Raw genomic sequence first — 72,089 nt, 5'->3', positions numbered from 1 at the left:
AAACAGTGTCCACTGTCGAGATGCAAAATGTGGCTTAGTGATAATCTGGGTCCTATTGCCCATTGTCAGGACACCCTGAAGTGGCTGTCATGGAATAGGTGATATTTTTTCTACAAAAACTTAACTTTCTGAGGTTTGGGGATGGTTCGGGGAAATCTAGCCATTTAACTAACTTTGGAACCCCAACTTTTTTGGACCCCATTCTTGCTTGAAAATGAGAAAGTTGGAAGGAAATGATCTTTTCAATTCCTTCTCAAGTTGTGCAGGGTGAGAAGTCCCCACGGATGCCACACTGCCTGGTCCAGCTGGGACATGTGGACTGCGGACCTGGGGGGCTGGGTGAGCTGAGGATGCAAGGGTGGTCCAGCCCCGGCCGGCGCTTCCTCTTAGGATGAGGAGTGAGGATGAGGTGGTTTGCCTGGAAATGGCTAGTCAGCCAGGGACAAAGTAGGAAACCAGAAACAGCCCTGAGGTTGGGGACCGAGGAAAAGGTCAGTAAGTTGGACGCAGTGAAGCAGAGATTAGAAGAGAGATGCATGAGAAAGGAACACAGATATTACACATCAAATGTCAACATTATGCACAATTAATGGTCTGGACCTTGGAATTCTGGGTCAAAGCACTGATTTACCCTGAGTGGCTGTTTTGTGCTGGGTACTTTTCATGCTGTATGTTATTTAACCTTTACCAAAAACCTATGAGGTTGGCGTTCTTGTCCTAATCTTTACAAGTGATGATCCCGAAGCTCAGAGTTTTAAACAGCTCTCCCAGGATTAGAATACTAACCTGGGTAAGATTCTGACTGTGGTCTTTCTGACTCCCAGGTCCACAGGCAATCCCTTGCATACCTGTGTTTTAATGATGAATGAATGAATGAAAGCATCTTTCCATTGATGAATAAGAGAAAGATGCATGCATCTTATCAAACAAATTGGCTTATTTGATAAGTGACACCAATAAATTACCCCGTCCTTTGCAAAACACGCTTCCCCAGTGCCTCAGATGGTAAAGAATCTGCCTTCCATGCAGGAGACCTGGGTTCGATCCCTGGGGCAGGAAGATCCCCTGGAGAAAGAAATGGCAATCCACTCCAGCATTCTTGCCTGGAGAATCCCATGGACAGAGGATCCAGGTGGGCTACAGTCTATGGGGTTGCAAAGAGTCGGACATGACCGAGCAACTAACACTACACTTTGCATAACAGATTTAAGAATAATTTTCACAACTGCACTTACAAGGATGGGGAGGGGACTTTAATCAATGTGGAGCTTTGATGTTGCAGACTCTCTGAGGGCAGGAAGAGTGGAGAACCAGTTCTGTCTTTTTTAGTCTGAGGATTTGGCTGAGCAAGGCCTGGGGAGCTGGTCAAGGGTGGAGAAGTGGTGGTTTCAGAGCCACGGAGAGCCACCCAAACGGACCGCTGACTCCTCCAGGTGCTTTGTCTGCTCTTGCCCTGGGAATATGGGCAACCTAGCCCTGAGCAGACGCGCTGGGCAGGGGAGACACGGCGTCAGCTTCCACCAGCAGCTCCACTGCCTGGTTAGTCACATGCGCCTGCTCCTACGAGGAGTTTCTGAAGGAAGAATTCGAGACCACACGGCCTGACTCGGGAGCGAGGGGTGTAGACAAACCCGGGCCCAAGTGCTGCTAGCACAGGGGCCTCAGACCTGGTCCCCGGGAACGAAGACAGCAGCTCTGCACACACACACACACACACACACAGAGTCACGCGCTCACCCATACACACAAGTACACACACACAGAGAAACACACACATACATCCTTACACATACGTATATACTCAGAAATATACATACACATGCACACACATATACAGGCACTCATATACACTCACATACATGGTCACACATACACAGATGTACAGACACACTCAGAAACATACATACACACACATTCACACTCAGGAACATACATATGCACTCTTACATATACATATACTCAAAAACATACACATATACATACACTCAAACACACACATTCACATACATACAGGCATACATACACACTCAGAACAGGAGAAGGCAATGGCACCCCACTCCAGTACTTTTGCCTAGAAAATCCCATGGACGGAGGAGCCTGGTAGGCTGCAGTCCATGGGGTCACGAAGAGCTGGACATGACTGAGGGACTTCACTTTCACTTTTCACTTTCATGCATTGGAGAAGGAAATGGCAATCCACTCCAGTGTTCTTGCCTGGAGAATCCCAGGGACGGGGAGCCTGGTGGGCTGCCGTCTATGGGGTCTCACAGAGTCGGACACAACTGAAGCAACTTAGCAGCAGCAGCAGCATACACTCAGAAGGGCTTCCCTGGTGGCTCAGCTGGTAAAGAATCTGCCTCGAATGCAGGAGACCCCAGTTCAATTCCTGGATTGGAAATATCTGCTGAAGAAGGGACCCACTCCAGGATTCTTGGGCTTACCTTGTGGCTCAGCTGGTAAAGAATTCACCTGCAGTGTGGGAGACCTGGGTTCTGATCCCTGGGTTGGGAAGATCCCCTAGAGAAGAGAACAACTACCCACACCAGTATTCTGGCCTGGAGAATCCCATAGTCCATGAGGTTGCAAAGAGTTGGACACCACTGATCAACTTTCACTCACTCACTCACACACTCAGAGACATAGACACTCACATATATACTCAGACACTCACACATATGCACACATATGCACCCACATACGTACACAGACTCGGGAACAAACACACATAGACACACTCACACATATACAGACAAATGCACACTCACACACATATGCTCTCACCCACACATACACACATTCCTCTTCGGTAGAGAAAGTGTGTCTCTGAGAGACAGAGGCGGGGTCTTGCTCTACGTCATCATTGCTAAGCTCCGCCTTTTTTTCCCAAACAGCAGAGGACTGTGGGGAGTGGGCTCCTTTCAGCCCAGCCCTGAGGCTCACACCATTGTCTTCGGGGTCACGTTCCTGAGTCAGCCGGGAGAAGGGCCCTGTGGCCTGAGGGGCCGGAGGAGCTGAGCAGGGACCCGCGGGGTGCTGACCAGTCTTCTGGGTTTATCCAGTAGGCAACATGGTCCTGCCAGACTTTGCATGTTTGTTAGACGGCTTGCAAAATGGGAGCAACTAATTGAAAAAATTGAGCTTGTTACTGATTAGAAGTGTAAACCGACTGGCGATCTCAGTTGTGAAGAATTTCAATAAAAAGAGTCTGGGCCTCCTTTGAAGGTTCTGTGTGCTTTATTTGTGTTGTTGCTGTTGGCTGCACCACGTGGCATCCAGATCTTAGCTCCTCAGCCTGGGATTGAACTGGTGCCCCCTGTAATGCAAGTGTGGAGTCTTAACCACCAGATCACCAGGGAAGTCCCTTCTTTTAATGTTACAGAACACATTTTTCAGAGGGAAATATGGATGAAGGTTGAACATAATTCAGGAATGATGACCACCTCCTCTCTCCTGTCTGGTTTGTCCGCCTAGTGATGAGTGGAGGAGGCCTGGGAAGGGTGTTCAGATGAATCTCCCCCACTTGGATCCAGGTCTAAGCAGCATACCCGGCCTCCACCCAGGAGATGCCATGGGCACCCTCTCCCTCTGTGAAAACCAGAAGCATTGTCTCCAGATACTGTCAAACATCCCCCCAGGGGTAAAAGTGGCCTTTGAAGACCCCTGCTCTAGACCAGTTTCTTCCTCTCCAGGCAGCATGGACATTTCTTCTCGACGGATGTGCCCAAAGCAGCTGTAACCAAGCAGACCAGCATGGATGACACAGGAGAGATGCACTCCTCTCCAACAAAAGCCATGTCAGACCCTGGTGATTCATGGTCCTTTGGAGGAGCTCCCCTGGGTGTCTGGAGCGGTCTCTCTTCCTTCACGGCACAATGGCCGCTGTGAATCTGTCAGGAAGGACTCTCGGAGGTGGAGGTGAGTGGAGATAGGACTTTACTTGTGTCCCAGAGATGATGCTGATAGGGTGGGCAACAGTCCTGGTGTGCCAGGCCATTCCTGGGAATAAGCCCCGTGTTCTGGGAAGCCCCTTAGCCTGGGGCAATCTGGACAGTTGGTACCATGCAGCTTCTCTGTTGGTCTGTCAATCAAAATGGCTTTGGCCGCTCGATGGTCATTTCAAGTTGGAGACACTGAAGTGAAAGTGAAAATGTTAGTCCCTTAGCTGTGTCTGACTCTGTGACTCCATGGACTGTAGCCCGCCAGGCTCCTCTGTCCACGGGATTCTCCAGGCAAGGATACTGCAGTGGATTGCCACACCCTCCTCTGGAGGATCTTCCCAACTCAGGGATCGCACCCAGGTCTCCTGAACTGCAGGTGGGGTCTTTATCTCTGAGCCACTAGGGCTCAGACACTGATGCTCCCCCAATCGGCAGCAAGAGAGGAGGGGTCCACGGAGCTGGCTTCTCACTGGATTTAGGGGGCAGTGAATATCCTGGGCTTGCTGCTGCAATTGTTTCTCTCCTTTGGGAAATTGGGTAGTTGCTAAGAGGTGAGGCTAGGTGAGTTTCCAAATAAGAGGGAGGTGAGTGGGAGGGGACTGAGACGAGCCTGTTCTTGAGTGCTTGCTGGAACCAGCATCTGTTCATGCCGAGACCCAGGTGGCTTCTGTGGGCACCCAGGTCTGAGTGCTGGAGCCAACTGCCTGGGTGTCAGTGTGCTCTGGAGAGTGCTCTGTCAGCTGCTACAGGTGAGGATATACAGGTGAGGGTGCTCAGGTGAGGGTGTCACAGGTGAAGTTGCACAAGTGTCTCACGGGTGAGGATGCACAAGTGAGGATATACAGGTGAGGGTGCTCAGGTGAGGGTGTCACAGGTGAGAGGGGTGGCACAGGTGAGAGTGATGTCACAGGTGAAGTTATACAGGTGACGATGCTCAGGTGAGGGTGTCATAGGTGAGAGGGGTGGCACAGGTGACAGTGGTGTCACAGGTGAGGGCGCACAGGTGAAGATACACAGGTGAGAGTGTCAGGTGAGGTTGCACAGGTGAAGATACACAGGTGAGGTTGCACAGGTGAGATGTCACAAGTGAGGTTGCACAGGTGAGGATGCACAGATGAGATGTCACAGGTGAGGTTGCACAGGTGAGATGTCACAGGTGAGGTTGCACAGGTGAGGATGCACAGATGAGATGTCACAGGTGAGGTTGCACAGGTGAGGGTGCACAGGTGAAGATACACAGGTGAGAGTGTCAGGTGAGGTTGCACAGGTGAGGGCGCACAGGTGAGATGTCACAGGTGAGGGTTTCACAGGTGAGGGCACACAGGTGAAGGTGTCACAGGTGAGGTTGCACAGGTGAGGGCACACAGGTGAAGGTGTCACAGGTGAGGTTGCACAGGTGAGGGCGCACAGGTGAGATGTCACAGGTGAGGATGCACAGATGAGGTGTCACAGGTGAGGGTGCATGAGTGAGGGTGTCACAGGGCAGGTCTCACAGGTGGCCGCACCAGTCTTGGTTGCGAGTCTTGCAGAACCAGTAGTTGAAGCGGCTTCTCAGCTCGTGCACTGCTGAAACCCTGCTGACCTGGGGACCTGGAAGATCATCTCTGGAGCGAGGGCTTTGCATCCAGTCCCACTGGGAGCAGATTTGCTGCTTGTGTCTCTCCTCCCCTGCTGGCAGTTGCTGTTTGCCTTAAATTTAAGCTTTTCTAGATTCCTTAAGTTTTAAAGGAAAAAAAATTCTCCATTTTGAGTGAGAAATGATTGATTTCCCCCCTTAAATTATGTAGATGGAGATATGTCTGCACTTGGTTAGTCTCATGTCTACCAAGATGTCATTACTTACAGAAGAGCCTGGGGTTTTCAGGAATAGTAACATGGTAATTTGTCTTTCAAATACTGTTTTACTTATAGCAGCAATAACAGGAAATGTGTACTATTTTTCAGTGTTATAATCTGATTCATCCTTTGATATAAACAGCTTTATCTCATCTCATTGTTTATATCACATTCCTATTCCTCTGGAAAGAACAATATTTTCCCCCTGAAAAGTAATATATTCTTGTCTAAGAAGGGCTTAAATAAGTAACAGATGGTCTTTTGTGTGTGTATGTGTCCCCTACTCCCATTCACTCTCAGAATTTGGTCAGATATTAAAATCACCATTTTCTGAAGCATTGAGCGTTCCTGAACTTACAGGTTTGTTTCCAACTTGGCTTCTTTTATTTATGTGATGGTGGTATTGCTGGGGGAGTTTTAGAATATAGGCAATTGAATAAATTTATTTGCACTTGTCAGATGGATTATACTTGAACAAAATCCCTTTTCTGGTTCATCGTTACGGAGGATCATCATGGGAAAGGCAGACTAGTCAGCGTGCCACGTGACCTGGCCGTAAAACAGAGACTGCTGTGTAACCAGCCCTGACCATGCGGCTAATTTACAACTTGGTTCTAATGTTAACATTTGTTCTGGGACCAGGACTGAATTTTTCTTGTCAACAGAAAGTTTCATTCCTTAGCTTGATTCGAGGGAAAGACATGAGATCAGAAGCCAGGAGGTTTCGGTTGTTGCCTTGCTCATCTGTGAGTGAAGTCGTGGGACCACCTCTTGTCTGTTTTCATATCTACAGAATGCAGATACCTTACCTAGCGCAAGGGTTGCTGTGAATGTAACATGGGTTGATGGTTAGAAAGATGCTTTAAAGAGTCAAAAGCACTGTAAGCCTAGGGTATCTGTTTTTAGATATGCAATTAGCTCTAGATGTTGCTTATGGTAGACTCTTATCTGTAAGACTACGGTTGGTAGATTAGCCCTGTCGTCAAATGTCCTTCTCTCAAAAGATACGGTTTCTTCCCAGTGACGGCACCCAGGACAGAAATGCAGGTGTGTGTGGAGTTGCCACTGGAAGCTTCTGTAAACCATCCCCCAGATGGTTGGGGCTGAAATGATGGTTCTTTTCTGCACTTAGACCCCACAATCCTTGAGCTTAGTAGGTACTTGAATGTACATTGAGCAAAAATATGGCTAAGCTACCTTATGTCCCTCTACAAAAATCTTTCAGTTGATACGCTTTGATGCTCTCCATTTATCCATTTTTATCATGACTGAAATTCTCTTTTTTCCCTGCTGGATAGAAAGTTGAGATCATAACCCCTATGTGAAAATCTTCTCTTTGTCTGCTTGTTTTTGTAGCCTGAAAACAGCATTTTTCATACCTTTACAGAGTTTCTACATGATAATTGTAGAAAAATTGAAAAATAAAGGCGGCAAAAAGGAAACAGCCATCCATCAGCCCACAGGTGTCAGGGACAGCCCTCCAACCTGTGTTGGTCGAGTATTAAGAAAGCAAGTCCCGGACTTCCCAGGTGGTCCAGTGAAAACTCTGGGTTTCCACTGTGGGGAGCACGGGTTCAGTACCTGCTTGGGGACCTAAGGTCTTGCATGCTGTGCCCAGGGCCAAAAAGCGGACAAGTCACAAAACGGGATTTATATATGACAGCAATTATGTTACCAAGTCCAAGCTCATTCTGCTCGCTGCAGGACACGCCAACAAATCAGGAGATGAGGTGTTGGGGCAAGGAACAGTGGCTTTATTGGGAATGTCAGAAGTTGGCAGACTAATGTCCTAGAGAACCATTTTACCCAAGTCAGAATTGAAGCTCCTTTCACACTGAAAGCGGGGCCGGTGTGGCTGGTTGTTGCACGGCTCTAGGTGTCAGAATCCTCTGTTCTCATCTCTGTCCGTGTGGATCAGGTCACCACATTCCTCTAAACTTTCAACAGGACAGATGTTATCCTCTGCTCTGCAGCTTCTCATCTCAGAGCCTTGAGAATTGTGTTGTCCTGTATATTCTAGGCTACAGTCAACATTCTCAGTTCAAACTAACACAGTAGAATACAATGGTTAGGGACTTCTCTGGGGTTCAGTGGTCAAAAAATCAGCCTTGCAATGCAGGGGACGTGGGTTCGATCCCTGGTTGGGGAACTAAGACCCCACATGCCGCGGAGCAACTAAGCCTACATTCCACAACCAGAGAGCATGCCTGCCACGAGGAGAGAGCCCGACGACACAGCGACGATCCGGTGTGCCACAGGGAAGACCTGACCCAGCCAAAGAAACAAGCAAATGTTTTTTCAAAAGAATACAAAGGTTAAGCTGAAAGGAACAGGTTCAGTATGGAGTGAGATTTGTTCCTCTGTATTATACTTATATAAGGAAAATGTATACTTTTATATATGCATACGGATGTGTGTCCATAAGTGGATATCTGTGTATGTGAATGGATAATAAAGATAGGATGGCTACATTTTAAAGCACAAATTATGTTTAGAGAGACAGTGAACTGGAGAAATTCCGAGAGAGGGAAATCCTTATGGATAGGAATGTGTGGGGATTTTACGGAGGAGGTTGGATTTGAGTTGAGCTGGAAGAACAGGTACGATTTTGATAAAGAGAGCAGGTCGAGGAGCACTTCCTGGTGGGGAGCAGCTTGTGAATAAAGATGCGGAGTGAGGCGCTGGGGTGGGATGTTTCGGGTGCATGAGAATTCCGGCCTCTTACTGTGCAGGAGAAAGAGGAGCAATGCTTGGAAAGCTGGACTGGGGGGATCTTGTAGGGATGACAATTCCAATTTGAGGCGCTGAAAGCTTTGAAGAAGGCAAGTGAAATGAAAGAAATTTCTTGAAGACCAGTCAGGCGGTATTTAGGTGGAATGAATTGCAGTGGGGAGAGACGAGGGGTAAGGAGATGGATGAGGAGAGGATTGTGACAGTCCAGCTGGGAGATGGGGGGTCGCCAGAGGAGGAAAACGCCACTGGAGATGGACAGGATGCACGAAGGTGGAAGGCCTTCGGAAGAGCTGATGGGACTTGCTGTCTGATGAGATATGGGCACACAGAAGACGGAACCTAAGGTAACAGCCACAGAATCTGAAGCCCAAGGGACTGTTGACAGAAAGTCGGAAGCTGTGTTGTATACAAAAATACTTGATCATTATATTTTTTTAGTGGAAAAGATCTAAATGTCAGGAGTCAGTATGTGGCTTAAATTATCAAGATTCTAGACCTCCGGCTCTTGGCAGTGTGCTATAATGTGGAATGTTGCTGCAAATTAGGTTTATTGATTTGGTGTTGTCAAGAAATATGACACCTCCCAAACAGGCGGACTAGTGAAAAAGACACCCCACTGACAGACACGGGTGCAACCGTATGATTTTCTAGCAGCAAAACACACAGAAACCTAGCAATGTTGATGCTGGGACAAATGAAATTAAAGCAACCTTTTCTTTCTCCAAGCCCATTGGACAGGAAATCTGTGTCCTCCTGGTTCCCCACCTCTTGTATATATAATGCATACGGTGGCTCCTAATGGCATATGGGAGAAAGGAGATAACCCTCTCCATTTTTTGTCATTGCGATTTCACAACTATACAATAAGATCTTTATTTATTTTTGGCTCGGGAAGAGGAGGCTAATAACTAGAGGCTGCGATTTCAGGACAAAAGGGCAGAGTGAATCAGAGATGACCAAGAGGAAAAATCTGGAAATGCGTTTACTGGCTTCCTGGAGTGCTCACGACTTTTATTGCTCATGGCCCAATACAGTCTTCAGATGAACACAGCTGTCTTTCACGGCAGGAGCTGTGTTTGAGAATCTGGGGGGAGCTTGTGGTTTTTCAGGATATTTATGTGGTTTGTAACCTCTTATATTTTTCTACCACTTACTTCTCTGGAATTGTGTTCTCAAATATTTTTTCTGATTAGATTACTATAAACTATGAAAACGGCACACATTTAAGATATTTAACTACTAAGTTTAGCTGTAAAACATTTAAAAGCCATCTGTTAGCATAGTTATAATCACATCAAGGACGACAAAATGTTTGTGATAAGACGACTCAGATATTTGTTACTATTATTTTTTCCTGAATATAGATACTTGCCCTTTAAGAATTACACTTTAAAATCATCTGGGTAAACCAGTTTCCTCTCTTTTGGTATCAATGAAAGAGTATTCCTGGCATTGTGAGAAATAGGCAAGGAATACATCGTTTTAAAGTGAAATCTGCTGGTTCTTTTGGTGTTTGATATTATTTTATTAGCTACCAAAAAGTGGATCAAACTAGTCAATCCTAAAGGAAATCAACCCTGAATATTCATTGGAAGGACTAACTCTGAAGCTGAAGCTCCAGTACTTTGGCCACCTGATGGGAAGAGCCAACTCATTGGAAAAGACCCTGATGCTGGAAAAGACTGAGTGGAGGAGGAGAAGGGCGGGTGACAGAGGATGAGGTGATTGGATGGCATCACTGACTCAATGGACATGAGTTTGAGCAAACTCCAGGAGACAGTGAAGGACAGGGAAGCTTGGCGTGCTGAAGTCCATGGGGTTGCAAAGAGTCGGACATGACTTACTGACTGAACAGTAACAAAAAAGAGGGTGAATTTGTTATTAACCAATTCTGTTATTTCATTTACACATAACGGCAATTTGCTGAAAGTCTGCCTGAAACAAGTCCTATTCGACAGCCATAAGATCATATGGACATTGGATAATATTCTGAGCTCCGAGCTGCTAGGACATCTCGGCTGGATCTCCTTTCCTCCAAGCCCGAGGATGGGTAGTTTCTGGGCTGTTCTAAAGAGGTCCCCTGCCCTCAAGCTGTCCCTCTAAAGCTCACTCTTTGCAAGGCGTTTGTCCTCTTGGGTTATTCTCCAAGGAACTAGTTCATCCTTTGCATGTGTTTGCCTATTTACCTGGGCTTTCCTGGTGGCTCAGATGGTAGAGAATGTGTCTGCAATGCAAGAGACCAGAGTTTGATTCCTAGGTCAGGCAGACTTTCTGGAGAAGGGAATGGCAACCCACTCCAGTATTCTTTCCTGGAAAATCCCCTGGACAGAGGAGCCTGGTGGGCTACAGTTCAAGGAGTCGCAAAGAGTCGGACATGACTTATTTTGTATCTGATCAAGTTGGATCTCAGTTGATGGCTTGGGGAACTAGCCATTCTTCTGTTGAAATTGATGCCCCTTGTGGAGGCAGCTGTGTGGGTCCTAGCCCCACTCACTGAGGGGGAGTCCCCGCCACATCAGCAGGAATGTATACTCTGGGCATCTGATGCAGTTGCCGCCCCCCCCAACTCCTTTGCAGAAATTGCCTCCTTGTCACTGGCTGGAGAGGCCCCAGGTGCTTAGGCGTGGGGTGGCCCTTCAGCAGAGCACAGGCTGTGTGGTTTGGCATAGCGTTAGGGAGAGGCCTCACACGTGCCTCCTCTGGGGCCACCGTGTCCTGGGCTTTAAGGCAAATGCCTTTGTCTTCCAGGGCAGCCAGAAGACAGTCATCAACCTTGATTCTTTACCCCCTGGTTTTTTACTGACCAGTCCATTTGCTGCTCTGGCCCGACATTCTCAGGATCACAGTCACTGAGCCCTCAGAATTCAGACAACCAGTAACATGCATACAAACTTCTTAAATAAAACCGTCTCAAATGTGACAAGCATCAACAGTTACAGAAGGTAGAGAGTATTTTTTCCCCCATGTTTCAAGGTTGTCATCTACCATTTGCTCAATTCTGAAAGATATTCAGATATCATGCTTCAAAAGCCTTTCAATCTGTTACCATTGTCTATTTCTGGAGAAATATTTCGCCTAAGAGGATTAATATACATTTGCTTTAATTACAGAGTAAGCTGTTAAAAAAGTATACAGAATTAATATCCAGATTCTCCATAAATATTCTTAAGAGATAAACGCAAATGAATCCAATTAATCCAAGATTCTAACCCCGAGTTACCACAGCTAATGGAATATGTGTTTGGTATTCATAGTAATTTGTCAGTAGGTAGAACCTCCATTAAATTCACTAATAGCTTTAGTTTTAAGCTACAAATTAAAAGTGTTCAACCTAATTAGGTACACAACCTTTTCTCCTATTCATATTTCTTTATTGTTGATTACAAATGTTTCATCTGAAGGATCAAGGTAATAACATCACTAGTTTGCAATACCTTCCTTCCTTTAAATAAACGATTTTCTAATATTATTTTTAAAAACTTTAATTTTTTTTTTTTTGCTTTTTGTGCTCTTTTCCAAATAAATGTAGGAAAGTCTTCTGGTTTCCTGAGGGATCAGAAGGGACGATGTAATCCTTAGCATGTTCTCTTTGGCCATCACCCGCCCTGCATCTCACTGTTAATCTTTCCTAAGAAAAACAAGTCTTTCCTCTTGAAAGTTTGGGGCTTTAAAAATAACAACTACAAAGTGTTTTAATGTGGTCAGTGCTCATCATAAATTATTTGCTTTCCTGAGCCCTGCAGTGTCTCTCCTGGAAGAATGGGGATGGGGGAAGTTTGTACTGCGATCCACCCATCCAGGGTACGATGGTTTGGACTAAATTAACACATCCTGGGGAGATTTTAGTAATTCTCTACAAGGTGAGCCAGTTCCTATGACTATTCTTTAAAAAAAAAAAAAAAAATCAATCCTCTCATGGGAAATACACCCCCGCTGGGCTGAAGCAGGAAGAAAAAGCTAAACTCTGTTTAAAATCTGGACACTTTGACCCATGAACTTTCATCCTTTTCCCAAAGGCTTCTCTGAAAGCCGTTAAGGACCAAGAGGCAACTCCCACTGCCAGGCATGAACACAATCAGATGGAGGCTGATTTTCAAGACCCTGGACTATGATGATGCTTCTGATTATTACCAAGGAACCAAGAGAAATTCTATGTGGTGGCCAGTGATACAACGATTCCTGTCCAAATGATTTGGTTCTTTGAAATAGGATGCCTTTAGCAAAGGTTTTCTTGCAATTAAAATCCCACTGAAAACAAGAGAAGGGCTGCAAACACACAGAGATGTGGATACACCCACTTAGACACACATACACACACCATGTAGCCAGAAGTAAACTGAGTGTTGCTTTTTCACTTGCTAGCCTTCACTGCTTCAGAGTCTAAAGAATTCCACATCAAGTGATGAAATGGTCTCCCACTGGTAAAACCTTGGTTGACTGGGCTTTTTAGAGCAGAAGACCATACACGAGACAGGGCTGTAGGGCGAGGAGAGAGCATTCCCACGGGAACAAGTGTTTGTCCACTTGGTCTGTTGTGTTTTCCATAGTCTAGGGGTGACCTCAGTCCACAGTGGAGCATCTGCTCTGGAGGCCTCACACCGAGCTGAGGCCCAGTCTGGCACTCCCTGGGAGAAGCTGGAAGCCTTTGCAGTACAAATAACATTCAAACGCCCTGAATCACAACAACAAAAATATGAAGCTGATCAACTCGGTTTGCTGATGCTGTGCTCCGGGTCCAGGAGACAACGGTGCATGCGTCAGGGGACAGATGTGTTCACACCATGATGGCAGAAACCACTGGAATGAGTGAAGAAGGCATTTTAAACAAGATGGCAAATCTTGAAGCTGTAAAAACGTTGATCAGTTTGTCTCAATGGGAAATTCAAATTCCATGTCAAGAAGCTACCATAAACCCAAAACACAAAAGAACTGGAAACAAAGGAAAATGGACAAATGATATAACCAGGGATTTCAAAGAATAAGAAATAAGAATATCCCATAAAAAATATGCTAAACCTCAGGAAATCCATATTGCTACAAAACACATATTTAAAATTTAGAGTTGACCAGAGAAATATTCACATACAAATTTGGTCATTCTCCATAGGGAGAGGGTTGGGGAAACAGGCACTCTGATATGTTATTGATAGTATATAAATTAATATAAAATTTTTATTTGGCAGTATTTATTTTAATTTAAAACGGTCATAACACTGAACTCTTCCTGCTTTTCAAAGTCTAGTAGTGATCTTATAGACATTCTTTCACAAGTGCAAAAACAAGAATATGTAAGTTGCAGGAATTATTTGTGATGGTAAAAAGGTAGAATTATCCCAAATATCTATTATTACCAGGAGAAGGAAATAGCAAACCAATCCACTGTTCGTCCATGGGGGTCACAAAGAGTTGAATACGACTGAGTGACTAACACTCAGTTCACTTCAGTTCAGTCACTCAGTCGTGTTCGACACTTTGTGACCCCATGAATTGCAGCACACCAGGCCTCCCTGTCCATCACCAACTCCTGGAGTTCACTCAAACTCATGTCCATCGAGTTGGTAACGCTATCCAGCCACCTCATCCTCTGTCGTCCCCTTCTCCTCCTGCCCTCAATCTTTCCCAGCATCAGGGTCTTTTCCAAATGAGTCAGCTCTTTGCATCAGGTGGCCAAAGTACTGGAGTTTCACACATCTGTGTTTTAAGATACTATGTGTCATTGATAAAAAATATAGTGCTCCATATACTGACACGAAAAGGATTTAAGATGAAGCAATAAAGACCCCACTTTTATTAAGATTTTTAAATATAGTGAACATGTTAGGCAATTTTGGAGAAAATGTCCCCAGACTTGTGGTAGCGCTTAGCTTCCACAAGTGAGAGGGAGGCACAGGATGAAGATTAAGGGAGACTTTTAAACTTTTTTCTGTTAAACTTTATTTCTTTTTTACACCAAGAACACATGGCTCTTCCAATCAGAAAAAAAGCTGTATATTGGGTTGGCCATAACGCATGGAAAAACTGGGATGAAATTTTTGGCCGACTCAATAAAATAAAGAGACCAGCGGTGCTGATGGCCAAATCTGGATTATCTATGAGGTATACTCCTCCTTTGGCATTATCCGGATAATGCTTAATAGCAATCTTCACCCATTTCTCATGGTTTTGCTATCCCATAAGAACAGTTGAACACAATGAGAACACGGGGAAACTTTTGGCTACTCCCCTCAGTCTTGGAAGAATTATCTAACTTATTATTCTGACAGAGAGACAGAATCTCTAAAAAGGAAACGTGGCCTAGGCTGCTACAGAGCATTTGGTAAAATGCCAGTCACTCATTGGTGATGCCAGCAGGCCCAGCCCCACCCACAAGCTGCCGGTCATCTCCACTGGTCTGGGGGGAGCTGCTGGAGTGAGCCCCGGAGTCCGTTCTTTCTTTGATTTTGACTGTGCTGGGTCTCCCTTCCTGCACCCGGGCTTTCTTTAGCCACAGCGGGTGATGGCTGCTCTCTGGGTGTGGTGCTCAGCCTTCTCATTGTGGCGGTTCTCTCACTGCGGAACGTGGCTCTCGGGTGTGTGGACTTCCCTAGCTGTGGACTTCCCTAGTTGCCCACTGGCTTGTGGGATCTTCCTGGACCAGGGATCAAACTCACATCCCCCTGCGTTGGCAAGCAGATTCTTAACCACTGGACCCCCAGGGATGGCCCAGTTTCTGCCCTCTACTCAAGGGAATATATTATTACTTTGTGTATAAGACACAAGGCTAGCTAAAGTAATAATCATTAAATCTCTCATATACATGAATATCAATACTTAAAATGTTCCTCACTTCTGGGATGATGTGCACAGGGCTGAATCAAATGAGTTGATTAATTAAAAAGACAAAACAAAACACTTTGAGACAAGTATATTCATTTTTATTGGTGAAAATGCGGGGATTACCAAACCAATGGTCAAATGTATTTGTGGGTTGGAGAGAAGCAGCAGGGCAGGTGAGGGAACTGCTTCTGAAATGAATATATTAAAATACTCAAATCTCATAATGGCACCTTTGCTTGGATTTTGTATTTTTCACTTTTCTCAGTACATGCTATGCACATACAGCTGATTTAAAAAATTTTTTCTTTTTTAATGTTAATATGGGATTCCCTCATGGCTCAGATGCTAAAGAATGTGCCTGCAGTGCAGGAGACCTGGGCTCAACCCTTCTGTCGGGAAGGTCCCCTGGAGAAGGGAATGACTACTCACTCCAGTATTCTTGCCTAGGAAATCCCATAGACAGAGGAGCCTGGAGGGCTACAGCCCATTGGGGTTGCAAAGAGTTGGACACGACTGAGCAACTAACAATTTCATAGTAAAATAGACCTTTCATTATTTTGATCTACAAATTTTAGCATGTGTAGAGATTTGTGTGACCATCACCATAATCAGGAACCAGCGCAATTCCACTGCTCCCCAAAGCTGCCTATTTGTGGTCATACCCACTGGGTTGGCTTTTGTTCCACTTGGAGCTCTCCATTTTCTTTAAGTCTCTTTATGGTCTTTTGAGACATAGGTTTCATTTGAAACTCTGATGTTTCTTCTGCTTGCTGAAAATCAGTCTTTTTTTCCCTTTTGAAGGACTAGAATTGAAATGTACATGATCAGAGGTGATGGGATTAAAGAATTTAATGAATTACAGAAGTATTCTATTAAGGACTAGAGATTATTCTTATACACCATGAATTAATTTTTATGAATTAGGTCCAAAGAGCTTAAGTAAAACACAGCTAATATTTCATGAGTAATTTCAACCCTCTTTAATAGTACAAGTCTCTGGTGTATAATATTTAGGTAATGATTATCATAAAATAGACATCTTTTGAGGGCAATTACGTGTTCTCAATACTTCTTTATGAGGGCGCTGGGAGGAGGGTGTCATTACACTTGACAGTATATTTATCTCACCTAATATTCATGATGTTCTGATGGAAAAGCGGTTATCTTACTCTATAGGAGTGTCTTTCTGGAAGTCTGAATACTGATGCTGTGTCACTTGACTTGTTCAGATGTGAGAGGCAGTGCAAATCAACCTCCAGAGTACTGGCTGTTTCCAGGCATGCAGAGCCGGTGGTTTTGTTTACGAAAATAACAGTGCGTCTGCAGAGTAAATTCTCCTGGGGATAGGCGGCCGGCTGGGGAGAGGAGAGAATAAAGATGCTGCACAAAAAGGAAGCCGGGTATCTGGGCCGTGTCTGGGAAGTGACACACGCATTGAAGATGAAGGTGAGGATGTGAGGGTCTGGATTGTAAAGGAAATGGAGTGGACTGGGAAAGGCCCCCAGGAGAGGCAGTGAGCTAAACATGCCCACACTTATTTATTTATTTTTTCTTACTCTTGTTTTAGGACTAATCTTAACATGGAGAGTCTGACATTAGCTGGCATTGCTGTAACGTTTTTAGGTTTTCATAACCGTTTGGGAATACTGTATTTGAAACTCTCAGCATTCCAATGGGAAAAGGAGTGGCTATTGTCCCTCATTTATAGGACTGAAAACTGAGCCTCAGAGTTGTAATCCAGCGTGTCATGAAGTTGGAACCGAGAACCCCCAGACAGGCCTCCAGAATCCCGAATCTGCCATCAGATGTCAGGACCCTGTCTGGAACATCCTACAGACTTCAGGGATCACCACCATACACACCCCAAAGCTGGGCCCTGGGCTCTGATACTGCCAACACAGCCAAGCCTCAAGAGTCTGTACAGAGTTAATCGGGTCATCTCATGGCTCAGAAAGATTCTGTTCTTTTGCTAATGAACCTATTAAGTGTGTTATGCAAGTGTGATTAAAAAAAAGGGGGGGAACGGGAGAATAGAAATTAGTGAGTCCATTTTTTGCTTTTTAATTTTTACAATGTTGTGTTAGTTTCTGCCATACAACAACTCAAATCAGCCGTAATTATACATGTATCCCCTTCTTCTTGAGCCCCCCTCCCTTCCCCTGGCCCATCCCTCTAGGTCATCACAGAGTGCCACAGTGGGCTCCCCTACATTTCAGGAAAGAAGGCATATAGAATCTGGAAATCCCAATAATTGATTTTCTAGTTTTCTTCATAGTTTGGGATAGCCTTGGGATGTAGTTCTGGGCCAATCACTTAGGAGTATGTCTCTGGGGATAACCATCATTCCCTGACAATCAGTAGAAGCACTAAGAAGGGAAAGCCTTTTGTCCCTTATTTTTCATCTTATTATGCATTTGGACTTGATTGCTGGAGGTGCAGCAGCCATCTTGTGATTCTGAAGCAAGAGTTATTAGGAAAAGTCAAGGAAGTTGGAGAGACGCTAGCCAAGCTGCTGAACCAAGACCACTGACTTCTGCATGTCGACACCTGTTCACAGAGGTTACTGTTAATCCAGCAACCTGTTCTTAGCTGATACACATGTACAAAATTATTTTTGAAGCATCTGTCTTTTTGATGGTAAAGCAATGTGCCAGATAAGAAGGAATAAATATGAAATAAACTGCCTACGTTTCAAAAAGGCACTTGGTAAAAGTACTTTCCTTAACTCTGAAAACTTGCCCAAAGTTCAGCTTTTTTTTTCTTTCTGTTTGAGATTCAGAAGCAATCATTTAGTAGCTGTGACTATACTGCTGTCCATCGGTTGGCACTGTGCCTTTCTAGGGTTTGAACAGAAAAGCACATCTGCTCCTGAAGATGAAAGATGGAGGCTTTCCGTCCGTCCTGGGGTCACCCAGGTTAAATCGTATGGTTCCCATTCCTGATGTATATTAAAAGCATCTATTGCTTTATTCTGTGATGTGAGTTCACCGCAGGTCTCGTGAGTCTGGGGATATGAATGCGATCCCACTGACAGGATAGGTTCAGTTTCATGAATGCGAGTCCCTGGAGGTGGTGGCCAGAGCCTGCGATTTCTCCCTCCCAAAGTCCCAGCTCCCAATTTCTGGAGTTTTCTGGGGGTGTTTCATAGGGGATGTACCAGTGCCCTCTGGCGCCCCCCACCCCGACTGTAATAATGCAGATGCCTGTGATGAAACTGTGTGCAGCTCCGGAGCCCTGACCTTGGCTGAACAGAGAGAGAGCAGCCTTGGCTGTCTTCCAGGTGTCCGATCTGTGCCATGTCCCCTGGGGGCCACAGGTCCACAGATGGGCTGAGTGCCAGGACCAAGTGGGGAGATAGCCTTTGCCACCTGTATTCCTGCACCAGGTCTGCACCCAGGTTGGGACCACGGTGTCACTTAGTTTTTATTTATTTATGTATTTCGGGGCTTCCCTGGTGGCTCAGAGGTTAAAGCATCTGCCTGCAATGCGGGAGACCTGGGTTCGATACCTGCGTCGGGAACATCCCCTGGGGAAGGAAATGGCAACCCACTCCAGTATTCTTGCCTGGAGAATCCCATGGTTGGAGGAGCCTGGTGGGCTACAGTCCATGGGGTCGCAAAGAGTCAGACACGACTGAGCAACTTCACTCACTCACTCATTTATGTATTTACCTTTGGCTGTGCTGTGTCCTCGTCCTTGCACGGGCTTTTCTCTAGTCGCCGTCAGCGGGGGCTGCTCTCTGGCTGTGACCTGCCGGCTTCTCACCACGGTGGCTTTCCTCGTCGTGGAGCACCGGCTCTAGGGCTTGCGAGCTTCCATAATGATGGCTTACGGGCTTCGCTGCTCCCAGGCAAGTGGGATCTTTCCTGATCAGGGATGGAACCCATGTCTCTTGCATTGGCAGTGGGATTCTTAAGCACTGGACCACCCGAGAAGTCCCAATGTGTTATTTAAAACAAGAAAGGTCTGCAAGTAATAAAGAGTAAATGAGACTGAGCATGATTTTTTTTTTTGACGTATAGTTAATTAACGATGTTATGTTAGTTTCAAATGTTGAAAATGACTTTTTTCTGTCCGTATTGACCTTGTTACAGTACTGTTTCTGTTTCATGTTTTGGTTTTGTGGCCACGTGGCATGTGAGATCTTAGCCCCCTGACCAGGGATTGAACCCCCAACCCCTGCATTGGAAAGTAAAGTCTTAAGCACTGGGCTGCAGGGAAGTCGCAGAGTCTGATTCTTAAAGAGATAGTATAACATGACGACTGTGAGTATGGTGGATCTGCCCGAGCTCAGTGCCCCCTCCTCCTGCCTGGAGCACCCTCCATGGCCGTGGGAGTGGCAGGCGGAGCCTGTCTCATGCTGGGCGGGTCCAGCACGTGGACCACAGTCCTTGCTGGTGATGGATGAGAGCATCCTGCTGAGAGGAAGTTCAGCAAAGGAGACCCCAGGGAAGTCAGGTAGGAGCTCGGTAAGATTTTTTTCTTGCAGATAAACATTTCCCCAGAAGAGATGGTGCCTTCTCTTGCATCCCCACTGTTGGGTATGGACTTTCCACCTGGAATCGAGGAGCAGCCAAACCAAGTGTGCATTTGACACACAGAACAAAATCCATTTTTAAGACCCCACCTCCCCATTGGAAAAAAATATTTTCTGCTATAATCACTTGATACTCATTGTAATTATCTTCTTGATCTGTTCTTTAGTTTTGAAATGAGCAGATATCACTGTCAAAAAAAAAAAAAAAAGCTTGCCTTTCGAAAGATAGTCAACTTCCATGACATAGTTCAGGTGTGAACTGAAGTTGGCACTTATGGGACAAAAATATTACATCTTGTGTTAGAGAACAAACTGGTTGCTGGGGGGAGGGGAGACTGGGGTGGAAAGGATAGTTAGGGATGGACATGTACACTTTGCTGTATTTGAAATACAACAAGGACTTACTGAATAGCACAGGGAACTCTGCTCAGTGTTATGTGGCAGCCTGGATGGAAAGGGAGTTTGGGAAAGAATGAATGGATGCGTACGTAGGCAAGGCCAAGTCCCTTTGCTGTTCACCGGAAACTACCATAACATTGTTAATCAGCTATAAAGTGGAAACACTCAGTCGTGTCCGACTCTTTGCGACCCCATGGACTGTAGCCCACCAGGCTCCTCTGTCCATGGGATTCTCTTGACAAGAACACTGGAGCAGGTTGCCATTCCCTTCTCCAGGGGATCTTCCTGACCCAGGGATTGAACCCAGGTCTCTCCCATTGCAGGTAGATGCTTTACCGTCTGAGCCATATACCCCAATACAAAATAAAAACTTAAAGAAAATATTACATCTTGGGTCTCTACTGTTTCGCGGTTAGATATTTTAATCTCGCAAGGTTTTCACGTAGGTTGATGGAAGTAAGGTATCTCAGACACTGGTGTGTTCCCTGGCATTTTAGACAGTAAAGACTCTGCCTGCAATGCAGGAGACCCAGGTCACATCCCTGGGTGGGGAAGATCCCCTGGAGAAGGGAATGGCAACCTGCTCCAGTGTTCTTGTCAAGAGAATCCCATGGACAGAGGAGCCTGGTGGGCTACAGTCCATGGGGTCGCAAAGAGTCGGACACCACTGAGCATGCACATATCTCAGACTCTGGTATGTATACAGTCTCTGCGGTCTCAGGGATTACTTCCAGCCCCTGTTTAAATGCTGGAATATTTAGTGTCTGAGGGTCTGGGGACCTGGGCTGTGTCTGCTTGAGCTCAAACTATTCCAAATTTTTAGGAATCTCCTCTTGAAACTTCTGTGTAGTACAGGTTCCAGCTGTCTCAGGGGCCAACCCAATATATCACCAGGGATTTTCTGATACTTTATTAAGGGATAATTAATAAAATGTGCTACTTTAAAAAAAATGTGTTAGAGGCTCTTTTCTCTGAATGAATTCATCCATCAATACATTTATCAATACCAATTATGTAGAAATCACCGAGGTAGGCAGAAAAGAAAACCCACAAAAATAAATGACACATTAACTGTTCTTGCAGAGCTATTAATAATAGTTCATTTGGGGGAAAAAGTTCGTGCAACATACTTGTCGTTTTTCTTTTCTTTGGAGAGGAGATAAATTAGGAGTTTGGGATTACCAGATACACACTACTGTGTATAAAATGGATAAATAAAAGGACCCACTGGACAGCACAGGAAACCAATAACATAATACAATGTTAACGCCCCAGAAAGGAAAAGAATCTGAAAACGAATATGCACACAGGTATAACGGAATCACTATCCTGTACCCCTGGAAACTAACACAGCGTTGTAAATTAAGTATACCTCAGCTTTTAAAAGTGTACCAACGTGAAGCACGCGTGGATCACCAAAATTCAGTCTTTACCTGAGCCGTCTTAGCGCGTGGGGAACAGAAGCTTTGTTTTAGGAGGAACATTCTCGACAAGGACACTGTTTAGCTTTGCAGCAACCGAAAGCTGGCTTTAAGTCGGTTTTATGACTGTTGTCACGTTCACTCAGGACAGTGAGCTCCCTGCTCCCTGCTTTAGACCGGGGGCCCCCACCTTGCCCTCGGCTCCCTGCAGGGGCCTCGTCGAAGCCCTGGGCTTCCAGCCAAGGTCAAGGCTGTGCAGAGGAGACAGAACGGGCAAGCTTTCCAGGGGTGGCAGGGGTGGGAATGGGGGTGGGAGGGCAGGGGTGGGGGGAAGAGATGGGAAGGAGGGAGGGGTTTGTCTGGGGCCTCCTCTGTGAGTGCGAGCTCTCCTTACTGGTTAAACTACATTCGGTGAAGGTACTTGGGTTCTTAAAGTGCAACCATCTAACGGAGGAGGCCCAGCACCTGGCCCTTCCTCCCCTCCCCCGACTCAGCCCACCCTGTGCCTGTCGGCCCTCCTGGGGGTGCCGGGAGCTCAGGTCCAGGTACCAAAGCCCAAGACTCTCTTGCCCCCTGACTTCCGGTGGGTTGACCAATAGGAGGACCGTGTGGTTTTGATGGGGGGTAGGAGAAGGCAATGGCACCCCACTCCAGTACTCTTGCCTGGAAAATCCCATGGATGGAGGAGCCTGGTAGGCTGAAGTCCACGGGGTCGCTAAGAGTCGGACACGACTGAGGGACTTCACTTTCACTTTCATGCATTGGAGAAGGAAATGGCAACCCAGTATTCTTGCCTGGAGAATCCCAGGGATGGGGGAGCCTGGTGGGCTGCCGTCTATAGGGTCACACAGAGTCGGACACAACTGAAGCGACTTAGCAGCAGCAGCAGCAAGAGCTTGGAGGCAGCCACTGATTTACACCCTTTGTTTCCAGATAGCTGGCTCCTGGAGGAGTTCCGGCCGAGGCTACAGCTCTGACTCCTGGGGAAGTCCTGGTCTCTACTTCTCAGGGCACTAATCCCATTTGGGAGGACTCCATCCTCATGACCTAATCACCTCCCAAAGGCCCTGCCTCCAAACACCATCCCGCTGGGGACTAAGGGCACAGTTGTATGAATTTTGAAGGGCCACGTGGTCGGTCCATAGCATGGAGGCTGAACAGCTGAGATCAAGGTGCCAGCAGAATTGGTTTTTTTGAGCCTCTCACCTCAACGTGCAGATGGCTGCCCTCTACTGCAGCCTCTCTGAGCCTTTTCTCCATGTGCAGGAACCAGTGTTTAGCTCTAGGTGTGGTCTGGGGTGTGGGCTTGAGCCATCATTTTGCTGCTAGAAGACTGGATGGTGTGAGAGCGGGTGAGAGCATGCTCAGGTGTATCAGTGAGAAAACTGATGCAGGTTCTGCTCGGGGATCGCTGCCATTCCTTCCCGCAAGATCCTTCTGCTGAGATGGGTAAATATCTATGACTATTAATACCTTCCCTCTCTTCACAGAGTTTCCCCTGCCACTTGCTAATCTTAAATACTGTGGAAATCCTTCTCTTTTGTGAGTCTCCGGGTCCTCAGCTCCCAGACTTTTTCTGGGTCAGTGTCCACTGCCTTGAGCTGCTCCAGTTCAGGCTTTACGAGTCTGGCTGGGCGGTAGCTACCAGTAGCAATTCCAGTCATCGATGTATTTTATTTTTAAAGAGGCGATTGCCCTTACTAGCACAGTGAGCAGTTTCAAGCAAAATAAAGGGAAATTCTATGAGTTTCTTTAAGATAAGGCAGATAAGATGGTCTATGGGAGTGGTTTTCAAAAAAGCCTCTTGGCAGCAGAGTCTTTTTTTTTTTTTTTTTTGCAAAAGAAATTTTACTTGGAACTTCAGCATGGAAAACAGAGAATAGGAGGGGTCCCAAGCACCCTTCCTGTTTCCTTTCCAGCTCAGGGGTGAAGTCGGGGGAAAGGAGTAGCTCACACAAAGAGACTGACCCCCAGGCCCCACGTGACAGCCACTGGAAGTCACTGAAGTAAGGGGGTTATTAATGTCTTCGTGGTGGACTGGCCAGGGCAGATTAAGGGTAATTCGAGGTCAGTCTTGGAGAGATGAATAATAATCCATCACTGAGTAGGATAATGAGGTTAAGAGCATCCTTGGTAAGGTTGTGTCTACAAAATAACAAACTGTCAAAGCGGAACAGATTGAGAAGGGCTAAGGGCAGCCACTTTGCAGTGCTGTGCCTGTATTGGTCAACGAAAGTGGGTACTGAAATGCTTTTTCCCTTTTTACAGGTGCTAAAAATAAAAAAGTTGGAGGTCTGAATTGGCAAGACTTCCATGCTAATAGTTAAATAATTTATTAGTGAAGTAGAAGAGTTAGTGGTGACTCTCATCTCCAATCTGAACCATAGCTGTTGAAGGCCTATTGGGAGGGTGACATCCACAGACACTTTAAGTAATGTTTTGCATTTAGTATATAACTTGAGGACTGTTTATTGAAATACGGATAGGCTTTATTTTTAGAGCAGTTTTCAGTTCAGAGAAAAACTGAATAGGAAGTACAGAGCTTTGCCGAATACCCTCCTCAGTCTCCTTCCCGACCTGGTTTCCTCTATTACTAACATCTTGCACTAGTGGGGTGTGTTTATTACAGTTGATGAGCCAATATTGATACATTACTATTAACTAAAATACATACAGGCATCTCTTGGTATCTGCCAGGTATTGGTTCCACGATCCTGGAGGATAACAAAATTCAAGATCTAAACTCTCGAATATAAAAAATGTATTATGTGCATATAAGTGCCGAAGAATTGATGCTTTTGAACTGTGGTGTTGGAGAAGACTCTTGAGGGTCCCTTGAACTGCAAGGAGATCCAACCAGTCCATCCTGAATTAAATCAGTCCTGAATATTCATTGGAAGGACCGATGCTGAAGCTGAAACTGCAATACTTTGGCGACCTGATGCGAAGAACTGAGTTATGTGAAAAGACCCTGATTCTGGGAAAGATTGAGGGCAGAGGAGAAGGGGACGACAGAGGATGAGATGGCTGGATGGCATCACCGACTCAATGGACATGAGTTTGAGTGAACTCTGGGAGTGGGTGATGGACAGGGAGTCCTGGTGTGCTGCAGTCCATGGGGTCGCAAAGAGTCGGACACGACTGAGTGACTGGACTGAACTGAACCTAATCACACCCTTTCATATACTTTTTTCTTTTTAAAAAACTTTTTGTTTTGTATTGGCGACTAGCCAACTAACGATGTTGTGATAGTTTCAGGTGCACAGCGAAGGGACTCAGCTGCACACACACACGATCCATTCTCCCCGAGCGCCCCTCCCATCCAGGCTGCCGCACAACGGCAAGCAGAGCTCTCTGGTCCTTGTTTGTTTTCCATTTTAAATACAGCAGTGTGTACATATCTGTCCCAAACTCCCTAACTACCCGTTCCTCCCATCTTTTCCCCTCGGCAACCAAAAATTCGTTCTCTAAGGCTGTGAGTCTGTCTCTGTTTTTTAGTAACTTCATTTGCATCATTTCTTTTTAGAGTCCATGTCATTTCTCGTCTCCCTGACTTACTTCACTCAGTATGACAATCTCTAGATCCAACCATGTTGCTGCAAATGGCATTATTTCATTCCTTTTAATGGCTGAGTAGTATTCCGTTGTATATATGTACCACATCATACAATTTAAATCATCTCTGCTGCTGCTAAGTCACTTCAGTCGTGTCCGACTCTGTGCGACCCCAGAGACGGCATCCCACCAGGCTCCCCCGCCCCTGGGATTCTCCAGGCAAGAACACTGGAGTGGTTGCCATTTCCTTCTCCAATGCATGAAAGTGAAAGTGAAAGTGAAGTCGCTCAGTCATGTCCAACCCTCAGCGACCCCATGGACTGCAACCCACCAGGCTCCTCCGTCCATGGGATTTTCCAGGCAAGAGTACTGGAGTGGGTGCCATTGCCTTCTCCAAATCATCTCTAGATTACTTATAATACCTAATACAATGTAAATGCTACATAACTAGTAGCCCAGGTGTGTGGCAAATTCAAATTTTGCTCTTTGGAATTTTTTGGAATTTTCAAAGAAAATAGTTTTGGTCTGAGGTTTGTTGGATTGGTGACGTTAGAACCTGCAGATACAGGGAGCTGACCATAGTTTCTGTAAAATTCGTCTTTGTGTTGGACATGTTATAAGTGTTGAAAAATGCACAACAGCATATAGCCATCATTTCAGTCTCATCTGGAATACTTCACTGCCTGAAAAGCCCCTGTGTCTCACCCCTTCATCCTCTGCTTCAACCCAGAACCCAGGGAAATGCTAATCGGTTTGCTGTCCCCAGAGTTGTGCCATTCCCAGGACGTCATATAGTCAGAATCACACATCCTGTGTGGTGTTGTTCTGTTGCTAAGCCGTGTCCGACTCTTTTCGACCCCATGGACTGCAGCACGCCAGGCTTCCCCGTCCTTCACCATCTCCTGGAGGTTGCTCAAACTCATGTCCATTGTGTTGGTGATGCCATCCAACCATCTCATCCTCCCAGAACGTCATACAGTTAGAATCACACCCACAGTATGTAGCTTTCTCAGACTGACAGTTTTTCTGCAGTAATATGCATTTAAGATTCCTCCTAGTCTTCTTGCAGCTTGGTAGATCATTTGTTGTTATTGCTAAATAGTATTCCACTCTCTGGATGGGCCACAGCTTGTGTATCCATTCACCAGTTGAAGTCCATCTTGGTTGTTGTTATTGCTAAATAGTATTCCACTCTCTGGATGGGCCACAGCTTGTGTATCCATTCACCAGTTGAAGTCCATCTTGGTTGCTTCCACATTTGGGCAATTAGGAATAAAACTACTATTCATGTTTACATCTTTATGTGGGCATAAGTTTTCAAGTCCTTGGGGAAAATACCAAGGCGCACAAGTGTTGAATTTTATAGTAAGATTGTGTTTAATTTTGTAAGAAAACACTGAAGTCTTTTCCAAAGTGGTTATTAACTTTTTGACTTTTTTGTTTTCATTCTTATAGCCCTGATTTCAATCTTTTTGTTAGTCAGATGCTTGCAACATTTATGACTCTTCTATTACTTCTCTTCTCTATGTTTTGCTTTCTAAAAAAAGAGCTTAGAGAACAGATGTATTTTCAAAATTTTAAAAATAACTAATTTAAGTAAGGAAAAAGTCCAAATACAAGAATTAAAGTCCCCCCTCAACATATATTACTTTCTTAGAGGTATCAATAAATTTTAAGTTAATTTAAATTTTAATTTTTATTGTATTTTTAATACAATATACGGAGAAGGCAATGGCACCCCACTCCAGTACTCTTGCCTGGAAAATCCCATGGACGGAGAAGCCTGGTAGGCTACAGTCTATGGGGTTGCTAAGAGTCAGACATGACTGAGCGACTTTACTTTCACTTTTCACTTTCATGCATTGGAGAAGGAAATGGCAACCCACTCCAGTGTTCTTGTCTGGAGAATCCCAGGGACGGGGAGCCTGGTGGGCTGCCGTCTATGTGGTCACACAGAGTCGGACACGACTGAAGTGACTTAGCAGCAGCAGCAATACAATATTTCACAAGTCCTCTCCAATTTACTTGTATATACTTATTTGTAGTTTTCCCTTTTGCTTTACATCCTTAGCTTAGGAAAGACCAGGATAGTTAAGTTTTTTCAGTTGTTTGTATTTAATACCAAATGAAGCCACTGAGTTAGTTTGGTGGCCTAAACTCAGTCTAGACTTCAGGACTCCAGCTTCATATTTTAGTGCTTTATCAATTAAACTCACTGGTTTCCCAAAAAGGAAGATATGAAAGGTATGTATATGTTTCGTTGCAATGCCCGATTCCAGATCACCATGAAGTTCCATTACAGACTGATAAAGTCTTATCAAGCAGGAAAAACAGAACAACCAGGAAATTTGAATGATGAGATTAGCTGCATATCTGAGGGCATTCCTGACGATTAGCTGAAGCTTTCAAAACTGTTTCCAAGATTGGGAATCACTTCTCCTTGATCAGTGAAAGCGATTTTTGCTCTGCTGCCCGGGGGTACCTACGTGCCCTGTGGGGCCCAGCAGACCCCAGACCCCAGGAATTGATGGTCTGTCATCTGTCTAAGGCAAAAGGAAAATCTCTTTCGATTTCTGGTGAAACTCAACCTTTGGAGGGCTTCAGGGATTTAAAGGTTGCTCTCTGCTGGAAACAGTTCACATACCTAAGGGAAAAAATGAGAAATTTAATTTTTTTTCACGCAAACTTAGACCTGATGGTGATAACACACCAAAAGAATCCAGCTATATGTTCAATCTAGGAAAAATAATTTTAGAAAGTCAATTTTATAGTATCAGATCTCGACGAGCTAATTTAGTGAAAAGCCAGGAAGTATGCAACAATTGAGTCACAGAGTTGTGACTTCCAAGTGTCTGATTCCAAGAGACGAAGAGGTGCAACTCTGAGCTGCATGGTGAGCTTGAGAAAGCCGTCATAATGACTTTCCCATCTGGAAAATGGAGCTGGATAAAGTCCACTGCTTTTTCATCTTTTTTTTTTTTAAAGATTCGGGTATTACTTGTATTTCATATTTCTTGGAATGTAGGTGGCAGTGAGGTTCGTAGGTGAGATGCCCTGAGTGAAACCTCGGGTCCACAGCGGGAGGAGAACCAACTCTTCACCCATTCATTTGCTGTCACTGAGCTAACTGGCCAGTGTCTCAGACCAGAGGATGTGATGCGAACGTCTTGGTGGACAGCCTCCGAATTCTGTGTAAGACCCCACCAATGCTTTCTAAAAAGTGTATTTTGAAGCATCTGGAGGAATGGAATTGCATAACTGTTTTCCCAGGAGGCTGAAGATGGAGTCCCTGTCACAGAGACAGATCTTTGGTGTCCCTCGCTTCTGTTTCAGGGAGGCAAATGCCTGTGCTTTGATCGAGGGTCAAGTGCACACGGCAAATCTCTTTCTGGAGAAGCCCCTTTTGGGTGATTTTCAGGCAGCCTGGGGGTGGAGAGTGGAGGGGACTGAGCAGCGTTTGTTCCCAGGGGCACCTCCGGCTGGAGTTGGGTGGGGGGAGCTTGCAGGCACGTCACACAAAAGGAAAGCCAGGCAGGGCCCATCTCCTTTGATACAGATTTTGCCACCATTGTTCCAGGTATCCAGAGCTTATTTCCATATGTATAGAGCGACAATCTGCTTTCTCCTGCCTGTTAAACTGTCACCTAAGGTATTTTTAGAAATATATAATCTAAAGAAGACAGAAGATGAGGCAGGAAATCTTACAGCGGCAACATCTGAACACCCCCCCCCCTCCACTTGAAGAATGTTAATTAAAAGAGAACCTCATTCCGCTTCTTTTAATTGCCAAGCAGCGGTGGATTTTTTTTTCCCCTGACACAAAATTTAAACACCGGCTTGGGTGTGTAAGCTGTTTGCTCCTGGGCTAGGTGTGTGTCTGATGAAGACTTAAGCCTCCATCACGTGTGGACCGTTTAGGGGAGATTCGCGGCCCCCCACCCCAACTCTCCGTCCCCCACCTCGCTCTGCGCCGCGAGATGTCATGTCAGTATCTTTCTCCCAGATGCCTCCCAGATGCGGAACATGTGGTTGTCAGAGAAACACAAGAACGTATCATTAGATCTTTCATAATTAGGCAGAGCTGATATGTGCCAAAGGTTCAGAGCTTAATCAGAAAGTTCTTATCATAGAGGCTTCTGCTGGCGATGAATTGGAAACCCAACAAAGGCAATTCTGATGTCTGCCGTGCAGGATAACAAAGGGAAGACAAAGGCAGACGGATTCTGCCTTAAGGTTTCTGTGCGGCTGTGTGTGTGTGTGTGTGTGTGTGTGTGTTTTAAATTTTTTTTCTTTTTGTAATCATGTGACTCCAGCAGGAGGAGGGGAATTAAAAAGCCCAGCTCGCCCGTGGAAGCCGGGAGTCCCTCCGAGATCCTCCTCCGGTCTCCTTGTGACTGAGTCACTTCGCGGCCAGGTGCTGACTCAGGCAGAGCGCTGTGGGAACCTGATTTCATGGGTCTGGCACGAGCCTCTCCAGGTAGAGCCGGCTTTCCCCGGGGAGGGCCCCGGTTCCCTGAAGTCACAGAGCATCTCTCGGACTCGGAGATAAAAGCCGGGCCCGTGTACCTTGGCAGCCTGGACCGGGGCTGCGGGGGCGGGGAAAGAAAAAAAAGCGAGCGCGCAGCGGCCGCGGCTGTTTTGACAAAGTGCTGTGTGTGTTTTTCTGCCTGCGTATCTGGCAGCGCAGGTGAGACAACGTGCGGCTGGTATCTTGGCTCGCTGCTCGCTCTCAGGCTCCGCTGGGCCAGCCCGGCAAACGTTCCCAGCAAAGCTGTGAAAACAAACGGGCCGATTAGTTGGACAGGCTCCCCGGCTCCGCGGTGCTAACTGCCCTGGCTGCCCTCGCCTCCCAGCCCTTCCCATTCTTTTATTCCGCCGGCCGTTTGCACTTATCAATTAGCACCGCGGGGACCGCGGTCCTCTGCCCCCTCCTTCTCATGGAATCCTGCTGCACCAAGCAGCGTCTCTCAGCCTTGGCCCTGAAACGAATGCTGATTCGGAGGTTTTTATCTCCAAACATAATATATAATTCATCATTTTTTTTAATAAGGGCAACTTTCATTATTATTGTTATTTTTTAAAAGCAATCCGTGTTCACCCTAGTGTGTGTGTGTGTGTGTGTGTGTGTGTGTGTGTGTGAGTTACTCAGTTGTGTGCGACTCTTTGCGACGCCATGCACTATACAGCCCATCAGGCTCCTCCGTCCATGGAATTCTCCAGGCAAGAGTACTGGAGTGGGTTGTCATTCCTTCTTCAGGGGATCTTCCAGACCCAGGGATCGAACCCAGGTCTCCCACATTGCAGGCAGATTCTTTACACTCTGAGCCACTACACCCTAGAGACATGAGCAAATGCAGATACACAGGGGGAGGGGTGTTTGAAGTATGCATATCTGATGCTTGACTTAAGAGTTATTCCATATGACAGGAAGAGTGGTGTATGTTCCATGTTACACTATTCAAACTTAATTTTTTTTTCCTAAAAATTCTTCTGACTTATCCCATGGCTGATAAGGACCATCGCTTTCCGTTTTTGCTTTTTTTTTTTTACAGTATAGTTGAGTACCGAAGTATATGTCAATTTCGAAAAGAGCTCTTCAAATTCACTTGACGTTTTTTTTGCCTTCTTCTGGCTTGATGTGAGTCAACCAGGGATAAAGGGAAGTTGGGTGTCCCTTTGGAGGTGAAATCAGAGTGAATTAAAAAGAATGATTCCACCATTCTTTAATCAAAAGCTCCAGAGATCATGTTTCTTTTAAAAAAGAAACATCAAGAAATAGGCTTGGAAAATTACTTTCATATTTTCTTGAGCATTTCAGAGCTACAGCACATTTTAAGAGTTGTCATTTGTTCTTAAATATCAGGCCCTGGTATCAGCCTTTTGTCTGCTCCTGTCCTTCAGTGTATCAGGAGGTATTGAGCTTGCCCTTGCTTTGTCGTGAGCAAGCACAAGCTGTCAAATGACTAATGCTCTTGGAATCTCACTGAGGCATTTATTCTGCCTCTGTTGCTATGAGCCCTGTGTTCTCTTTTGTGGCATTTCACAGTATAGGTAATGTATCTAAAGTACGGCCTTGACCAAAAGGGACTTAGTTGGAGCATCGCAATTTTGCTTGAAATAATAATCGTAAAATGATTATGCCTAGAATTAACAGGTTGGCCATGTACACTCAGGAAGGTTGTGCACTGCACAAGGCCAAGAGCTCAGTTCTTTCCATGTGTGAGAACAAGCTTAAAAACAACAGTGTCTGTGTGTGTGTTTGTAATTAGTCATATGGACTAATTAACTTCAAACAGTGTTAAAACAGTAAAAGAAAAAGACACATCACATAGACAGTGTTTATTCAAACATTTCACAGCAACTAGCAAGGGACACTGGTCCTTTATGGAACTTAAAAAATAACAACTTATTTGAAATCACATAATTGACATTAACAGTCTTACCTGTTGAATTTCTTCTTTGCATTATTAAAAAATAGATTATATATTTTAAAACAAAGGCATCATCAGTTGTTAAAAAAATTAAATTGATAAACAGCTTTTAAAAATAAATATTTCCTGTGATTTCCAGGAACTTCGTTGATTAAAGTCTTCACACGTGCCAGGTCTGGTACTTTAATTTGTTAAATAATAGAGAAAGGAATAGAAGATTTGTTTTTGTCAGAAACTATGGATGTTGCCATAAGATGTTAATGGAAAAACCCGAATGAACGTTTTGGCCTACCCAATTAATGTGTGTTAGTTGATTAACCTGAGACATTTAAAAATTAGTAGAGGCCAGAATCAATTAGTAGTGTCAGATTTTGGCCTCTCGCTCTCTTTTTTTTATTTTACTTCCTCGTGTCCGTTTTAATTAGAAAATAATATGGTGACATTATTAATTTTACCTGGCAAACTCTGTTCCTGGTACAACATTGGCATTGTAAGAAATGGGGCTGGTTTTGCTCTTTTCATAGAGATGGTAGGAATTCTTACAGTCTAAAAGCTGTATTGCCCTTATGATCGTTTTCTAACCATAGATTGTTTAAAAAAGCCCTAAATGATTAATTTTTTGAAGACTATTTGAAAGTAAGACTAAGATTGTCTTATGTCCAAGAAAACTACAGACTGAAATTAAAATAAAAAATCCTTTTTTTATTTTACATTACTCTGTTTATTGGCTGATTTTTTTATTAACATTTAAAATATAAAGTTAATGTTCTCATTTTCTTAATATTTCTTCAGAAGTTGTGCAGATGACTGCAGATGACATTTTAATTCATTGCACCTATTGAGAGGTATTTGATGTTAGACTGTCTAAGATGAAGATAAAACATTTTTTAAAATATATGTAAATTAAGGGGCTGTCCCTTGATGTCCAGTGGTTACGACTCTGGCTTCCAATGCAGGGGGCTCACGTTCAATCCCTGGTTGGGGAACAAAGATCCCACGTGTCATGTGGACTAATCAAAAAAAATTAAAAAAAATAAATTACTACAACTAGAAAATATATATATATGTGTAAGTTAAAAAGAATTCACAGCAGACAAAATTTGAGTTAAATATTTCCATCAAGCTTGTTTCAATGAAACCAGCCTAGGTATTACTTTTTATTAAACTGTTTTTTTTTTAATAGTTTTGAATTCTTCTCAACTTAGTCTTTTATTCTTTTCTATCTAGATCAAACATTGTATTAAAACAAAGAAGAAAAGCCTCTTTATTTCCTTCTTTTCCCATCATGGGTTCTGCTTGTTCACTAAATATGTTGATGGCACTAAGTTCATATATAAATGAAAGACAGTGAGTAACAGTAGAATACACACATCATGCATGTTAACAAAGTAACTTTAACACCTGGTGTTTAATTAAGTGCAGCTTATCACTGTGATTGTTATTAAAGCCTCAATACTTACGTGCTTGATACATGCATAAGACACCTATTAAGTTTGTTCCAAGAGGTGGTAGGGAATGATATGCCATTTGTTCAAACAAATCCGCACGTTAACTGCTTCAGCATAATTTTCTTTTACAAGGCAGAGGTTGAATGTGAGGTTTAATTACCTTCCAACAAAAGGCACAAGACACCAACTTCTAAAATCCAGGTATGGACTTTCCTAAGCTAATAATTAATTATGCTCCTAAATGGAGGCAGAATTTGAATCTGAACATTTTTGATACCAGTTCTTTTAATTACTCTTTTATTTTTATGAGTCTTTAAAGCTAGAATTTAGGTAGAACAGAAAATCTTTTCTTAATTTTTTAAATCACATGCATGACCTTTATAAAGAAGGGTCAGGAATTAGGATTCCTGGGTAACTCAGTATTTGTGTTGAACTGCTTCTTGGTCACCATTCCCAGTACTTAGCGCTGGTTTGGTTTTTATAGGCAAAGCAAAGCTTGCCTAGGTTTCAGTGACTTTGATTGAAGCAGATATCATACATATTTCTCAAGAATGCTCATAATTACCTATTTTTCTTGGCAAAAGTAACATGGCTTTTGAATGTGTTACATTTTCAAAGACTATTTTTCTTTTTTTTGAGGGGTATAAAACATAATTCATTACTTTAAAATGTACTTACTAATTTTACAAAGTAACTTCTTAAATTGGGGCCAGGACAAAGTCTCTGGTTATCAATGAGGATTATTTTATAGAAGAGCCATCCTTTTGTTGCATTTTCCCTGTTTTAGTTTTAGAGCAATACCTGAGGGTCACTGAATGCAAATTGCATTGCCTTCATGTAAATAAAGTTTAGAGCATTTTCAAAACAATTGTTTTACTAAGAGGAATGACAGCTACGATATTCAAACAGTTCAGACCCAGTGGGTGACTAACCTTTTTGTGCTGTGAGTTGATTTTCACCATGAATTAAATTAAAATAGTAACGGGGTGGTGAAAATAATTAGATTGGTCCACTAAAAGAATTTTATTTAAGATGTTTTCTTCTTTTAGCTATATGTAGAGTATCAGGCAAATTGTATAGGAATTTTTGTTTGATTTGGCTGATTTATTCAATTTTACTTTTTCCAAAAGTGGAGTTTGTAAATAAAGAGCAAAGCTTTTCTCAGGTTTTTACCAGTAGTCATGGCAGGTTTTAAAATATATCCGTTGCAAATGTAGACTCTGTAAATGTCTCTCAAATGTTAAGGTGTGTAGTTTTGCCAGGGACACACATACACTTGTAGTGTCACTTCTGGGTCATCTGGTCATATTTTATAGGCTCAAAAAAGACATTTCCAAGAGGAATATACTATAAACTTATGAAAAAAATCCTTCAGAAATTTTCTCTTCCCAAAAAGTAAAATTCCAGATTTCAGGAAACGGCAAGCAATAGCAGCTGCAAAAAACATTCAGGTTGAAATTGTGATCACTTTTCTATGAAGACAAACTTAAAAGTAACGTGGAGGTCGTGACCAGATCCACTGGGCTGTATTTGGAAAACTGCTTTTCCTGTTAACAGGCTGGTAGTTCTTCACCAGGTGGGTTAATCTGCCTCCTTGGCTCTTCTTCCATTATAATATTTAGAAGATTTTTTTCCCCTCCTCATAAAATTGGCACAGTTTTAAAGAAGAAAATGCAGTCCTAAGAAATTAAATTTTCTTTTTAATTTACTTTCTTTAGATTTGCATGTTTCTTACAAACCTCCCAGTGTCTGCGAAGTTTCATCTCCTGAAGTCAGGGCTGGGATGGTGGCCCAGCAGGGACCCAACGGCCTGTGACTTCCCCAGGATATATTAGGACAACCAGCCTTTGGAAAAATAAAAACAGTCTTATTTATAGTGAGGAAACCCTTGCTATTTCCTTGTCTCTGGATGCCAAGTATTTTATAGGATTTCTCCCTTTACAAATCAAAAGCAGCGTTTTAACCTGAGAAATCCTATAAACTCATGGCTGACTCCACGTCTTCTATGAGCCTGTTTTTCTTTATCTAGTGTTAAATTTTTATGGTCTTGGGTGATAACTTTAAAGGCCTATCTTGAAATCGAATTTTCGTTTTTCTGATTTGCTCTCGTAAGAGGAAATGCCATGTCTTTCCTTTTTCACTTGTGAAAAAGAAGAAGAAGAACAAAAACAAACCTTCTGCAGGTCCCAGAGCTGAGAGAGGTCTGCTGCTCTGGCTACACCCAAGTGCCTGCTCAGATTAGGAAACCCCCAGAGAGCTCAGTCTCACTGAGGCTGGAAATTCTAAAATGACAGTTGGATGTTTAGGTTTTGAGATTGAAAGGCGACTGATGCTAAAGGCTGATTCAGGAACAGCTACTGTGTTTTCACTTCCTGGGTTTGAAACATGAGTTTGAGCAAACTCTGGGAGACAGTCAAGGACAGAGGAGCCTGGCTGCTGCATGCAGTCCATGGGGTGGCAAAGAGTTGGACACAGAATAGCGACGGAACAACAAGAACTGTGTTTCCACTTCTCAGGTTTAGAACAGCCAAGGTTTAGACACTGAATACTGAGTGACGACTGGGCAGGGTTCTGGAGGGAATTGAAGATGTGACTGCCGCTAACCCTGGAAGCTTTTCTTATCTTGATTTCACGTCAGGAGAGCAGTATCTGGCTTATACAGCCAGGATCTGGGGGCTGCGGGTTTACTTGCCCGGCTCTATCTTTATTTCTTGTACCTAGATATCACTTGCCTCTAAACTGGGGGAATAAAAAAAAAAGGTTGCAATCCCCTTTGATAAGGGGATTTTGGACCTCCAGCTCTAGTATACAGGTGCTAGATAGACATCTGCTCGTGGGAGTTGCCTGGGGGAATAGATAATGGGAAAAATCTACATGGAAAGCAAAAGGCTATATTTAAAGTCAATAGGATAAGTGGAATTTAATCAGGAAAGTCAGCATCTAAATCAATTTAGCCTTCCTACTCTTTTATTTGCCAGTAGGGATGGTAAGCTGCTGTCTGCCTACGTGTACAGAGCAGAGTCCGGCTGTACGTCTGTCTCATCTCTTAGCGATCAAAGTGGACTCCAACACCAGTTTATGGTAGAAGCAGATTTATGTTTCCAAGAGCTCTATATTCCTTCAGGCTCCTCCTAATTTTTCGACCTTCAAAGCCCGTGTTAAGTCTGAAAATGTTAAACCACTTGTGTCTGGCCCCTGGTCTTCCCAGGTGGGAACCTGGGTAAAGAACTGCCTGTCAACACAGGAGACCAAGAAACTAGGGTTCAAGCCCTGGGTCGGGAAGATTCCCGGAAGAAGGAAATGGCAACTCACTCCAGTATTCTTACCTGGAACATTCCATGGACAGAGGAGCCTGAAGGGCTACAGTCCGTGGAGTCGCAAAGAGGCAGACACGACTGAGCACGTGTCTACTGCAATGCTTTAGCCACTTGAGAGCTGCGTGATCTTGGATAAGATCCTTAACCTCTCCATGCCATTCTCCTCCAGGAAAAGGAGAGAATGATGCACACACCTCACAGGGCTGTTGGAAGGCTTACATATGTCACTGTATACAAAGCACTTAAAACGATGCATGGAATGTTGTACGTCCTCTGTGCATAGACCATCTTGCTTTATCCTCACTTGCCCTGGGAGGTTAGAAGCATTCTTTCTTATCTTCTGCCTTAGCCTGGGGTCCTTTAAAAGCAAAAGTGAAGTCGCTCAGTCCTGTCTGAATCTTTGCGACCCCATGGACAGTAGCCTACCAGGCTCCTCTGTCCATTGGATTTTCCAGGCAAGAGTACCGGAGTGGGCTGCCATTTCCTTCTCCAGGGGATCTTCCCAACCCAGATTCTCCTGCATTACAGACAGACACTTTACTGACTGAGCCACCAGGGAAGCCTTTGTTTAAAAGCAATCCCTGTGGCCAATAAATAATCCCTTAAAGGAAAGGATTGGGGAGGGAAACAAGGAAGGAGGGAGAATCAGTATAAGGTCATCTGGGTGTGATTCCACGGGGCCTTTTGAAAAGGCTCCGGAAGTGCATCCAAGATCTGTCTACTTGGGGAGCAGAAGAGAGGAAGATTTATCCATCAGCTTCCATCCTCCCATCAGTCAGGGCTGGTCACTGCCATACTCCTCCCATTTATACCTGCTTGAGTATTCCTGTGGGTACCATCCGCAGAGATGCCAAGGACACTCTGACCCAAGTCTGTCCTGAGTGGCTGCCCTTGTACCTCCTCAAAGCTGGTGGGTGCTGAGCCCAGCTGTTCTCTCCAGCAGTGACGGAGTAAGGGGTGGGGAAGAGAGTATATGGAGTCACATAAAAGTGTCTAACACATCCCCATTTTATAGATGGAAACCGAGTGTCTCAGAGTAACTGAGGCCACCTGGCTATTAACTCACAGAACCAGGTTTCATGATTCCAAACCCTGGCTTTTTCCATTCTGTCATATCATCTCCGTCTGCGCCCCCAGGGAAGCCCATAAAAATATCCTTGTGTGTGTGAAGTCATTTCAGTTGTGTCTGACTCTTGGCTGCAGACGCCTCTGTCCATGGGGATTCTCCAGGAAAGAATCCTGGAGTGGGTAGCCATGCCCTCCTCCAGCGGATCTTCCCCACCCAGGGACTGAACCTAAGTCTTATGTCTCCTGCACTGGCAGGCAGGTTCTTCACACCTGGGAAGCCCATGTAATCTCTAATCCTTAGCAAATCTTCTCCACTATGCTTTCTTTCTTTTTCCCCCTCTATTATACTTAAGGATGTATTCATTTCTGCTTAAAAGTATAATTTTTGCACACTTTTAGATGATTGGGTTAAAAAGTAGTAACATGATTGAAAAATGCTTGAGATTAAAACAGGAAGCATTTTTATATTGGGGAGAAATTCAAATGCCAAATTTTAACACATCATGAACATCTCCAAATTTTCTTTAACTCCTTTTAATTTCTGTTGAGCTTTCATTTTCTAAAATGATATTCTGTTTAGTAGAGATGAAATGAAATTCAATGAAAAATGGGAATGTTGCCGGTGGTAAAATTTTAACCCGAAATTACAATTACTAAAAAAATTTCTTTTTTTGTTCTCGCTCTCCATTCTTTGCCCTAAGTAAGTGTGTGTGTTTTCCTAGGGTACTAGGGGCTGTGATATTTCTCAGGGAAATGATCTAATTATGACACCATTTTCAAAAGACATGTACCAGGGACTTCTCTGGTAGTCCAGTAGGTAAGATTCTGAGCTCCAGTGTGAGGGGATCTGGGTTTGATCCCTGGTCAGGGATCAAACCAAAACTAGTTGTGGAGTCTAAAAACTAGACCCCACAAGCTGCAACTAAGGCCTGGTTCAGTAAAAAAAAAAAAAAAAGACATGGCTTTGTTCTTGAGCCAGGCCAGTATAATCTGTGATTTTATTGTAGTTAAATATGCAATATCTTTGATCATATATGTAATTTGAGTACTGTTTAAGACGCGACTGGCATTAGATGGAGCATATTATTTCTCCTCAAAACTTACAAATGAGACGTCTCTAGAATTATAAATATTAGAGTCTCTGACTTAGACAAGTAAATAAGAATACAAGTCTTGATCAGATCCATTAATTTATCTGTTCTAAAAATCCGTGTGGCGAGCTCAGTGCTGGCGAGAGAAAGATGAAAGACGTTCCTCTCCCTCTCGATGTTCCCTGTGCCCTTGAGAAGTTAGATGACAGAGTAGGTATGGAGATCATAATTTCTGGAGTATTATAATAGTTTATTTTTTTTTGCCTGATCTTTCTACCACTCACCTGCCTTTATTGCCGTCCCTACCTGCCTTTATGCTCTCCTCTGCTCCCAGCTACTGAGAACACCTACCGATTATTCTGTTCCCCTACTCTGTCCTACGAATCTGTTTGAATCTGCTGCCAGGAAGGTCTTTTCCCTTTCAAGTTTCCCCTGCCACTTCCTTGAGAGGAAGTGTACAGCTCCTCCCCAGACTCAGGATGAAGGCTGTAGACGCTGGGCTTCCTGTCCGGTTGCAGGTCTTCCAGCCCTGAACCATTCACTGGTGCCTTCATGTTCAGGCCTCTCTGCCTCCACATTTCTGCTTCTGAGTGCATTCGGACAGGGGGTGTGTTTGCTGATTTTGCCGTGAAATGAAGACTTCCGCTTCGCCACTGGTTTTGACTGTACTGAGTCTTTGTGTGGTTTCCTCATGTTTCTTTTTTCTAAAATTCGTTCATTCATTCATTTTATCTTTGGCTGTCTCGGGTCTTCCTTCCTGCAAGCGCGCTTTCTCTAGCTGCTGGCGGGAAGGGGCTCCTCTTCGTCGCCAGCGTGGGCTTTTCCTGGCGGTGGTTTCTCTTGCTGCGGAGCTCGGGTTCCAGGCCCCGGGCTCCTGTGGTTGCAGCACGCAGGCTCGGGAGTTGTGCCCTGAGGGCTCTAGAGTGTGAGGCGCTGGAGTGTGAGCACGGTGGTTGCGACGCCTCGCTTTGGTTGCCCTGCGGCAGGCGCAATCTTCCCTGACCAGGGATTGAACCCGAGTCCCCTCCTCTGGCAAGTGGATTCTTATCCACTGTAACGCCAGGGAAGTCCCTCACCTTTCATTTGTTTGGGCTTATTGAACTTACGGGTATGTGTGTTGAACTTGGATATGTGAATTTATAGAGTTTTCATCAAATATCAAATGATTAAAAAAACTCATAATATTATTTGTTTGATATTACTGTAGCGTGTGTGTGTGTGTGTGTGCACGTGCTTGCTCAGTCACTAAGTCCTTTCTGACTCTGTGCGACCCCATGGACTGTAGCCCTCCAGGCTCCTCTGTCCATGGGATTCTCCAGACAAGGATGCTGGAGTGGGTTGCCATGTCCTTCTCCAGGGGAGCTTCTGGGAGCACGGAAGGAACCCAGGTCTCCTGCGTTGGCAGGTGGATCTTTACCACTGAGCCAGCTGGGAAGCCCAGTGTCGCCATGCTTCTCTTTACCATCCCCTTTGTACCATGATTCTTTTGATAGAAGCAGCACAGTATCTTTCTCATCCATTTACTTTTAACCTACTTAATGTTTTATATTTAAGGCGAAGTTTGTTGAAGGCAGCATATAGCGAGAACTTGCTTTTTTTGCTCTATTTTGACAACTACTGCATTTAATTGATGCATTCAGACCATGTATATTTAAAGTAGTTATGATTGTGTTTAAATCTGCTGCCTTAACTTTGTTATGTATTTGTCTTATCTGTTCCTTGTTTTCTCTTCTTTCATTTCCTGCCTTCTTTTGGGTCAATTTTGTGTTTTTGGTGATTCCATATTATCTCCTTTTTGACTTAGTAACTAATGTGCTGCTGTGATTTGTTGGGGTGGTTGATTTATGTCCTATAATGTAATTTAAACTTGTAACAATCCTCGTTAATAGTGTAAGAATCTTGTAACCATAAATTTCCACTTATTGCATCTCAATTTTGTGCTATTATTAAAAGATGTTTTATTTATGCATTCATTATAACTCCCTCAAACCGTTTTATTATTTTTTGTTTTAAACAGTCTTTTGTTTTTAAGAGATTTAAATAGTTTCTTCTTTCATTACTTTAGAGATACTGTTCCATTGTCTTCTGACATTGCTTTCAGTGAGTAATCTATTATCGTTCTCATCTCTGTTTCTTTGGGCATAGTATGTCTCTTTTCTCTACCTTTTAAGAATTTCTCTTTTTCCCTGGTTTTGGGCGATTTGATTTTGACATGTCTCTGTGTGGTACTCTCCAAGTTTGAATTGCTTGGGGCTTGTTAAACTTCTTGGATGTGTGCATATACAATTTTCATTACATTTGGAAAGCTTTTTGGCTATTACTTCAATTTTTTAAAATTCTCCTCCTTCCCCTGTGTCTTTATGAGGCCCACAGTTACACTTACATTAGACTGCTGGAACCGCCCTGTAGCTGAGTAGACGCTCTATTCCTGAGCACCCTCAGCACCTCCAGACTTACCCAGCTTTGTCTCCTCAACTCACCGGGTTCTTCAGACTCCGCCTGGGTTGATCCCCAGCACTGACTCAGCCGGGCAACTTTCTCCAGGCAGTCGCTGCAGCAGCCACAGGACGCAGCCCGTTAGCGTCGTCTGCCACTGTTACTCGTGGCCTAATGTCTAAGGTCTTGAAAAATCATCACTGCATGTATACCTTTCTGGTTGACTAGTCGTTTCAGTTGAGAGGCTAAATGCAGTTTCTGTCCGTCTAATTTGAACTTTTACTTTTCCTACACCTACTATATACTTACACCTAAATTGTAATCTTGAAACCAGCAAATAATCAAATATTTATCGTTTGGAATACTTACCCTGTGTGGAAGAGAATTAAGGGAGATTGTGGCTGAAAAAGTAAGTAGAAATAAGGTCAAATTCCAGCTTTAAGTTCCCAACTGCTATTTTTTAGACATTCCAGTATTCAGTGACGAAACACCGAAAGATTTTGGCCAGAAAGTGATTGAAGTTTTACTGATAAATATTAGCCTAAGGCTGAGACATACCATAACATCATTAGTGAGGAGCTCTAGACAGCCTGTCTAGGTATGAATCTTGGTTCTACCATATAATAGCAGTGCAGCCTGAATAAAGTAACTTTTACGTATCTCACTTCCCTCAGGAACTTCCCAGGTGACTCAGTGGTAAAGAATCCACCTGCCAATGCAGGAGATGTAGGAGATACAGGCTCAGTCCCTAGGTCAGGAAGATCCCCTGGAGGAGGAAATGGAAGCACACTGCAGTGTTCTTGCCTGGAGAATCCCATGGACAGAGGAGCCTGGTGGGTACAGTCCCTGGAGTCACAGAGTCAGACACGACTGATCAGTTTGATACAGCATAGCCCACATGGTTCCCTCAGACTTATTGTGTCCTACTCTTTGCGACCCCAAGGACTGCAGCACGCTAGGCCTCCATGTCCATCACCAACTTCCAGAGCTTGCTCAAATTCATGTCCTTCGAGTCAGTGATGCCATCCAACCATCTCATCCCCTGTCGTCCTCTTCTCCTGCCTTCAATCTTTCCCAGCATCAGGGTCTTTTCCAGTGAGTCTGCTCTTCACATTCGGTGGCCAAAGTATTGGAGTTTCAGCTTCAAAATCAGTCCTTCCAATGAGTATTCAGGACTGATTTCCTTTAGGATTGACTGGTTTGATAAAATAGGGTAATTGTGAGCATTGTATGAGTTTATGTTTGTGAAATATGCAGATAAGTGCCTGGCACACAGCTAATGGCTACGGCTGTGGATGTGGATTTTTCCATAAGAGATCTAGGTGTGATGCTCAGAAGGGCAGGAGAAGCAGTTGTGTATCCCAGGAGAGGAGCCCAGGCTGAGAAATACTTATCTATGAGATGACCCTGTGAAAATGATAGCCGGAAAGGTGGGGTAGAGAGAAGATGGCCCAAGAATGACTTGTCAGGAATGAGATGGACGCGTTCAGGAGACACAGAGAAGCACACGTGAATTAAAGAGGAGAATCAGGACCATGCAAGGTGACATAATTCCTGGGAAACAGGAGTGTCAAGAAGCAAGGAGTCTACAGACCTAGGAAAGAGAAAAAGACACAGTGTGCGAAGGATCCTTGGTGACCTTCAAGGAAATAATTTCAGCCAAGTCTTAAGTATCAAAACTGATTGCAGTGGGCATGGAAGGATGGTGAAATCACGGAGCGTTTGCATAGCCTGTTTCTCAAAAGATTTTGTGCTGATTAGATAACATCGGGAAAGTAGATTGAAGGTTGAGTTTGGTGACGTCAAAAATTCCCTTTCCGCCCTGCCCCGGCATCACAATTTTACAAGGACAGATTGGAGACAGAATGTCTAACAAAAGAATTTCCGACCTCAGAGTAGGCTGGGGAGGGAGGTTCTCTTTGGCAGCGGTGGTTTTTCAGCATTCTTGTATGACCTGACACCTAGGGCTTCTCAGTGCCTGCCATCTGTGTTTATATTTGCAACACTTTGTTGCCTATTTACTTAGGCATCAGATTCACCTGGTGAGCTTGTTAAAATGAAGATTCCGGGGCATTCCTTCAGAGATTCCATTTCAACAGGTCTGGGGTGAGGTCCAGGAATCTGCATATGAAAACGTTTTACGCAGGTTTTGAATCAGCAATACAGTCACATGGCCCAGAAGGTGCAAAGTGATGAGAGTGAGACCCTGCTTTCCCACACGTGTTCCTCAGCCACTCAGTCCCTCTATTCCAAAGCATTTATTTAGCAGGTTCCTTTGTAACCTTCAGGGAATTTCAAAACCACTCTTGCCCTTCGTTGTTCTTGTTTTTAACAAATGGAGAGACTTGAGCTTAAATATAATCACAGGGTTGGAGCTGTTAGCTGAGGGAGAGAGTCTGAACAATGCATGTGCGAGAACAGCAGTCGCTGAACTTATACACACGATGGATGGTTGGTGTGAAGGGAAAGCAAACCTCCCCTCTTTGGACTTCTCATTTGCAAACTGCAAATTGCAAATCTGTCTGCCAATGCAGGAGACATGGGTTCAGTCTTCGGGTTGGAAAGATCCCCTGGAGAAGGAAATGGCAACTTACTCAAGTATTCTTGCCTGCAGAATGCCATGGACAGAGGAGCCTGGTGGGCTACAGTCCATAGGGTCATTGCAAAGAGTTGGACATGACTGAACAACAAAGACCTGGAAATACATGGTCTTCACTTACTGGCTTCCTGACTACGTCAGCTTCAGTGGTAGAAATCTTTTTTTTTTTTTTTTTAATGATAGCTGCTTATATATTTATTTATTTCCATTGAGGCATGTGAGGCTTCCCAGGTGTCTCAGTGGTAAAGAATCTGCCTGCCCTTGCAAGAGACACAAGAGATGTGGGTTCGGTTCCTGGGTCAGGAAGATCCCTTGGAATAGGAAATAGCAACCCACTCTAGTGTTCTTGGCTTGGAAAATTCCATGGACAGAGGAACCTGGCGAGTTACAGTTCATGGGGTCACGAAGCGTTAGACACGGCTGAACGACAGAGCACACATGTGGGAACTTAAGTTGCTCCAGGTGATATCTAGCTCCCTGACCAGGGATTGAACTCAGGTCCCCTGCGTTGGGAGTGCAGAGCCTTAACCACTGGACCCCCAGGGAAGCCCTTTATAATTAAAAAAAAATTTTTTTTTCTTTATTATGGGAATCACTTTTAAGGTCTTTATTGACTTTCCTGCCTGTTTCTGTTTTGTGTTTTGGGTTTTTGGCCGAGTGGCATGTGGGGTCTTATCTCTCTGACAGGGACTGAACCTTCACCCCTTCCATTGAAAGGCCAAGTCTTAACCACCAGATTGCCAGGGAAGTCCTCAGTGGTAGCAATCTTGAATGTGTGTGAGAGACCATAGTCAATTGCATGTATGATTCTTCTTCTTTTTTAAATTTTTCTGATGAAGCATCACTGATTTACAATATTGTGTACATGTGTGTTTTTTCTTGCTTACTCACTTTCTATTTTTTAATATCAACATTACTAGACTGAAAAGTGATTAGACACGTGCCCCTCTGGTTCTCTGAAAACATGAACTCTATACATCTTTCGTGATTTCCTTTGGATGTCAGGCCATCTGCTCTCACTGAATTCAAAAGATATGACTTCACAACGTGAAAAATATTTCAATAAATAAAGACCAGCACATGCTGCTGAATTCCCCTTGGTTCTGTCGTGTTCTGTTTATCTACCCCACCCTCTGCATTTTAAATAATGCTTCTGTTAACATTGTGAGTGTTCAAGTTTCACTATTATCTAAGAGTAAATGACCCTCTTACTAATAAGACTCTCCAGTTCTCAGCATATTTTTGGTGAAAGATGGCTGCAAATATACAATGATGATAAAGAGTAAAGATTCTGGGGAGTTTTGTGGAGTTCTACTTTGGGCAAGAGAGTTACATTTAAAAAAAACATTTCTTGTTCTTTAAAGTTATTTTAAAAACAGTAGTAATTTTGGGAAGTCCAACTCAAGTGGTTTAGAATGAACATTTCTTCTTGACTCATTTAAAGTCTCATGCAAAAGCTCAGAATGCAACCATCTCAATTAAAAAATATTCCCACTGAGCTAGTACTAAACTCAAGGTACATGGGGAATGGTGGTGCAGATTCACAGAAGGGATCTTTGAAATGAGCTGGATATGGATTCAGGCTGAAAACTGTCCTGTAAAATCTTAACAGTGACTGGATGTTTCAGGGGGAAAAAATGAAAGGAATGAGGTGAAAGATTATAACAACACTAAGAAGGAAAAAGAATCCAATTCCATTAAGTATTCTTTCAAAGGTTTATCCTTTTAAATTATATTGAAGATAATTAGTTTGTGAACACTGTGGTTATGGATGTGGGTTTTTTCCCCCCCACCAATAGGAAAGATTAAAAGCAGGAGGAGAAGGGAATGACAAAGGATGAGATGGTTGGATGGCATCATTGACTCAGTGGACATGAGTTTGAGCAAGCTCTGGGAGTTGGTGATGGACAGGGAAGCCTGGCATGGTGCAGTCCATGGGGTCGCAAAGAATTGGACATGACTGAGCCACTGAACTGAACTGAATCAATATTAGGTTAATTTATATTTGAAAATCTGTTAATGTCCTTTAAGGAATGGATAGTCTATTTAAGATGAAGGTAAGTAGGGGACATTAATTCACTTAAGTGAAGGGATGCTTAAAGATGGAGTGATTTTTCCTGGCATTAGAAAGAGAAAGAAATTTTTGTTAGTGTGTTTTTGTATTCACCTTGCCTTTGAGATTTCTACTAAAAACAGCTATATAAAATAATTGAAGGAGTAATAGAAAAATGGATATCTAAGACTTTTGGGGTGGCATTCTTTGGCATTATTCATAAATGGGAAAAATTGAAATAAACATTTGATAGTACTCTTTGAAGGATATCACACATTTCTAGCATTAGCTAAAATACAAATATAGCACAATAAGCAAAAAATATATAACACTCTTACATTCCCTACAGATAGCAAATGTATAAACATTGTAGATTATTGGAACTATGAAACGATTTTTTTTTAAGTTTGAGAGAACAAATAGCAGTGACCTTTTCCACTTATAAGGAGTCATGAACATGAATTTGGGACTACATCTTTGAAGTTGACGGAAAACTTTCAAAATTAAGTGAGAGAACAATCACCATAGATATTTAGGAAGTAAGGAGACCAACGAACTTGATTGGAACCAATAATACCTCTCAATTTGCCATTTCAAAAAAATCACAGACTTCTAATATGAATAATATATAAATATGAAAACAGGAATCTGGAGGTAGCTTACCACATTTCACCTAGAGCAAAACAAAGTATAATCAATGTCCAAAAATAGTTAAGTGTTAAGGAAAATAATGAAAATAAAGCCCATGTTAGATTTTAGTCCTAAAGTGAAAGTGAAAGTCACTCAGTCATGTTCAACTCTTTGCAACCCCCTGGACTATACATGGAATTCTCCAGGCCAGAATACTGGGGTGGATAGTCTTTCCCTTCTCCAGGAGATCTTCCCAACCCAGGGATCAAACCCAGGTCTCCTGCATTGCAGGCAGATTCTTTACTACCTGAGCCACAAGGAAAGCCCTTTAGTCCTAAAGTAATCATTAAAGAATGAGAGTTTGGGATGGGCATGTACACTCTGCTGTACTTAAAACAGATAACCAACAGGACCTACTGTAGAGTACAGGGAACTCTGCTCAATATTATGTGAAAAAAAGGAAAGAAAAGAACAATATGAGTAATCTAATATTAAACTATGGTCAGTGGTGGTTTCCAATATTATAAGCATCTCCATTTTGGAAGGTGGCAGTTACACCATTGCCCAAGCCATTGTGGTGGGGAAAAGGGTCACAGGAATGTAAAATAGAAAACATTCTGTTAGGTGATGTCATGGTCTATCTTATGCATTTTAATATTGGTCCTTAAAATTTAATTTTGCTCTAGAAATTAACAGAAACCTAAAAATCAGAGAGCTTGTGAAAAATGTCTACTTTTTTCTTTAAAAAATATGTTTGCTGCAAATCTTAAAATCCCATTGTATTCAAAAGGCCAAAATCTTGCTACCTGAATGATATGACATTTCAGATCACTCTAAGACCTCCCCTAGAATCATCTTTCCTGCCTTTGTGGCCATTGATGGCAAAGATAGTCTTTTTGGACTGATGATAAGTCATTCAGGAGATTTATTTCATCAGTTAATAGTCAAAGAGAAAGGAAAGCAGGGTTGAATTCTGAAGTTCAACACTAAAAAATAATCCTGCTTAGATGGACCCATTTTAGCATTTTGCCGAAGAGGGCTACAATATCCAAAACCACTACAGTTTCAATGTTCTTGTTTTTTCTAACCACTGGAGTCTGCTTAGAGGTGAGTAAGTGGACAAAAAATTGTTATGAAAGAAATTCACACAGAAAATTGAGAATCTTCTGCGTTAATGACTATTCTGAAACCATAAGGCACAGTTCAAAACTTTATTGTTGGATCAAGTATGGGTTTGGATAACAAGATAACACTAAAAACAATTTAACCTCAATGCTTTCCTTTACAAGGAGACAAAATTTTATTGTTATAAATATTGGTCCAAAGAATTAGTATTAATATTTTCAAGATTATTTTATGGTGAAGAAAAGTGAAACAGGGTATTTAGAAAAAAATTTACATCTATAAGTATTGGAGAAATTTTACCTTTTAAATAAATACACTGTTCTTTAAAACATCAATAAATGAGAAATTTTTTAGTTTTTCCCTTATGAATTGTCACTACTTTCTCAGTGAAGATTCTGGCTTATTTGGTACAAGGAAACTTTATTATTGTTCAGGCAGGTGTAAAACAAAATTGTCTTTGCTTTTCATTTATCTTAACAGAAAATAAAATAGATGCTTTAGAAACACTATTTTAAAAGAAAAGCATTAATAAAAGGAATGGACTTTTTCAGATACAAGGATCCTCTCCATCTTTTACTTTTCTGTCCTCAATGTGTAAGTTCTTAATTTATTCTTTAAGTAGATGAAAATGAATCTTGCTGAAAGATTAAGAAAAGACTTTAAATATGTGGGTTATGTAATGAGACTTCTACTTAATGAGTTCTCTGCTTTGAGGCAGGGGGCAGGGGATTGATTGCCCATTTCCTTGACTCAAGGAAGCACTATTTCCCCCACACTCAGTTCTTCTCAGCTCTCTTCTTCCACTTGGATACATGCCTTCCAGTGTCTCCTTAAGTAAAATAGACACTGTTAAAGGTTCCAAAATCACTGCAGATGGTGACTGCAGCCATGAAATTAAGACGCTTACTCCTTGGAAGGAAAGTTATGACCAACCTAGATAGCATATTGAAAAGCAGAGACATTACTTTGCCAACAAAGGTCCGTCTAGTCAAGGCTATGGTTTTTCCTGTGGTCGTGTATGGATGTGAGAGTTGGACTGTGAAGAAGGCTGAACGCCGAAGATTTGATGCTTTTGAACTGTGGTGCTGGAGAAGACTCTTGAGGGTCCCTTGGACTGCAAGGAGATCCAACCAGTCCATTCTGAAGGAGATCAGCCCTGGGATTTCTTTGGAAGGAATAATGCTAAAGCTGAAACTCCAGTACTTTGGCCACCTCATGCGAAGAGTTGACTCATTGGAAAAGACTCTGATGCTGGGAGGGATTGTGGGCAGGAGGAGAAGGGGACGACAGAGGATGAGATGGCTGGATGGCATCACTTACTTGATGGACGTGAGTCTGAGTGAACTCTGGGAGTTGGTGATGGACAGGGAGGCCTGGCGTGCTGCAATTCATGGGGTCGCAAAGAGTTGGACACAACTGAGCGACTGAACTGAACTGAACTGAAAAGTTTCTGAACTGTTCCTGGAAGCTTTTCACTCCTTTTTCTTTCTGTTATTTTTTCACTCTGATTAAAGTAAAACAGACTAAAAAAAAAAAATAGAAACAACTAAAAGGAACTAAACAAACATTGTAACTTTTGCTCTATTCAAGAAGTTTTCCACTGGTGAATGGCTTGGAAGGACCTATTTGCATTAGAATGACCCCTCTTGGTTTCCTTGTGTCTCATTAAAAATCACAGTATTTCCTTAACGGAAGCCAAGACAGTGTATGGTTTGTAAAATTACCACGGCTGTACAGCTAGGTCTTTCCTTCTATGTGAATTGGTCACTTCGAATAGTGTCTTAGAATAAGAAAAGTCCCTGCTCCCTCAGTGTGTGTGTGTGATTTTGTTTTGTTAACAAGAGAGTAAGGGTGGTATTCTTGCTACACAGTAGCATGATTCGTGGAGCCCCAAAATTTACAGTGTGAGCAATGGCTGCCTGGATCTGGTACAAGCTTTGTTAGTAGGCGATTTAAGCAATTTAAGAAATGCTACTGAAAAAAAAAATACGCATAGCCAGGTGGCTCAGTGGCGAAGAATCAGCCTGCCAATGCAAGAGTCTCAGAAGATGCAGATTCAATCCCTGGGTCAGGGAGATCCCTTGGAGGAGGAAATGGCAACCCACTCTAAAATTCTTACCTGGAGAATCTCATGGACAGAGGGGCCTGGAGGGCTACAGTCCACGGGGTGTCAAAGAGTCACATGACTGAGCACGCATGTGCTGGAAAAACAACAAGAACAACTCAAGGAAGATAGAAGTGTTTTTGACCTGGTGCATACCTACAATGTTTTTAAAAATAAAGAGCTACATTACAATTTTTTGACAAAGTAGGCTCAGTGAATGTATTCATAAGGAAAAACATTTATAAATCTTTTCTGCACATTGTTAATGCTTGATATACACACACACAATTCAATTAGACTTTGGTTTTTCTTTTGAAAAAAAAAAGAAAAAAGGTGGTACCTCATGCGAAGAGTTGACTCATTGGAAAAGACTCTGATGCTGGGCGGGATTGGAAGCAGAAGGAGAAGGGGACGACAGAGAATGAGATGGCTGGATGGTATCACCGACTCAATGGACATGAGTTTGAGTGAACTCCAGGAGTTGGTGATGGACAGGGAAGCCTGGCGTGCTGCGATTCATGGGGTCGCAAAGAGTTGGACACAACTGAGCGACTGAGCTGAGCTGAGCTGAAAACCCTCAAACACAGAGGACCTTTCTTCTTCACACAAGTTACACCAAGAAGAAATATTGATGTAATGTTATGTAAATATTGCTAGCAAGATTCGTTGCATGTGTTTGTTGCACAAATAAATATTGATGCAAATATTTGTCATGTGGGTCAGTAGTTTACCTATTAAATTGGGTTGTTGTTGATTTGCTCAGTCGTGTCTGACTCTTTTGTGACCCCGTGGACTTGGGCCAGCCAGGCTCCTCTGTCCCTGGGAATCCCAGGCAAGTACACTGAAATGGATTGCCATTTCCTTCTCTAGGGTGGCTTCCTGACCCAGGGATTGAACCCAAGTCTCCTGCTTGGCAGGTGGATTCTTTACCACGGGCCACCTGGGAAGCCCTTTTAAATTGTGGTAAAATATAAGTAATAGTGTTTGTCATTTTCACTATTTGTGTCAGTTTAATGGCATAAAATACTTTCATAGTGTTGTGTAACCATCAACACTGTCTATACCCTAAACTTTTCATTGTTCCCGATGGAGACCCTTTGTCATTAAACAATCAAAATCTCTTCCCTCACTTCTTATAACTTCTACTCTATGTTCTGTCTTTATGAACTTGCCAATTCAGTTGCCTCCGATGAATGAAATCATAAAATATTGGTCCTTCTGTGTCTGATTTATTTCACCAAGTATAATCTTTTCAAGATCCATCCAAGCCGTAACATATATCAACATTTCATTCCCTTTATGGCTGAATAATATTCCATTATGTGTACAAACCACATTTGGTTTATTTGTTTACCTATTGATGGACACTTGGATTGCTCCCTAACTCTGGTTACTGTAAATAATGCTGCTGTGAACATGAGATACCGATGTCAATTGGTGTCCCTGATTTCATGTCTTTTGGATTCTGTATCTGGGAGTGAACTTGCCGGATCTTGTGATCGTTCTGTGTATAACCTTTTAAATATTTGCTACACTGTTTTCCACAGCAGCTGTACCATTTTTTTTTTTTTTTTTTTTGTAGAGTGAAAACGTAGACTCAGAATCTGGTTAAATTCTAAAGTGCCTTTTGCCAGGAAAAGAAGGCAGTCGTTTTCTTTCCTCCAAATATTTCTTATTCATCGTGCTAATGGAAATGTACTGATTATAGTTGAATCTCTGATATTCTGGGAAATTCATTTAAATTGTTGCCTAGATGAAAATGATTTTAATTAGATTATTCTACAGAGAACATTAGAGAAATACAATGGTCCACATCTCAGCACTTTCCGAGGTAATTTTTCTCTCTTTTCCACTGCCTCTAATCTGGGGCTTCTCTCTTTCTCTCTGCTTCACTGGCAGACTAGGTTTTTTCAATGACTTTTCATTTTCTGCAAAATCAAGCTGAAACCCTGAGCACAGTATTTATTGCTCTGTCCAAATCCTCTGAACTATATTTCCTATTCTTCTTTCTGTATCTAACCCTACGGGTATTCAAAGTTGATGGCAAACCGTAATTCTTGTTTGCAGTTTTCAACATTTGGTCTTGCTATGACTCCTACAAAGAAGAGCACATCTACTCTCTATTTAGTCTTTTTTTTTTTGGTGAATTAAAAAAGGCTTATTGAGGTATAATTAATTTACAGTGTTGTGTTAATTTTTTCTGGACAGCTAAGTGACTCAGTCACACACATACATGTTCTTTTTCATATTCTTTTCTACTACGCTTCGTCACAGAATACTGAATATAGTTCCCTGTGCTATACAATGGGACCTTGTTGATTATCCATCCTGCGTATATCAATAGTTTGCCTTTGCTAATCCCAAACTCTCATTCCTTTCCTTTATTCATTTTTAAATCTCAGGCCCCATGCCACCTCCTTCATGGAACCTTCTGTTTCAGCTCTGTCCAATTCTCCCTCCGAGTCTACCATCTCTGGCTCTCAGGATGCTGTCTGGTCTACATGGATGGGTCCCCAGGCCTGTGGGGAACCCTGGCGGGAGGTCAGAGGAAAGAGGGGCAAGAGGTCAGGGAATTTCGTCCGTGGCTCCCGCTGGGAGGTCACTTCTGGCTGGTCATGGCCTTTGACTAAAGCTTGCTGCTTCTCGGCCAGAATGCACCCATCCCCCTCAGCTCTGAGTGAACACTCAGCCCTTCAAGCTCCGGTGGTAACAGCTCCTGCTGCTAGCGGCCCTAGGGTGCCGGGCTGTGGTTCCCCAACTCCCACACCTCTGTTTACAGAGCTCCTTCTGTAAATAAACCCTCTCAAAATTCCCTCACTTGCAAGCCCTGTTTGTTTTCTCCAGGGACACTTCCTGCCTCACCCTCTTTCCTCACATGGGGTGGAAATCGATCTCCACTCCGTCCAAGTCCCTGGAGTGGCTGATCCCTCTTTTATGAAACTTAACACAGAACATATTTTAGTGATTGGTGCATCTATTAATATTTTAACTCTCATTTTCAGGTGATAAATTTCCTATGGGAAGATATTGTATTCTACTTGTTTTTTACATTTCTTGTGCTCCATCTCTAAAAGGATGATTTTTTTTTAAATGACTATTATAAAAGCCACACTACAATGAATACCTTTGGTTGTGGGTAAAGTGTTTGACAGTCATCATAAACTCATCATGCCCATGGAGGATATACCCTAAAAGGTCATCTAATTTCAAAGAAAGAAAAATGCCGAGATGCATTAAAAACAAATGACAACAATATTATTGAAATAGCTGTAATGACCTTTATTAAATAGAGACTTTGAAAATTAATAGCTGCTTCTGCACAGAATCATTTTGAAAGAGCATGAGGTTGTGCTGTTTTAGGCCACAACAAATAGATAATTAAACCCACAGCAGAGCATTTCTTTTAAGCAATATATTGGGCACACAGAACTTACAGATGGAAATTTATGAAGCAACATCTTGCAAATAACTCTGATCAAATTGGGAATTTCAGGTTGTTTGCAAACTCTTATTTCTCCCCGCTGTGTTATTTCTGCCAGTTCACAGACACGGGGTGACATCAATCAGACAAAAACTAACTCTTCCTTAACCTAATATCCCTTCGCAGAGTCGTCTCTGTAGTGTGCACTCACTGTCATCAATCCGTACTTCCTATGTTCCCCGAAATAAATTCATTCCAACCAAGTGCCAGCCCCAGTTCCTTCTCTAAGACAGCTCTCGTCAGCATCACCAAAGAGCATCATGGGAAATTCAGCCATCGATTCTGGTTCTTCTCTAGATGGACGGCTCAGAGGCCTCTGATAGGTTGGACCAGACTTCCCTTCTTAAGATACAGTCTTCCCTTGACCTCTGGGTCAGCGCCTTCCCTGACGTCACCAGCTGAGCCTCTGTACACGTGTTTCCCGTGGGACGGCCTCGGAACTCTGCTTCCTTCTCTGTCCTCTGTATCTAAGGGTTCATCCTGTCCAGTGGCTTAGAACGCCCGCTATTGGCGGATGATACTCATCTCCGGCCTGGAGCTTGCTCTGCGGGTGAGATGAGCACAGATGCTAGCTTGTTCCCCTGCTGCATCTGGAAGTCCAACATCACAGTTAGCTGGGGTTCCCCGGAGGAAGAGAACCAACAGGAAACGGAAGGTGGAGGTAAGATGAGATTCATTATAGGAATGGAACCACGTGATTGTGGAGGCTGGGAAGTCCTCAGGTCTACTGCCTGTAAACCGGAGACCTAGAAGAGCTGGTGGTGCAATTCGATCTGACGACCAGGAGCGCCGGCATCAGAGGGCAGGAGAGATGGATGTCCCGGCTCAAACCAAGAGTACGTTTCCTATTTTCTGCTTTTCTGTTCTGTTCAAGCCCTCAGTGGATTGGGTGATGCCCTCCTGTCTTGGTGAGGGTGGTCTTCACTCAGTCTACCAAATCAAATACTAATCCTCCCCAGAAATACCTTCATAGACACACCCAGAAACAATGTCTTACCAGCCTTCTTGGTGTCCCTTAGCTCAGGCAAGTTGACTTATAAAATTGACCATCACTTTGATGAAGAGCAACAAAAGATTCATCCTTACTGCCCTCCCAGTCCACACTCAAACCTTGCTCCTTCGAGGGCAACCCTGTCATGATTAATCTGATAACCATTACCCACCCAGTTGTTAGTTAAATCTTAGCTTTCTTCCTGGAGTTCTCTCTCTCCCTTTTCTTCACAAATACAAATTTAAAGAACTTTACTTATTTATTTTGAAGTTAGTTGATGTGTAGGTGAGGCTTCCCTGATAGCTCAATCGGTAAAGAATATGCCTGCAATGCTGGAGACCTGGGTTTGATTCCTGGGTCGGGAAGATCCCGTGGAGAAGGAAATGGCAACCCACTGCAGTATTCTTGCTTGGAAAATCCCATGGACAGAGGGGCCTGATGGGCTACAGTCCATGGAGTCACAAGAGTTGGACACGACTTAGCGCTATCTACCTTTTCTTTTCTTTGGTGTGTAGGTAAATAGCAGATAACTTCCCCCCACCTTTCTTTTATTCATCCAGTTCTGGCTCCTAACAAATAGCAATTATTATTCATTTATCTATACTTCCAGACTTTTATATAGGTACATAAAAAAATGAAAACATATATTCTTCATTTTCTCTCTCTCTTTTTTTTAACCCCCGAAGTAATATATGACATGTTCTTTTTCCCAAACCCTTTCAAAGTTGGGTTTCAGTTCAGTTCATTCGTTCAGTCATATCCGACTCTTTGCGACCCCATGAACCACAGCATGTCAGACCTCCCTGTCCATCACCAACTCCCGGAGGTTACCAAAACCCATGTCCATTGAGTTGGTGATGCCATCCAATCATCTCATTCTCTGTCGTCCCCTTCTCCTCCTGCCCTCAATCTTTCCCAGAATCAGGCTCTTTTCAGATGGTTCAGCTCTTCGCATCAGGTGGACAAAGTATTGGAGCTTCAGCTTCAACATCAGTAAAGCTGGGTTTATTGAAGTGCAGTTTATATTCAGTAAAATGGACCATGACAATGTGTATTTTTCTGTGAATTTTGACGAATGGACCCAGTTGTGTAAGCACCACCCCTGGACACTGAATGAGCCATCCCCCTTTATAAAAATTCCTTCGTGCTTCTTTGAAGTCAGGCCTCCTCTCAACAACCGGTCATGTGAGTTCTGTCTCCACGGTTTTGCCCTGTTCAGGGGCGGGTGTAAGCACAACCACATGGGGTGTAGCCTCTTTAACTACATGTACACATTAGTTCATCTAAGTAACTTGTAGTTAGAAGTTCTTCTTTAACTTAGTGTACACGTTACCTCTTCCTCCAGACCGACCAGGTATCCCTATTATTCCTTTTGATTGATGGAGAGCATTTCATTGTATGAACGTCACACCTTGCTTTTCTTAGTAAGTCTTTCCTTGTCAACCTCTGGAAAACTTTTTCTTTCCACGGCTGTGAGGTTGTCTACGGATGCACCATAATTCCATGTATCCTGGAATCATACCCACTGCTATGAGGTTGTCTATGGATGCACCATAATTCCACGTCTCTTGGAATCATACCCACTGCTGTGAGGTTGTCTACGGATGCACCATCATTTAGTGTCTCCTGGAATCCTACCCCAAGCTCTGCTTCTCCCACACCCTTCCCTGCCTGACGCTGGCCCTGACCACTTATGGTGGCCCCAAGTCCACTCCTGGTCTTCCTCTGTGACCCCATCACGACCTTTGGTACTGATGCTCTTCTCTAAGGGGACTCCAGCTCTGCCTGACCTTGGACTTGTGCTGACAGTTCTCTGAACAGTCTGGTCCTTTTCTCCATTTGAGTTGCCCCTTGAATGTCCTCTCCTTGGGCAAGCATTTCTTGATCACCTCCTCAGCCCACCAGACTGGCCGTATTCTCTGATCACAGTTTAATTTCTTCATAAATGATACAACTCTCTGAATCTACACCATTGAGAATTTGCTTGCCCACTCATGATCCTTACCCCCACCCCATCCAGGAAGGTGGCTCTGTGTCCTGTATTATATCTCCATCACCTAGAACATTTGCAGATACTCAGTGGTTATTTGTGTAATGACTGAATGGATGTGTTTTAGGGGCTAATAAAAATGACAAATTTGATGTGTCTGGTGGACACCGAGCACGTTTTGGTGAGCATATGACCATTCTTTATACTGGCCAGGGTCCAAGATGAGAGCCATGAGACCATGAGGCAGCGTTTCTGTGTCCTGGAGAAGGCAATATTTCACAGGGCTGGTGGAGAGTTCCGAACAGGCATGCTGGAACCTGAGTGACTTGTGGATTGCATGTGAAATTTCATCCACGGCCCAAAATGTTATCATTGATTTAAGCATGATCCTTTGGTTTCATGGATTCAGTGATACATCCGTTAATCCACAGGTAACTAAACACTTACAAATCGAGTGTCCTGTCTGGGACAGAGCCATTACTGCTAGAATAAAACAGGAGACCAAATGTGTTAAGAATAAAATATGCTTCTAGAACTTTCCATACTCATCAAAGTCAGAAGATAAAGAGAAATCTGTATTTTCTGTGCAATGTTGGTCTGATAGAATACCCTATGAAAATACATGCTTGTTAGATCAGTTTTTCCTTTTTTTTTCTTTTGGTAACGATCTTGATGATTAACATGTCTTTACAAGCGTCAGTCCACATCTGTTACGAAGCTGAGTGGGAACTCTTACTCCCACTGATGTAACCTTTAGGGGAATGAAATCACCTTCATCATTCCTCTTTCTTTCTTTTTTTTTTTTTTTGAGTCAGCCGAGTAGAAACCAGATAAACATTGATATTAAATGAGTAAACCAGCTAATTGTTTTCAATTCTGCTTTATTTTCCTGGAATTGCAGTCACATATTTATTAGAATACTTTTAACCTGTTACAGTATTACTTCAAAATTCTGAAGTTTTTCTTTACTACTTAGTACTTTTCAAGGATGATTTGCATTTAAACTCGTTTACTAAGATTTTTGCTGAAGAATGTTCATCTGTAAAAATTATCAACAACTGTTAATTGTCCCAAGGTTCCTTTTGGGTTTGAAGATGGGGAGCTTCTCTGTATTTATAGTAAAGTTAATTTAGTTAATTCTAACATAATTTTTATTTGTCTCACAAGTTGAAGCAGTCCAATAATGATATAGAGAAAGTAACAATGGATTTGATTCTTTAGGAAATTGTATAATTTAAATTTATTCCTTCTTCAAATGATGTGAAAATCTATTTGTTGTCTTACCTATAGAAATGGAATGAAATTAAATCCAAAAATCTATAAAAGCAGAAAAAAATAGATTTAGGAGTATCTACTTTGTTATTTTTGAGGGGAGAGACCTGAATATTTTAGGGTTTCTTACCTCTGAAAAATATGAATTTTTTTGGTGTCAGCATCCACTGTATTTATGTACTTTATGGGTTAATATTAGCACCATACTTAATGTTCATAGAGCCTAACATTGCATGTAGCTACATACTCACCCTCAAATTGAAAATATGAAAAATTATATAAAATTATTTAAAATAAGCAAGGTGAAATTAAAGAGTTAAGAAGAGAGACAGCTGTGATGTGGATGCTGAATGCATTACTTTTTGAACTCTTTCTGTGGTCAATTACCTTAAGATGCCTCAGAGTTTAAGATGGCTTTGGCTGGGTTGAGTCAATGAAATATTTATGGATCAAAGGTCCTGGAGATGCTTCCTATGGGAACATGTATAATAATATAGTATTTATATAGCTTTGTCTTTGATGTGCTCAAAGACTTTTTACAGACATTATATACTTCATCGGCACCACCCGTGAAGCAAGTTGGGGGTAAGAATGAATCTTGTTTACAAATGAGTAAAAGGAACATAGAGCAGGACTCCATGGAGGCTCACAGGAGGTTAATGACAGAGCCGGAACTCCCGTCTGTTCAAAGGTGCAAGGAAAGAGATCTATTTCATCCTGTCCACAGGGATTTTCCCCTCTGAACCTCTGATTTCCCTGGACACCCAGTAGCTTGTACTTGATGACCTTCCCATTTTAACATTCTGCCATGGATTCTAGAATTACAGGTTGTGTGATTGAGGGAGAGAGGTCAGGCTCTGGGAACCAGGTGATTCTGGGTTTGAATCTGAACAAGTCAGTTCATTTCAGCTTCACTGTCTTCTTCCACGAAATGAAAATTTAATCTCCCTATCTTGTGCTTGCATTGAGGACCAGGTGAGTGAAATGATGTGAAAGAGCCTGGTCCCAGGGACTAGCCCATAGTAAAGGGAAAATGTTGGTCCCTCAGTTGGTTCTCCAATTTTTTGCAAACTCATCGACTGTAGCCAGCCAACTTCATCTGTCCATAGGATTTTCCAGGCAGGAATACTGGAGTGGGTTGCCATTTCCTTCTCCAGAGGATCTTCTCGACTCAGGGATTGAAGCCAGGTCTCCTGCATTGCAGGTGGATTCTTTACCATCTGAGCCACCAGGGAAGCTCACATAGGTCCTCAACAAATGTGCCAGGGACTGTAGCCCAGTTGTGAAGATGGCAGAGGTGGAAGGTGGATCCTCTCCTGCTTGTTCTCTGTCACCAAAACACTAGGACCCAGCCCTCTGGTAGGTTTCTACTACAAGCTAAAAGTTGGCGATTCTGTCCTTTCTCATTTCAAAGTCCGATGTTTGAGATCAGTTTTCCTTTTTAGACAGAGTTATTATATGGATGCGGAGAAGGCAATGGCACCCCACTCCAGTACTCTTGCCTGGAAAATCCCATGGACGGAGGAGCCTGGTAGGCTGAAGTCCATGGGTTCACGAAGAGTTGGACACAACTGAGCGACTTCACTTTCACTTTTCACTTTCATGCATTGGAGAAGGAAATGGCAACCCACTCCAGTGTTTTTGCCTGGAGAATCCCAGGGACGGGGGAGCCTGATGGGCTGCCGTCTATGGGGTTGCACAGAGTGGGACACGACTGAAGCGACTTCGCAGCAGCAACATTATATGGATGACTTAATTAAACATGATACCTCCAAACCTGGCATGTGTCAATAGAGTGTGTGTACAGATAGGAGGATGTGTGGGCGCTTAGTGGGGGGCTGGCCCCAGGAGCAACTTGGTGGGAAAATTTCATGACATCGGTGGTGGGGGTGGGAAACCGTTCTGGGTCAGGCATCCTGAGTGGCTTCCTCTCCCCTGGAGGACCCTGTGGAATGTGGGCCGGGAGAGAAATGGAATTTAGTATGATGATCAGACAGGAAGGACTCTGGGTCTAAAAAGACTAATAAAAACCTAGCCTATTAGTGCCTAAAGGGACATCTGAAGTCCTGTCTTCCGGCACCTCCTAGAACACTTCTAGAGTGGGACAGTGTTCCTTCTGAAATACTGCACACTCACCCCACCGAAGAATGTCAGTGATGTTCATCTACTTTATTAACAGAGAAGTCAATGTATATGATTAGAGAATGAAGATGACCTCATCACAGTCATTTGTGATATCAAATTTATATTGATAATTCTGATGTCATCGATTTAGTATTATATTTAGTGATATAACTTTACATTCACTGAGCTTTATTAATTGAATTTGGTACAAATATAAACATGTTTTCAGTTGCTCAGTTGTGTCTGCTCTTTGCGACCCAATGGACTGCAGCCCACCGGATTCCTCTGTCCGTGGGGTTTTCCAGGCAAGAATACTGGAGTGGGTTGCTATTTTCTTCTCCAGGGGATCTTCCCAATCCAGGGATTGACCCTGGGTCTCCCAGGTCACCTGCATTGCAGGTGAACTCTTTATAGCTCAACCATTGGGGAAGCCCACATATAGACGTATGTACATTTATAAGCATACTTATGTACATGTTTACATAACATGCAACTTTAAATTTATGCGACATGAAAATTTTTCTATGAAAAACTTGTGACATCTATGACGTTTTGGTTATCCTGTATGTAATAAAGGGTAATTAGAAAGTATTTATTGAACACACACTGTAACATTTATAATTAGCACAGTGAATCTTGAGATATTTTGCTACTAGATGTGGTAAGAAAAAATGATCTCTAAAGAGAAAAAAATATTGTCTCAAAGTATATGCATTGAATAAATATACTTACAGGGTCAGGATTCACCACAGGTGCTCTTATTACAGATGGTCACATTTTTTATGAGCAAATGACAAGGGGAAGGTGTTTGTATTCTAGCAAAAAATGAGCCCTGATTTGTGGTGTTTGTGTAAATACATGTTTAAGGTTGCCAGACTGAGGTCACTGAAGATGGGGTGGGGGAGAGAAGGGAGTAGTCAGCTTCTAGGAGAAGGAAAAGGCAACCCACTCCAGTATTCTTGCCTGGAGAATTCCATGGACAGAGGAACCCAGTGGGCTACAGAGTCGGACATGACTGAACGACTAACCCTGTCACTTTCTTTCACTTAGAGCTGTGGTCCCCAATCTTTTTGGCACCAGGGACCAGTTTCATGAAAGACAATTTTTACACCCCAGGGGGTAAGGACGGTTTCAGGTTGATGCGAGAGCATTACACTTGCTGCGCACTTTGTTCCTATTATCATTACATCATCAGCTCCACCTCTGACCATCAGGTCTTAGGTCCCGGAGGCTGGGGACCCCGCCTTAGAGTACTACTCCACACAGCACAGCGAAGTCTTCGTGCTGTTACTGGTGAACTGTGTACCATTCACTTCAAGAATGGAAAGGAGTAAAGAAAGCAAAAGTGAGTAGAATGAAAAACCAGCCAAAACGTGGTTTGAGATGTAAATGGTGCTAAAAATTTAGTCATTTAGAACGACTTGTTTTCTGACGGTTTCTTACAAAAAAATGTAGTGTTCTTACTTTTCAGGACTAATTTAATTATCATGTATCAGAGAAAAAGAGGAGTGTAACCCTAGCAACAAAATAAATGCCTTCTTAGAGGAAAGGGTGGATTATTGGTGATGATATTGTTAGTACAGAATGTGTGCGTGTGTTCAAGCTTGAAAGCAGATGGCCTTTGTTATAGCAGTGATGTGTGTGTGCATCAGATTAAGAACCTGCCTACCAGTGCAGGCAACCCACTCCAGTATTCTTGCCTGGAAAATCCCATGGACAGAGGAACCTGACAGGCTACAGTCGATGGGGTCGCAAAGAGTCGGACACGACTGAGCAACTTCACTTCACCAATGCAGGAGACGTTGGTTCAGTCCCTGGGTTGGGAAGATCCCCTGGAAAAAGGAGTGGCTACCTACTCTAGTATACTTGACTGGAGAATTCCATGAATAGAGGAGCCCTGTGGGCTACAGTCCATGGGGTTGCAAAGAGTCGGGTACAACTGAGCGCTGAGCTTGTCTATATAACTGGGGGCAGTCCCCTGTGATGTTTTAGCTTTTCAAGCAAACCTGTAACTTTTAAAATGTCCTGAAAGGACCCAGGTTAAAATACCACCTTGAAATCTGCCTTGCTTTGTTGTGTGTATTTACTCTGGACTTTTTTTTTTTTTTTTTGCTTCTATATCCATGTTTCAGTATTAAGCCAACTATCACAGACTGAAAAGACTTCTGACCTCTTAGGGGGTGAACTCCCAGGTTGAAGGCCTTTTCTTCAAAGCTTCGATAAATATGTCTAGTAACTCTTGAAGAGCGAAAAAGAAAAATGGTCTCTCCTGATTCTGGACGGTTCACTGGTGTTTCCCTTAGGAAGGGCTGACATTGCCTGTGTGATAAAGAAGAGAATTTGCCCACTTGCAGTGTCTTGCTCTGCAGGACACCCTCAAAGGTAAACTGCAGTGTGAACTCTGAATGCAGACTGCAGAGGAACCTAGACATACAATCAAATCCAGCTATAAAAATACACCAGATCCATGCGCCATATCCTGGAATCACAGTACTTTGGGTCCTTTTTACGATGGCCATTGAAAACTGTCCATGAACTCTGAGGGACGGGGGAACTTAAGGTGAACCGCCTGTGGCATAACTGTGTTACCTGTTCAAAACCTCTTTCAAGACAGAAAGAGAATCATGTAGATAAAGACCAGCAGCTCCAGAGTCATGCAGGTGCTTCTTGGATCTTAAGAAAAATCCTTCATGAAAATATAAATCATGGAGAATCATAGAAACCTATTGCTTCAGAAAAGTAGAGGCTCCAGTCTCCAGGAGTTACGAATTCTCAACATTTCTGGTACAGAAGAGCCACTTGGAGACCTTGTTAAAATGTAAATTCTTTAAAAATTTTTTTTTTAAATTGAAGTAAGGGCTTCCCTGGTGGCTCAGACAGTGAAGAATCTACTTGCAACACAGGAGACCAGGGTTTGATCCCAGGGTTGGAAAGATCCCCTGGAGGAGGGCATGGCTACCCACTCCAGTAGTTTTGCCTGGAGAATCCCATGGACAGAGGAACCTGGTGGGCTATAGTCCATAGGGTCGCAAAGAGTTGGACACGACGGACTAACAGCTTTCATTTTCATTGCAATGCTGTGCTAGTTTCTGCTGTATAGCAAAGTGATTTAGTTATATATATATATATATATATATGTTCTTTTCCATTATGAATTATCATAGGATATTGAATATAAACTATACAATAGGACCTAGTTCATCCATACTTTATGTAACCATTCGCATTAGCTAACCCCAAACTCCTCACCCACTCCCCTCTCCAGAAGCCCCCACCTGCTGGGCAACTGCAAGCCTGTTCTCTGGGTCTGTGAGTCTGCTTCTGCTTTGTAGATAAGTTCATCTGTGACGTGTAAAATGTGGATTCTGATTCACAAGATCCAGGGGTCTCAGGGAGACCTAAGACTGCATTTCTAACAAGATCCTCGGCGCTGCAGGGCTTCTAAAGGCCAGGCACAGCCTTACTCATCTTTGTATATCAGTGTGTGGAGCCTGGCAAATATCTCTGATTAGCTGATCAACAAATGCTTGCAGGGGTGATGTGAAGGCAGGGTGTGAAGCTGAGACAAATGAGTTTTGTTTTCAATTCTCTTCATGGGGCTTCTGAGATGCTAGGCTTACAGAGACCTGTAGAGCAGTTACCATACTCAAATTGTCTATGGGTCGGACAAAAACTGATGGTAGGTGGCAAAAGGGAATTTTTATTCAAAACAAGAACGCCCTTTCTAAGAATAACAGTTTTCAAACATGAATCTATCACTGGGAGTGTTGGATCCCAGGCAGGGCAACCGCTGGGGGTTTATTATAATGCAGATCTGACTAACTGGCTGATTGGACTAGAGAACATTTAAGATTTCTTCCAGTCCTAAAACCTGTGGAGATAAAGGATGGAGCTGATAGAGGTCAGTGAGGCAAAGCAGACAGCTAAAGTTTAGACTTTATAACCCTTCAGGCAGTGATTTGCATTCTGGCAAGTTCCATCTCTGAGCTTCTGTTGGAGTCTCTGAAAGAAAAAAAAAAAGAAGGCAGTATCAGTGCCTGTTTTGCAGTGTCAATGTAAGAATTAAGTGCCATGATTTTTCGATGACCATGTCATGTGCTATAGTAGACATTCAATAAACTGCTGCTTCTCTGACCAGTGGCATGCTGGTCAGTGTTTAACAATGGGCTCCCTTGCCCTCGCCCAAACCCCAGTTGTAATCTTTGCTGATTTCCATGGGGAGAATTGTCTAAATATTCCTACTATGGTCAATTTCAAGCTAGCAATGGCTTAGCAGCCTACTTGCCAAATTCTTGAAAGTTCACCAGTTGGCTTTTGTGACCCCTGAAGTGAATCAGCTACAGCACAGGAAAACCTTAGTTATGACCCTTTGTGATACTGAAGCATAAAATAACATCACTTTTCACCTACTGTTATGCCATGACACGAAACAGACTCAGAGCTTTAAGGACCTCCGCCTCCTGTATTGGATGAGGAGGAGTGAACCTAAGGCAGGAGAGAGCCTTGGATTGGAGATATGCATATTGTTGTTTTGCTCAGTCACTAAATTATGTCTGCTTCTTTGCGCCCCCGTGGACTGCAGCACGCTAGGCCCCACTGTCCTTCACCATCTCCGGTAGTCTGCTCAAATTCCTGTCCATTGAGGCAGTGATGCCCTCCAACCATCTCATCCTCTGACGCCCCTCTCTCCTTTTGCCTTCAATCTTTCCCAACGTCAGGGTCTTTTTCAATGAGATAAGCATATGCTGACCTAATTCATGAGAAATTGGCATAAGGTGGATGAAGCGTCACTTCTGAAGGAAACTCAGGAAACTTCCCTGGTGGCTCAGTGGTAAAAGAGTTGGCCTGTCAATGCACGAGACATGGGTTCGATCCCTGGTCTGAGAAGATCCCAGATGCCATGGAGCAACTAAGCCCATGTACCACAAGTACTGAGCCTGTGCTGTAGAGCCGGGAGCTGCAGCTCCTGAGGCTCTTGCAGCCTCGAGCCCGTGTTCTGCAACACGAGAAGCCATGACAATGAGACGCCCAGGCAGCAGTACAGAGCCAGCACAGCTAAAGATAGGTAAAGAAAGAAAGGTATCAAAAAACAAAAACTCAGGAGCTTTGCAGCTCAGCTCCTAGGAGAAAAGAGGGCTGCAAGGTCTGTCAAACAGTAGGAAAGTTGAGACTGAACCCAACAAAACAGTGGGTAGGTGTATTAAAACAGATGGCATTTTTTTTTTTTTTGAGTGCATGCCTCTAAAATGTTCCATGTTTAAAACTCTCACGTGTTTCTTAGAGTGCTATATTCATGAACATAATTACTCAATAGTTCTTTGTTCAATGAATTTTGAATGTTAAAACCTTATTCCTCCAAATTAGCCATTAACAATATGAGCGTTTCTATTTGATTCTAATTCCACCACCTGACAAGTGTAAGTTCTTCATAATAAGGACAAAAATGTGATTAGATCATTATGTTCGAAGCCTCAGAACAGCTCCCAAATGGTATGCTCCTCATGCATTTGTCTTAAGAGATGGCCTCATGCAAGACCAAGAGTCAAATACATTTCAATCTGTGTTAAGAGAGTGACATTCTTGGGCCAGGTTGACGTCAAGTTGTATGAATACCTTCATTTTTCCATTTATAAAATAAGACACTAATGGTTAGTGGGGGAACTGGACAAGTTCATCGTTGAACGTAGCCAAAAAAATATTTTATAATGAATCACGACACTAACCTGGCCTTAACATTTCAGCACCATGTGCTTTCTTTTTTTGACAACTGATGCTATTTTTATGTGAAATAATTGCATACATTGATCAAGTCCCTCAGACTGATTTATTCAGAAGTTTTAATACCAAATGTTTTGCTCAATTTCTCATCATCTGCAAATGATGATATAGCTATGAATCGTATTTCCATTTTCTCCACTTTGAGGTTATTTATGAGTCAGCACTATGAAGATAATTAAATTGAAATTCAATAGAGGAAAGGAATGGGTTTCTGGGTTGTAGCATTAATGCTTTGGATATTCATTATATCTTTAAAAAAATATACGTAAGCTTGACTGAGTATTTCTTCCCCTGAAATTCTACGTGCTGGTGAAAGAGGAGCACTTATGAATAGGGACAGTCCCCAGTTGAGTCCCCTTGTGTGTAGGGCTGGGTGCTATTTTGTCTTTTTAATCTGAATCCTAGGATGATGTTGGAAGTTGAAATAACTTTTTACCGTAATATCCAGGTAGCTTCTTTTAACTTGGGGTTTCCAAGAAAAACAAAAGGATTAGTTGAGCAGAACTGAATTCATGTTCTGGGATGAAGCACACAGAACTCCAGAGAGGTTTTTAAGAGCCAAATCATGTACAAATACTTAAAGAAAATGATACATAATTTATGGCATAATTACCTGGCAGATCGTGGGTAAACGAAAAGCCTCTCTTCTTCTCACGTGGTTGTCATTATCATTGCAGCTTGTAGACAGACCCGGCCGTGCAGACAGATTGTGCTGTGGCTGTTTCATGTCTCTGGTCCTCTTTTGATTCTGCCTTCAGTTTGCAGCATCCACTCTCCAAGTGTCTCCATAGGCCATCCGAGTAGTCTGTTTCTTAGGTGATTTGGCAGGTCCCCTGCGTCCTATGCCAGCAATTAACCTCTACCAAGAAGGATCATTTGGAAACTGATGTTCCAACACTGAGCTTCCTTATAAGCTCACAGACCCTGACATGGATGATCCATGTGAGCCTGTGATCTGAGACAGTTTTAGTGAATCTGAAGAACTGGAAAGCCATGTTTCACAAGGAACCTGCTAAGAATCCATTGACATTTCAACTTGATAAAACAGGTTCTCAGTTGCTGGTGAGTAAGGGCTTCCCTGATCACTCAGACAGTGAAGAATCTGTCTGCAAAGCAGGAGACCCAGGCTTGATCCCTAGGTTAGGAAGATCCCCTGGAGGAGGGCATGGCAACCCATTCCAGTATTTTTTTGCCTGGAAAACCCCAATGGACAGAGGAGCCTGGCAGGCTACAGTCCATGGCACCACAGAGAGTCAGACACGACTGAGCATATTAACATACATACAAGAGGGATTTAGGAAGCTCACAGGTGTTGACAGATGGCACGGTGAGCAGAAGGGGTTTTCTGGAACTGGGTGCTGCCATGTAATGACTGACTGTGGGCATCAAGGAGACAGAGTTTTAAGCTCATCAAAACTTTCAGAATTTGGACCAATAATATTCGGGGTCCGTGCCTCTCTGTTTTCTGGCTTCACACTGGTTGGTAGACATGATTTTCTGCCTTGTTGTCAAGGATTAAAGTCCAGTCTTGAGATTCAGAAACTCTTTACTGAAACCATAACACTTAATAAACCTCATTTCCATGGTCCTGTTGTTCTATTCTTATTCCTGCTGCATAAAACTCTGTAGACAAACAGAGAGATGAGAATGGCGTGCTCCCTTTGAATGCAGCAGCTTTTCGAGAGTGATGGCAAGTATCCTCTGCAGGATGCCTCTGAGGCTGTCTGTTCAAAGGCCACAAGCTCTTCTCACTCTCAAGCTTCCTGAAGTGTCTTGTAATAAGATGTTAGGTCTCGGGGGCTTTGTGGTCTCCTTATTTCATATCTACTAAAGACTGGTAATTCTTGTTGGCTTATGGCTACTGTGTCAATACAAACACTCCACGCAAACCTTAGCTGGGGTAGATGTGTAAATGTAATTGTTGGCTGTGTAAATACAATTATAATTCCACTGCGTGTGACTCTGACACTTCTTAGGTCTTAATGGACCACAACAAAAGATATCCTGTTGTTTATCTATTTGGATAGCACCGGAAACTCTATTGAGTAACTTGTAGTAACCTATAATGGAAAAGAAACTGAAAAAGAATCAGTTACTATAACTGAATCACTTTGCTGCACACCTGAAACCACAACAACATTGTAAACCGACCTTCTCCAAGTTAAGAAAAAAAGCGTCCTGCATCACAGGATGAGATTTGTGTGTCTGCGTGTCCTGTGGTTGAGATGCTGTGGCGTCTTCATGTTGTAACCAGTGTGTAACCATGCGTATGTAACCAGGTGTATGGTTACACACTGGCCACCTGTGCATTTCAATTCAGGTGCTGTGTGTGCTCGGATACCTAACGACAGTGATGTTTAAAAATCCCGGAATGAGCTCATTTGGCCCTAACGAGTCTAAGACCTTAGTTTGCACCACCTGAACCGTCCTCAGCTTAGACGGAGCTGAGGGTTAGTTACCAAAGGGACCTGGAGGGAAGGGCTAAGGAGGGCTACTCGGCTCTTAAGGTTCCAGTGGAAATGTTTCAGCAAACAATAGCCTGGTAAGTCAGGCTGTCAGTCTGAGCATGGAAGTCCAGATTCACTTCTTTCCACCTTGCATTGGCCATATTAACAGCTGGGCTTGGAGGGCGTGGCTGACAGAGTCTCTGGCTGTTTAGGAAAACCAAGAAGACTCTTCTGGAGACAAGAGGAAGGTGCGATGCACAGGAAGGGGAAGAAGGGCCTTTTCCCTCTTGTGCCGGGAGAGGTAGGCGGGGGTAGGGCCAGGCCAGCCTGCAGAGCTGTCACCCAATTCCCCGCTCCTGGCTTTGGCTGGGGGTGATGCACTGAAAAACAAGGACAAGACCTTGTCATCCCGAAGGGTCCCCCCAACTCATTTAATTTTCTGTTTCTAATTAATAGTGTCTCCTCCGTGCATGCTAGGTTGCTTTAGTTGTGTCCGACTCTCCAACACCATGGACTGTAGCCCGCCAGGCTCCCCTGTCCATAGGATTCTTTGGGCAAGAATACTGGAGTGGGTTGCCGGGCCCTCCTCCAGGGGATCTTCCCCACCTAGGGATCGAACCCACGTCTCCTGACTTTCAGGCAGACTCTTTAGGGGAAGAACTCTTATTACAGGGGAAGCCCAGGGTCTCCTATAGGTGCTTCATACTCCTTTTCGATAATGATGCACTCATAGTTAAGTATTGTATTTTAGCAGAAAGTAATTAGGGCCATTTTCCCACCTCTTAACCAGGATACGGTGACACTGTTTTAGGGAGTTTTCCAGAAAAGATGAATTTATTGGCTACTCAACTTTGACCATATTTTTTCCTGTAAGCGGCTGTCTTTTCCAAAAGAAGCTTTATGCCCCCAACGGAGGACAGTACCTAGTTTGCAAGTGCTTGTTAACAAGCCACCAGTTATAGGAGGACCCGGGGTTATACTCAGACAAACCATGAGTACTTAATGGGGGACGGTCCAGAGAGGGTTAGGGGAGCCAACTGGGATGCGGGAGGCCTCCCATCTCTAGATCTGGGAGGAGTGGGGGCAGGCAGAGGAACATCCCCAGGGCTTGGTGAACGCCCCCATTCCCACCCCTCCCACACCTGCCCCCTGCACCCTGCTCTGGCTGCAGAGATGCAGACTCTCCCAGGGACCCAGGGTCTTGAACTTTACCCAGGGCCTGCGACCCTGGCAAAGAGCAAAAGTTAAAAGACCTCCCAACCCTTTGTATTCTGGGAAGGGTTTCTGGTGAGGATCCCCCCCCTTCTCGATGGAACCAGATAAGATTCAGATGCCACTGCATCCACTCAGGAAGAGGCAGGATGCAGACACTGACTCCCGTTCTCTGCCTCATGAATGATTAGCCTGAACAGCTTACTCCCAGGATCAAGGGAAACAAAAGGCAGGTTAGTTAAACTTGGGTTAAGCCTCTCTCCTGTCCCAGGGGCCTGAACTTTGCCTAACTCAGCCTGTGCAGCAGGCAGACCCTCCTGAGAACAGGCTGCCCCCCAAAGAACATCCTCTGATCTCCTGTGCCATCAGCCCCTTTCTCCTAACCCTGGGCCTTCCCAGCCTTGTTTACTCCTGTCTAGAAAAGACCCTGATGCTGGGCAAGATTGAGGGCAGGAGAAGAAGGGGGCAACCGAGGATGAGATGGTTGGATGGAATCACCGACTTGATGGACATGAGTTTGAGCAAGCTCTGGGAGTTGGTGATGGACAGGGAGGCCTGGCATGCTGCAGTCCATGGGGGTCACAAAGAGTCAGACATGACTTAGCCACTGAACAAGGGAAAAAAGGAAGGCCCTTTGCTTAACTCTGGAGGTACCTGCAGGTCTTGCCAGGGCATACTCTGTACAGCAGTTCCTTGACCCCTTGCAGCGATGCTTCTGAATAAAATCTCTGCTTACTAAATCCAGATTAAAAAATTTTTTTTTTTGGTAAGAAACAGCATCAAAACAGGAAGGAAATGGGAAGAGACGGCCTGACCTCTCCCTTCCTGCTCCCCCGTTTCCCACCAAAGCCTCCTGCGCCTGCAGCCCGAGGCGCGGCCCTTCTGCAAGGTCAGCACAGTGGTAGCCGAGGAAGGGTGGTCTCACAGCTGATCAGGTCTCTGCTCTTGGCCCCTGTGCTGGGTGCTGCCTTTGGCCCAGCCTAGCTGCTCTCACCCTCCTGCAAGGTCTTCAGGTTTACACTTTCTGTTTCCACATTCTAAGTTTGCCCAGAAATGTCTTTTGCGAGTTTAATATTCAGGAACCATTGTTCAGAGTTTGATGTAAATTATTTCAGATCTGAATACATGAGTGTTGCATATACATGTACATCGGAACATATAATTTCTTAAGAAACATGGTTTCATAGAGGACATCGAGGTTGGCAACCACCTTTTTTATACTTGGCACTCCACCTTGGATGTCATTCTGTGTCAGCGTATTTCATTACCTTTGTTGACAACACTTCAAGTAGTTTCTTTCTTTTCTCACCACTAGAAACTGTTGGAAAGAGTGGCCCCATTTTTCTTTTGTATCTTTGTGTGAGTTTTTCAACTGAGTGAATTCTTTGAAGTGAAATTCCTGAAGAATGTGAAACATTTAAGAGACATTGCAATTTTTCCTTCCAAAAAATTAGCAAATTTTTATACTCCCACTAGCAACATATGACAGAACTTGTTTTCCAATATTCTTGCCAACTCCAGGAATTATTAATCTTCTAGCCACTGCCAATTTGATAGTTGAAAAATGATATCTCATTGTTATTTGAATTTAATTATTTGTGAGTTTGTTTAGGTTTTCAAATGATTAATGGCCACTTCTGTTTTGTTCTCTGTGAAATAACTCTTTATTTTCACTTCCACTTAAAAATTTCTCTATTGACTTGTAAGAAGGTTTCATAATGTCAAGAAAATTAGCTGTTGTCAGATGTGTTGTAAACACTTTTCTCAGTTTCTCCCTTCACTTTTTAAAGTTTATTTCTTGACACAGAATTAATTTCCACATTTAGATGTATTTATATAAATTTATAGTATATTTTACTTTAGAGGCTTTGCCTTGGGATCAGAAAACATTTACTTCATCAAAGTTACAAAAATATTCAGATGTTTTTCTTTAGTTATCTTAATGTTTTACCTTTAAGTGTTGGTTCCATCTGGATTTTATTTTAATGTAAGAGAGTGAAGTAAAAATGCAGATTTATTCGTTTATTTTTCAAATGGCTAGTGAGCTCTGCCAACGTTGTAAATAATTAATGCATTTCCTCCAGTTTATTTGTAGCACCTTCTTTATGGTTTACTATATCCACACACTTGTAGATGTTTCAGCTCTACAGTCAGTTTTCTCCCATCACTACCGCTCTGCCTCACTACCATACCGTTTTACTTATCATTTAGAATTCTGCTATTCTCTGTTCCTCAGAATTTTTCTGATTATTTGAGAATATATTCTCCTAAATAAACTTTGGAATAATTAAAAAAATATATTTGAAAATTAGAAATTTGATCATGATCATGCTGCTTTGTTGGTTTTCAGTTGCTAAGTTGTGTCCGAGTCGTGACCTCATGAACTTTTAAACTTTTAGCATGCCAGACTCCTCTGTCTTCCACTATTGGAGTTTGCTCAGATTCATGTCCATTGAGTCAGTGATGCCATCCAACCATCTCATCCTCTGTCACCCCCTTCTCCTTTTGCCTTCAATCTTTCCCAGCATCAGGGTCTTTTCCAGTGAGTCAGCTCTTTGCATCAGGTGGCCAAAGTACTGGAGCTTCAGCTTCAGCGTCAGTCCTTCCAATGAACGTTCAGGGTCGATTTCCTTTAGAATTGACATGTTTGATCCTTGCAGTCCCAGGGACACTCAAGCATATTCTCCAACACCACAGTTCAAAAACATCAATTGCTTTGGTCCTCAGCCTTCTTTATGGTCCAGTTCTCACATCCATACATGACTACTGGGAAAACCATCGCTTTGATTACACAGACCTTTGTCGGCAAAGCGATGTCTCTGCTTTTAATACACTGTCTAGGTTTGTCGTAGCTTTCCTTCCAAGGAGCAAAAACCTTTTAATTTCATGGCTACAGTAGTGACTTTGGAGCCCAAGAAACGAAAATCTGTCATTGCTTCAATTTTTCTTCTTCTTTTTGCCATGAAGTGATGGGAGCGGACACCAACATCTTAGTTTTTTGAACAAGTTTCAAGCCAGCTTTTTCTCTCTCCTCTTTGACTCTCATTAAGAGGCTCTTTAGTTCCTCTTCACTTTCTGCCATTACAGTGGCATCACCCCCATGTTAATTAGTGAAGAATTTATGCCTTCACAATATTGAGTACTTCTGGTGGTGGTGGTTTAGTCACTAAGTTGTAACTGACTCTCGTGACCCCATGGACTGTAGCCTACCAGGATCCTCTGTCCATGGGATTCTCCCGGCAAGAATACTGGAGTGG

The sequence above is a fragment of the Bos javanicus genome, chromosome 12, assembly GCF_032452875.1.
Source record: "Bos javanicus breed banteng chromosome 12, ARS-OSU_banteng_1.0, whole genome shotgun sequence".
Lineage (NCBI taxonomy): Eukaryota > Metazoa > Chordata > Mammalia > Artiodactyla > Bovidae > Bos > Bos javanicus.
This window is presented reverse-complemented; position numbering follows the sequence as displayed.